The 72,089-nt window shown below is 39.3% G+C and overlaps 2 protein-coding genes across 6 annotated transcripts; both read left to right on the top strand.

Moving 5' to 3' along the window:
- The first annotated feature begins 22,863 nt into the window (after nucleotides 1-22,863).
- On the top strand, nucleotides 22,864-43,120 carry RIPK2 (receptor interacting serine/threonine kinase 2). 3 transcript variants are annotated; one of them, XM_074846994.1, is made up of 11 exons: nucleotides 22,864-23,051; nucleotides 26,029-26,182; nucleotides 27,343-27,498; nucleotides 29,779-29,936; nucleotides 33,079-33,128; nucleotides 33,481-33,642; nucleotides 36,751-36,836; nucleotides 37,019-37,108; nucleotides 37,574-37,679; nucleotides 41,150-41,329; nucleotides 42,518-43,120. In XM_074846994.1, exons 1-11 carry the CDS (start codon nucleotides 22,864-22,866, stop codon nucleotides 42,841-42,843), a joined length of 1,656 nt encoding a protein of 551 aa, XP_074703095.1. In that variant the 3' UTR covers nucleotides 42,844-43,120. The 3 variants fall into 3 exon arrangements, with proteins under 3 accessions (XP_074703095.1, XP_074703115.1, XP_074703105.1); XM_074847014.1 differs by lacking the exon at nucleotides 22,864-23,051 and adding an exon at nucleotides 23,286-23,345; XM_074847004.1 differs by lacking the exon at nucleotides 22,864-23,051 and adding an exon at nucleotides 23,751-23,848.
- Nucleotides 43,121-48,246: 5,126 nt separating this feature from the next.
- Nucleotides 48,247-71,075, top strand: LOC141919867 (Y+L amino acid transporter 2-like). 3 transcript variants are annotated; one of them, XM_074816307.1, is made up of 10 exons: nucleotides 48,247-48,467; nucleotides 55,041-55,558; nucleotides 57,785-57,910; nucleotides 62,445-62,589; nucleotides 63,567-63,690; nucleotides 64,453-64,556; nucleotides 64,866-64,962; nucleotides 66,392-66,541; nucleotides 68,388-68,571; nucleotides 69,307-71,075. In XM_074816307.1, exons 2-10 carry the CDS (start codon nucleotides 55,057-55,059, stop codon nucleotides 69,396-69,398), a joined length of 1,524 nt encoding a protein of 507 aa, XP_074672408.1. In that variant the 5' UTR covers nucleotides 48,247-48,467; nucleotides 55,041-55,056; the 3' UTR covers nucleotides 69,399-71,075. The 3 variants fall into 3 exon arrangements, with proteins under 3 accessions (XP_074672408.1, XP_074672417.1, XP_074672422.1); XM_074816316.1 differs by lacking the exon at nucleotides 48,247-48,467 and adding an exon at nucleotides 48,655-48,693; XM_074816321.1 differs by lacking the exon at nucleotides 48,247-48,467 and adding an exon at nucleotides 49,399-49,437.
- Nucleotides 71,076-72,089: the final 1,014 nt, after the last annotated feature.

Here is a 72,089-nt window from a genome sequence, read left to right as displayed (position 1 = left end):
AAATATATAATAGCAAAGCAAAAGGCCCTATTGTGCCCAACCTCTATTAGTTTAACTTTCTTTGCTTTTATTTCTTACTTTTTTTATAATACTTTACATTAGCTGTTCCATTTTTTAGCTTTACCACTGAATTGATATATGTATACCTAAACTAGGGTTATGACTAAGACACATTTCTTTTTTTCTTTTTTTTCTAATTGGAAAGAGTTATAGATTAGGTTACATTTTCCCCTAGAATCAGCTATGGAAAATACACATGAGAAAAGTGCACAGAGACTATATAGATTTGTAAATGAACTGCTACAGGAGTTGGACTTTTCAGAGCACAAATCCTCTTTTCCTACACTTGCATGCATGTAGAACAATATGACCACATTTTCTTTTGGGACATCTGAACACCTTGCTAAAAAAAAAAAAAAAAAAAAAAAAAAATAGTATTAGTGATCCTTTCCCTCCTTCAGAGTGTGCCTTAGGGTTTATGCTTCATTTAAATACAGTGCTATAAAGAAAGCCACCGTTTCTCCAGGACAGACTGAGGAAGTGAGAGGGGTATATTCATTAGCTTTTTGTTAATTGCAATTGCAATTTTAGTGATCCTGTGATACATCTGACCAAAAAACACCTCCAGCTGGAAAAAGGGGTTTGGATACAAGCCATCTGAACTGGAGTTTGATACTATATCTATAAATAAGAAAAGCACATTTACAAAATGATTAAGAACAAAGTGCTGCATTTAAACCAAGGTACAAATACTTTGAAAGGGACACTAAATAATGAATGCGTGTGTGATCAACTCTCCTAGGTATCTATGGTTCAGAGCACAATTTTAAAAAGTGGCTGAAATGTAACATATGCAGCTCAGTCAATCAAACATAAATCAGATTTTACTGTGCAGTACTAAAACTTTGTAATAAATTCTAATACTTGAAAAGTTAAGAAGATCCACAGGACTGTTATTAAAACATAGAGATGGGAGTTATTGTGCAAAACTTAAACAATAAAGCCCAAGGAAAAGACATTTGTGATAAAGAGGTCAAAGTATTTCACAAAAAGATTGAGAGAGTGTATATTGTCCCAACTTATTTTAGGTACAGATGATGTTAGTATGTGGAAGGCAGTGTTTTCTGAGAACCAGCAAAAGCCAAAATAAAATCAGACTGGTAGTATGAAGTAGTTTCTGTTTTAATAGATCAGGTTTTCTCAACAGGATAGTACAAATAGTACTATAATCCCATTTAGCACAGGATCCCACCATGGGCCCTCCTGGTGGGGCATGTTCAGTACTATCAGGTTCACCTGTAGGCCAGGAGATGCTTGTATCTGTGGCCCTCCTTGGTGTCATTCAGTGACAAGGGGAACGCAGAAAATGCTCTCTTTCTAATCTTTCTATGGAAGTATATAAATTGAAAGTTATCCTTAAGAATTTTTAGCTTACATGTAGTTATTGTGGCCTCTTCTGAGAAAGCATATGAATGCAGGTCTGTGTCTGTATGTTTGTCTGCTTGCATTATTTTTTCCTTTATGAAAACTTTATGACTAATAACTTCAAGCTATGATTACTAAGTTTTATTTTAATAAAAGAAGTTGTCTATAAAGCTAGATATACCTATCAATCACACATAAGTTTTTCTAGCAGGATATATTTAACCTCAGTGTTGTTAAAATGTAGCAATATCTGAAGTATAAATTGCTAGCAAACCAGTGAAACTATCTATGAATCTGTATTTATAAATCCCATTACCTACAAAGTTTACTTTATAATGGAGCTCATGGCTGTCATAAAAACTCCTTACCGTCCTTCTCCCTTCTGGGTGTACCTGCACTCCGATTCTGGATGGCGCACCGTCAAAAGTGTCACTTTGGGTTATGCAGCTTTGCTGACTGGCAGGAATATTTCAGCGTGAGACAGCCACAATGAAATCCCACCTAACTGGGAGCGTTGCTGTGGCAGGGACAGCTGACGGGCTGAGTCTTGCCCAGTGCAAGGTAAGCAGCTCCCAGCCCTGCCACTTGACACAGCACCCAAATCCTGTCAGGCTAGAAACGTGCCCTGTTCTTCCTCTTTCAACAGGTTTATCACAGGGATATTGACTGCTTGCTCAGCTGCTTTGCTCAGGCATATGCATGAGTTTGCAGGCTGGCAGTGTGGCTGTGCCACAAAGGGGAGCATGGTGCACTGGCCTCCCAGCTGCACTTACATGGGTCCCATCATGTAACCGCATCAGCACAGGGCTGTGCCCCAACAGGTCAGCCTTTTCCTCCACTGCTGCAGGTAGCAGCGAGACTGAAACTTGAAATAAGAGAAGTTCCATTACCTCCCTTTCAGTAATACCTTCCTTCATATTACTGCAAAAAAGGAAAGTCTTTCCCAGTCTTTCAGTTCTTTAATTTTATGACATGAATGTTTTCTGCCTACATGTATTTTTTGTTACACGATATGTAAAATTTCCAAAATATTACTTTCTATATGTATACCCATCTTATTTTAAAATTCTTTTGCATGCAAAAAAAAAAATTAAGCTGATTGCTTGCAGGCCACAGAGTCCAAACAGAAAATTCTATGTCTCCGGATTGTAGGTATATGCTATTTACCAGCTTAGCCTCTGTACAAATTTGATTGATCCTCCTGAGACAGTTTGGCTGCTGAAGAGATAATAAGAAATCATTAATACTTTTATAATCTGTAAAATTTTAAAATATTTAAGAACATGCTGTCATGGCAATAACTGCTCACATGATAGCAGCTCCTATAAATACTCCTGAATTCATTATATGATTAGCATATATGTGATTACCAAAAGAACCATTTCATAGAGTTGCACTTTTGAGGGCCTACTGCCAGTGCGTTAAAGTCTTTGATGCTATAAAATCACTGGAAGAAAGTCTTTGCTATGAATTGTGGCAGGTGCACCCACCCTGATGGAAAGACCATTGAGCCACAATATTTGCTAACTCTGGTGAAATATAAAAAACATCTGCTGACTTTGGTCTCCAGTGAAACATAAAAATATCTACTAGTTCTGGCAAATATCTGCTGACTTTGGTCTGACTCAGGTAACCACAACATCTGCTGATTTCGGTCACAATAGGGTTGCACACCTGGCTATTGTTAGACCCACACTTCGGTCAAAGGATAAGACCCTCAGCCAATGAAGACAAACATGACCATATGTTGACCACAGATCAGATTCGACTAGGATATAAATGGGGTCCCACCAGAAGTCAAATGGAGTCAGTCCTCCTTGAAGCAGCGAGTCTGCAGCTGGGGACTCTCCCCTCGAGTCGGGACACCGCCCAAGGTAACTCCTCCAGGTTGAGAGCCCTCATCTTTTACATGATTTGTGCATTTTGGGTCATCATGTCTAAAGCTTAAGAATTCTTAAGCTGGTTGTGCATCCTGAACCTGTGGTTTACTAATGTTATCAGAGTATTAAACGACTTTTTATTAGAAAAAAATTTTCTTTGTGCTTATAACCTACCTAAGTTGAATTTTGTGAGCCTCCACAACATAAATTGGTGTAGTGACTCAATGGAAGGTTTTCCTTACCCTTGGTGTAGTGACTCAATGGAAGGTTTTCCTTACCCTTTGTACCTTTCCATTAGACAAAAAACATTCACCAAGTCTGGGACTAGGAGTCTAGGAGCCACACCTACAGTCCTCTCTGAGAAGGAGTTTAGAAAGCAAGGGAGTGCATTCTGAACCTCATGACTCAACAGGAGAGTCTCCGAGACAATTTTGTCTCACCCTGTCCTCTACACGCTAAGTATCAAGTGAACCTTGTCATTGAATCTTGTTAAACCACTGTTACATTTACTATCAAACTTTGTTAAGTTGCACTTTTACAAATTCATATTAAAATCACTTTTGCTAATAGCTTTGACAGTGATTCTTTAAGTAATCTAAATCATTATCTAATGATATGAATAAAGACATTTCCTTTGCAGTGAAGGAGAATCTAACTGATTTACATAATCACACTGGTTTTAGCTCCCTGGAAAATCTGGTAACTCATAAAATGATGTAGTATGGGCAGTGCCCCCACATTGTAGTTTTTTATCAGCAACAGTAAACTTTCATCTATTTCTATCAACAATGTCTTTAAAATCAGGTCAGACTTATGGTTTCCAGAATGGTAGATTCAGGATTTAACTCACAGTAGCACTTACTTGTAATATTCAGGGAATTCTGTTGCTTTATTAACATGAAGGATAAAGAAAAAATTTGAGATATCATTTAAAAATTGGCCTCCAAAGGGGTATTCTGATGTTCACCTGGAGCAGCATGACATAATTTCAGTGTGGTTTTTATACACAAAGAGTTTCAAAGCAAGGAATGTAATTCCATATAAAATTATCACGAGTGTTTCACTTGTAAAAAGTTGCTTGCCTGTGCATTGTGTCAGTAGCTTAGGTATGTTCTGCCTGACAGATGTGGAATGGTGTGTAACACTAAGACACTGTTGCAGCATAAGCTTACTCAGCACTTTTCTGGTGGGGAAGTGCATTAACGGTAAAGTTGTCGCAAAGTAATGTGAGACATACATATTAATAAGAATTACTAGGTCTTGCTGGTTCATGGTGACTTTTGTTTTCACTTCACAGAAGGGCAGTGATTAATGAAACCTCTGCATGTGGAATATGACTAGGGAAGAGAAATCCAGCTTTCCAAATAGAAGCAAGATCTGTCCGTATGAGACATCAGGGCTGAGCTGTGACTCACCAGCCAGAGCACAAGGAGTGAGAGATGAAAAAGGAGTGGTTCATCTGTTGGAAACAAATTGCAGGAAATCACTGCTCCAGGACTGGATCTGTCACCTACATGATGTATGAGCCTTCAGAGGCAGAGCCAGATGTCTCCTGAAGATATCTACAAACCCTATTTTAAATTAGTTTTATAATAGAAAAGCCACAATAATTCAGCTTTTCAGGACTGACTAATCACAGTCCACCCATATGATATCACTTGGATCCACAGCCTGTTTTGTTCATCCTGGGTAGATGGGTTGTAGCAGAAAAGATCATACCAGCTGCATACCTGCTTATGTGAAGACTGCTGTAAGACAACTCCAGTGGCTACTCAAGGTCTATAGGAGGAGGTAGTACAAGAACAATAGAGGCAGAGCTGCAGAACACAGCCACTAACACACCTACTCTGCTGTAAGACTCAGCTCTGCCTGAATTTCAAAGGGTCCTCATTTGACTTCTGAACTTAAAGCATTCATCTTCTCCAGGCATCTGGAGAGGCAGAGCACAGATTTTTACCATGTGCCTCATCAGGAAGACTTGTCCTTCAAGAGATGTGTTTCATCAAACCACCACAGTACTTAGCACCTTTCCCTCAGTGCCTGTTCTTGTTTTGCAAGCCTCTGTGGTTTCCAAGCTGTTCTGCCAGTGATCAAGTAAGATGGAAAATGCAGAAAAAAAAAAAAAATCCCACTCTTCAGGATATGTCTTCTTTGGCAAAGGCAGCATAAGCTTTCACATACAAGTTTTGGCACTAAGGGGAAGAGAAAGACAGAGCCATTTTTTCCACAGCTAAATAAGGTTCCCAGGAGCTTAAGCTATGCTGAGAGAGAACAAACTGTGCTGACAAGCAACTAGTCTTCAAGATTTCACGCATTTTCTGAAGAGACCATAAAAGAAATACCTGGCTCAGAGAAATATATATATGTCTGAAATTTCTTCACCCTTTGTAGCCCCTGCTTCTTCAGGGCTTTAGACAATCACACCTAAAAGGCTCTGTCTTTCAGGCACTTGTTCCCCAGGTTTGCAGGGTTTCACCTGCATGAGTACACTGAAGGAGATTTCTCTTAATCTCTTTCTTGTACCCTTAAGCCCTCTGTGCTGGCCTGAAGTTAAGAAATATAGAATATGACCCAAGTAATGCAAAAGCTGCATCCCTCAGCATTTACTTTGATTTTCCTTTCATAAACAAATGCAAACCAGATAATACACCAGAAAAGAAATAACATCTGAGTAATTATTTTAAAATACCTTTCACATCTTCTAAGAACAAATACAATTATTAATAGCAATTTTTGGCAAATAATTTCCAAAACTAATAATAACTTTATCCAGCTGCTCTACCAAAACGTCACATCCTCTATCATTGTAAGATGTACATGAAAACTTAAAACTGCATCAAATAAACATCTGTATGAAAAGTAAAATACTGAAAAATGTCTTTAAATGTGCTTGTGTATGAGGGATAATCACTAAAAATATACTGATATGTAAAAACATCTACCCATACATTTGTAATACAGATGGCACCTTAAATTAGCTAGTCTATATTTTAAAGGGATTCTATGAAAAATAAGAAATACAGATCACATTTTATTATATTCTGCAAGTACTTGAGGAACATGCAAAAGAAAAATTTACCCCTGAGTATTTTAATAAAGCTGATTATTTATACAGCTGTTTGAAAAGATGTGTCATGCTGCTCATCTGAAATGTCAGAGTCACATTCTCACTAATATCAAACACAGCTAACAAGGCTTTTTCAAGTATGAATTTGAATGACAATAGTGACATCAAGCGGTCATCGTTAGTTGCCGCTGTGTATTGTCATGAAACCCCTGATATAATAGTAATGCCAATGTGTAGACTTCAAAGAGTATACAGTGCTAAATCAGCTCGCACTGCTTGTACAGAAACTACAAAGGTGAATTCTTTGCAAATTGTCAATGTGCAGTCAAGCATTTTAAACATAACCCTGTGTACAATGTAGCAGAGCCCATAATGTACTGACAAAAGCACAAGCAGAGTATGAGGGCAGAGCATGCTACAGGATGGGCTGCACCCTTAAAAGTTTGGCATCAAAGGCCAGAAGAACATGGCCTGAACCATACAAGCATTCACGCATGTGCATAATGCCAGGCATGTGACCAGCACCAAATTCTGTGGCTAATTTCTGTCTCCAGAAGTGCTTCCCCACCACTCAGTCCTGGTGCTTGCTCTGGTCCTACTCAGCCTCTACACTGAAGGGAGACCCACTCATGCCCACATGCCCTTGCTCTTTGAACACTTTACCTGTGCAAAACAGTATGTGTGTGCAGGCTGAATGGGTGCCAGAGCACAACCTCCAAATGGTCCCTTTGCTTGGATAATCAGAGAACCAGCACACCACTGAGTTCTCTCATGCCTCAGAAGCCAACCTCGGTGCAGCAGATTAAGTCACTAAGACTAGCTGCATAATTAAAGTTAATCATGTACCTAAGCGCTCAGCTGGCTGGAGCCATACCCTTGGCTTTTTGTGTGGCTGAGAGGGCTTCACTGGACAGCAGGAGGGCAAAGATCACTCAGTAGTCAGGGATACAGTGAATGCTCATGTGGTTATTTCTGGTGCCTATTGAATCCACATTATGTTCCTAATCAGTGTTTCTTTCTTCACCCCTCCCCAGTGCCCACAGCCACAGTGTGACAGAACTTCTACTAAAATTCCCCATCTTTTTCAGTTCTCTATTACTTTTTTTTAATAGTTTGTTTCATTTCCACATTTAAAACCACTGTTTCTTCCTTATTGCCCTCGTTGATTACATGTTAAAGCTGTAGCCTTAGCTGTGAGGGCAGACACCTTCTGGCAGCGACAACCTGTCAAATCACAGAACCTTTCCACAGGTGTGGGTGAACACGTGTAGCTCTCATCCAGAGCACTCTCAGGTAATAATACACTCTCTGCTCAAACATACTTCCATATCATGCCCTGCATCTGCAGGCCATGCCTTTGACAGAATGATCTCCTCAGTATCTAGAGGCATGTTGAGGGAACATGTTAAGAGTTCAATGCAAAGACTTTGATCTTCAGATTTCAAGAAGGGAGTGGTATTTTGTCTGTAAGATGTGCAAGAGCTTCTGCACATGGTATGAGACTTTAGAGGAATTTGAAGAACAATGCAGAAAAGGAATTTGGTTTTATACAGTTGTAATAACAGCCCATATGGATAAGCAACTCCTTTCTCAAAGACAAGGTGTGCACAAAATGTCCAGTTTTAATTTGTTTGCTGTTTTCTTGTTCTGATGTCCCCAAGTCATTATTCATTGATGTGCTACACAGGAAAGAATTTCCATAGCATTTCTGTAAGAACACTAATCGAGAGCACTACACTAATGGATATTTACAATGGGGCTTAAGCAGACCAAAAACACTGACGGGCTTCGGTATATACACAGAAGGCCGAGGTATCTGATGTTCTGCAACTGAGATGATTCTTGCATGGACCTGCAGCAGTGCCCTCCCTGTAGCACCCCAGGGGACTGACAGAGATAGCCATCTCAGGAGAGAAGCAAAATGGCTCTCAAGCTCCCGAAGAATGTACAAGCTTGCTTTTTGTGGTGGGATGCCAGGTGCCCATCAAGCCACTCCATCACTCCCCCTCCTCAGCTGGACAGGGGGAGAGAAAACATGACAAAAGGCTTGTGGGTCAAGATAAGGACAAGAAAGATCACTTAGCAATTATGGGGAAACACATATTCAACTTGGGGAAATTAATTCAATTTATTACCACTCAAATCAGAGTAGGTTAATGAGAAATAAAAACAAATCTTAAAAAACCTTCTCTGCACTTCTCCCTTCTTCCCAGGCTCAACTTCACTCCCAGTTTCTCTATCTCTTCCCATTGAGCAGTGCAGGGAGACAGGAAATGAGAGTTGTGGTCAGTTCATCACATATTGTCTCTGCCATTCCTTTCACCTCACACTCTTCCCCTGCTCCAGTGTGGCGTCCCTCCCACAGACGTCAGTCCTCCACAAACTTCTCCAACATGGGTCCTTCCCACAGGCTGCAGTTCTTCACAAACTGCTCTAGCGTGGTCCCTTCCACCGGGTGCAGTCCTTTAGGAACAGACTGCTCCAGTGTGGGTCATCCACGGGGTCACAAGTCCTGCCAGGAAACGTGTTCCAGCATGGGCTCCTCTCTCTCCATGGGTTCACAGGTCCTGCCAGGAGCCTGCTCCAGCACAGGCTCTCCACAGGGTCACGGCCTCCCTCAGACACATCCACCTGCTTCACCATGGGGTCCTCCACGGGCTGCAGGTGGAGATCTCCTCCACCGTTAACCTCCATGGGCTGCAGGGCACAGCCTGCCTCACCATGGTCTGCACCACAGGCTGCAGAGGAACCTCTGCTCCAGCACCTGGAGCACCTCCTCCCCCTCCTTCTTCACTGAACTTAGTGTCTGCAGAGTTGTTTCTCTCACATATTCTCACTCCTCTCTACCAGCTGTAATTGCGCAGGTTTTTTTTCCCCCTTCTTAAACATGTTATCATGGAGGCACTACCACCATCAATGACTGGCTCGGCCTTGGCCAGTGGCAGGTCAGTCTTGGAGCCAGCTGACACTGACTCTATTGAACACAGGGAAAGCTTCTGACATTTTCTCACAGAAGCCACCACTGCAGCCCCCCTGCTACCAAAACATTCCCACACAAACCCAACCCAAGACAACAGCAGTTTTGCATTGTGTGCTATAGTTATAACAGTTATTAAGTGGCAAGCTTCTGTGCGGGTCACAGAGTTTTGCTGCCTTCACTGCTTATCTCTTGATGCACACCATGTAGATGCTCACATGCCCAAAAGCAGTGCCACTGAAGAACACTGAAACAATAAACAGGCAAGCAAGGCCACCAAAATTGAAGTAGCTCACGTGGACCTGGACTGGCAGTATAAGGGTGAGCTGTTTGCAGCTCAGTGGGCCCACAAAACATCAGGACATCTAGGTAGAGATGCAACATGCAGATGGGCTCATGATCAAGGGGTGAACCTGACCATGGAGGCCATCACACAGGTCCCTAATGAATGTGAAACATGTGCTGCAATCAAGCGAGCCACACGAATCTCCTTGGAATAGAGGGAGGTGGCTAGGTTTTCAATATGGTGAGGCCTGGCAAATTGACTATATTGGACCACCGCCTCTAACACACCAAGACAAATGCTACATACTCACCATGGTGGAAGGAACTACTGGTTGGCTAGAAACATACCCTGCCTAAACCATGCCACTGCCTGAAACACCATCTTAAGTGTTGTTTTGAAAGGTAAATTTTGTGGTGACATGGTACACCAGAAAGAATTGAATCAGACAATGGGACTCATTTCTGAAATAACTTCATAAACTCTTGTGCCAAGAAACATAGCATTGAGTGGGTGTATCACATCCCTATCACCCCCAACCCTCTGGATAGACTGTGAGATATAATGGACTGCTAAAGACTATGTTGAGAGCATTGGGCAATGGGGCATGGAAGTGCTGAGTTACAAATTTAACAGAAACTACTTGGCTGGTTAACACCAGAGGATCTGCTAACTGTCCTCGTCCTGCCCAAGAGAACCCCTACATACTGTGGGAGGAGATAAGGTCCCCATATTGCACACAGGGAAGTGGCTGGGGAAGGCAGTGTGGATTGTTCCACCCTTGTGAAAAGGCAAACCCATTCATGGGATTGTCTTTCCTCAAGGACCTGGGTGTACTTGGTGGGTAATGTGGAAAAATGGGGAGACCCTCATCCTTGTACCTCACTGGGGGAAAAATAATCTGTGTATGTTGCAGGAAGTAACGTAACAGGAATGACCTGAACTGATGAAGAGTGAGCTTTGCAAGGAACCGGGCAAGTGCAACAATGATCCAAACCAAGCTTGTGTTGGTGCCCAACACCCAAACATCATGCTTCTCCTGTCCTGAGCACCCATCTTGACAGATGGGGCCCAAGTCATAGCCTGCTCTTATAAACATTTGGAGGTGTGGAGAAAGCCCATGGAATGGGAGAATAATATCTATCTGTTAAGGGACAGGGGACAGTAGTTAAAGAGAATGTATAAATCTGTATGTTGGGTATAAATATGGTTAAATATGTAGTATAAGCTGTGTTGCTAAGAAGGAATTTCAGTAATGAGAATTGGATACAAAAGGATGGTTAGAAGATGTATAAATGTATTAAATTACATGGGACCTGAGCATGACGCAAATAGTATGGAATAAGGTATAAAGACTGTATTGGGTCTGGCTGGGTTGGAGTTATCTTTCCCCATAGCAGCCCTCATAGTGCTGTGCTTTGTAATTGTAGCTAGAAAGGTGTTAATAACACACCAGTGCTTTGGCTACTACAGTGCTCCCACAGCATCAAGGCTGTCTCCCCAGCATCCCCCTCACCCCAAAGGCCAGTAGGCTGGGGGTGGGCAAGAGCCTGGGAAGGGACATAGCCAGAACAGCTGTCTCAAGCTGACCAAAGGGATATTCCATAGCAAATTATGTCATGCTCAGCAATAAAAGCTAAGAGAAAGAGGAGGGGAGGGGGGACTCATCATTAAGGCCTTTGTCTTCTGGAGCATCTGCTACACGTACTGAGGCCCTACTTCCCAGGCAGTGGCTGGACATTGCCTGCTGATGGGAAGCAGAGAATACATCTTTTTGTTTTCCTTTGCTTCCATGTGTGGCCTTTGCTTTTTCTTCATTAAACTGCCTTTATCTTGACCCATGAGTTCTTTTTCATCTTATTTTCTTCCCCCTTGTCCTGCTGAGGAGAGGAGGGATAGAGCAGCTACATGGGCACCTGCTGTCCAGCCAAGGTCAATCCACCACACCTTTTCTCAGAGGAAGACCACAAAATTTGTTCTTGCCTGTAAGAACATTACTCCAAGGTACTTCTGAAAGGACCCAGCCCAAGTACAGCCCAATTTATTTATTTTTCTCTAAGTACCTCTCTAGGTGCCCTGGCCATTTCCATCAATAAATCAGTAAATCATCTGGATATTCATGTTTTACGTGACACCAAAATGAAGCTGCTGCAAAAGTATCCAAAAGCTTAGAAGCAAGCATACACTCAATAACAGAATAAAAATAAAATCTCAACTAAGGCTCCAAAAATGCAGAATGACCACATTTTTCAAAGAAGTATGGGACACTTGGACAACTGAAGAGGCTGATAATTCTTTTTTTAATGGTCAAGCAGACACAGCACATAAAAACTGGCAACTTACTGAAGAGCAATGTATGATGACATTCATAAGCACAGAAGCCTTCAGTGAGTTTAACACTTTTCATAAGCCAACCTATAGGAGGCTACTGTCTTCTTCCTGCAAGTCTGTTTGAGTCAATGGTCTTATTAAAAAAAATTAGCTAGTTAACAATTGCATAATAAATTAATAATCAGAACTCTGAAAGAATTTTTAACTATCATATATATAAAGCACATGTAATCTTACCTGTCCTTCTCATTGTTGTTTTCTCCCTCTTTCCCACCTATTCCTTGTACTCTTTAATTATCTTTGACCAGTTTTGACACTATTTAAGAAAATGGAATCCATCTTTTATTTTTGTATTGCTTTAAATACAAATATTTCTAACCCAAGTTTAAACCTCTGAGTCATAAAGAAATAATAAATAATACAATTTAATGAGTATTTTCCTACAAGAACTTTGAATCCTTCCAGACTCAAAGGTTAGACTCAAATTTCCAATCTCAACTTACATCAGAAATTCTCACTGAAGGAAAACTTAAACAGGATTAACTTCCTGTTTTGTCACTCTCAAAAGGCGCAATAGCAAAACAAACTTCTTAATTGTTTTAAAACCACAGTATTTTCTGATTTGAAAAGATAACTATTTTTCATGTAGTGAAAATCTTCTAAAATCACACCATCTTGATAGCTTTGTCAGAACCAACTTCTTACAGTTCCTAGAATGTCAGTAGCAGTGACTAAATTGCAGTTGTTTTCTTGGCCAGCATCTACATTATTTTTATTGATGCTTCTATGCTGGAGATGAAAAGGATTCGCATCCTGCATATTTCCCCTGGTATTTCACTTTTATTTTGACTATATGTACAGCACAATTACTATAACATACTGTCAGTTTGAAGGCCATGTTCTAAACTAATTTGTATTTGATGCTCTTGAAACTTATCCTTTATAAAACTTTTGAAAACGTGGTTTTGACAAATCTGCTGAGGTATGGATCTATACTAGAGATTTTCATTTATTTGAAATATTTACACAGAAACATATTTCCAGTTTACCAAATCAGACAAAATTTCTCTTTTTCATTGAAGACCACAAGGTGGCATGTGAAACATACAATAAATATACTTAAAAGCATATAGTAGAAAACTAGTAAGTACCAGATCACCATTACCTGAAAATTCAAGCAGTTTAAGACACAGTCTAAATTTTTTGTGGGTTTTTGTCTTTTTCAGTCCAAGCTCTTTACATTGGAAAGGGAATAAGGTGCACAAACCTTTTATTAACAAGAAGGGACTACTCTTTCTAATATAAAAGTATATTAGGGCATTCTAACACAGACATTGGGTCTTGTTACCCACAGAGGTAAAATACAGAACAATCAGCATAAACTTCAGTAAATTTCTTCCATGATTTCCATTCAACAGCCATAAGAACCAGACAGACCATCGTGTATGCAGCTGTGGTATGTTAAATCTTCCTTTTAACAAAAAAATCATTAAGAGTTTTTGCTAAACATTAGACTATATTTTAAAACACAGAAATATGGCATCTGGTTGTGTTGTGCTACACCATGGGAGGTCTGAACCTGTTTACACTGATGTCTGTTTGAGTACAATGAAACATTTTTCACTTACTTCACACACTTCTGAATTCAGCAAATTCAGCAGATGTCTTTGGGATGCCTAAAGGACACTAAAGCTGTGAGGAGCTAGTTGTTGGGATGTCTTCTTTTCATACTCTTTATCCAAGATGATAACATCACATTTTTGCCATTGCCAGTAAAGAGCTTATTAGGTTGATGTGTCTAGTTTTCTGAATTGCACTCCAGGGAAACATCTTCACCCTGCAGATCACTTCAAATGCATTCACAAAAAATGTCTTTCTGTCCTATCCCAACTGCAATCTCAGCCTGTCTGTGCTATTTTCCCCTGTATGATGGTAAGCTGTGGGAACTCCAGACCTGTTAAATCTTTACAAGCATTTCATATATTGGACAAGTGTCAATGAGCTGATGGCTGACCCCCACAGAAGTGGTCCATGTGCTCCAGCCTAGAGACTTGGGAAAGGGTCATGCTAATGCCTATAGGCATTCAGACAATTTGAATCTGTAGGAGCAGTGTTTGGTACCCTGTACATGTGGGCTGGTAAATGGGGTTCTCATTTAATATCTGTTTTACATATATATTGTTCATTAAAATATTCCACCTTTTTTGTTTTTGGTTTTTTTTTTTTAAGATCTTTTTCTGGAATTTACCCTCCTCAAGCTGTTACATTTGTGCTGAAAATATGCCTTATGTTATTGCTAGATGATGCATGTTAATTACGTATACAAACAGGAAGAGAGGGCCATGTGTTTATGCCTGAAACCCGAGGAAATGATTAACAGGGTTGATTCATTTTGGCTTACTATAAATTCCTCAAGACATAAGTACTGTTGCTAAAAGCCATAGACTTTCAGCAGAATACTCATCAGGAATTACCTGCTCCTAAATGAAGAAGAATTAATTGCACTTACTAAGAAAATGACTAAGGCTTGGATTATCAGTGAATGGGGTTGAATGTTGTAGTCAACAAACACCAGGAAGACTTTATTATTCTCTTTAAAGAAAAAAAAAAATGTTGCCATAACCATTAGTTTTATACAAGAAAATGACATTTCATTAAACAAAAGAGTATCTATTGAAGATGGTTCAGAATGACAGAATTTGGGCAGGACTTGACCTTGCTCAAGCCTGAAGGGTTTCAAACGGGGAGCTGGAAACTGGGTTTGTTGTTTCTATTGAGAATTCAGTTTTGTTCTGTACTAAGTCTGCTCAGTTCCTACAAGTCTTAGTTCCTCATTTCACTTACAGATAGGCTGCATCTTAATTTGATTTCAAGGCACATAGGTGTTGTCAAATAAACACGTTGATTTTTTACCCTTATTGAAGTGCCAACACAAAACACAAAAAAACCAAACGCAAATGTTTAACATTTCCAGCCCCCACTTGACCACCTATTTCAATGCATCCATTTAATTATGTAGACCTCTCCTTGCAGTCATGTAGTAAAGTAACAAATGTCATCCTTTACGACTCCATCATGACTGACAGCTTGACAGCTATTTGGAGAGAATTGTAGCTATTCAACCTACAGGACAGAGCTGGAACAGATTATGTACTTCTGGGAACTTTAATTACAGACCTGGGAGATTTTTGACACTCTAGGCGTGCTTTGCATCAAATCTGCCACACTTGTATAACAGTTTAAATTTAAAAAGAGAAAAAAAGGGGAGAAAAATAAATTTTGTTCTGATGCACTGTTGAAAGTAAATTTTTCAGCTTGCTCTCAGATGAAATAATTTTGTGGAAAACACCAAGAACATCAGCATTTTAGACTGAAAATCAAAATTAAGGTTAAAACCTGGAAGCGGGAGGAAGGGTGAAGCTGAAGCATTTGAGAAACTACCCCAGCACAAGAAAAGAACATAGCTTGATCCTGAACATAGCAGACCACTGCACACCTTTATACTACCTGTGCTAATAAATTCAGAGGTGTCAGAAAATGCTCCCAGGTCCTGGCACTGGGAAGATTGTTCTGTTAGAAGACTATTGAAATAATCCCTTCTGGCTCATGAGAAATACCACTCTCCTAAACCTGCTTCAGGAGTTAGAGCCAGGAACTATTCTTAACAGGAATTTCTGATGCAGATTCTCTGTTTTGGATGGATGGCAGTCATCCTACGCTAGCTGGCTTCGTTGCTAAGAAATGGCCCAGTGCATGTCTAATTTATTAGCATGGATTCAACACTGAGAGACCTGAGCTCCATGTGGCCCCAGAGAATCCAAGACAGCACATGTTGAGAAAGCTACAGAAAAGTACCACGGTGTTACTGTGTCCAAGCAGAATCCATCAAAATCTCCCCCTCTTTCCCTTCCTCCTCCTCCACCAAGCTTTTGCCTCTGCATTACTTCCACACAGAAAGCTTCACTGGGTTCATGCAAAGAAAGTGGCTAGGAAGGGGACTGGCATCATAAAATTGCCCATGTCCCACAAGCAAGAGGAGAAAAGAGCAAACTCGGTGAAAAGAGCAAGTAAACATCAAAACAATTCAAGCATGAGGTGGCTTTGTTAAACTGCTAGTGCTGAAAGGAAATATCATTTATCTTCAAGAGAGCACCAGAGTTTATCCTAACATTATACTTTTTAACATGTCATCACCACATGGGCACTACCACAGCTGTAGCACAAGATGGAAATAAAATCCCAGGTGACTCAGAAGTATTGTACTCCCAAGCGCTCCCTCCCTCCCTCCAAACTGCTAGAGAAGCTCCTAGCAGCTCTGCCCCTTGATTCAGTCAGCTGGGTAGTGTCAACATGTTGCAATAGCTGGATGCAAGTATTTTCATGCAGATCTCTTAATGCAAAATTGTGTAAACAGTCATCTAAAACAATAGGTAATAATTTCCAAAAGAATTCAGATGTTCAGGAACAACCCAGCTAGTGTGTGGCACACGCTAACAAGGAGGGGTTAATTAAGGCTTGTAGGAGACTACACAGGTGATTGCAAAGGGTGTTGGTTTCCACCCTGCTCCTGGGTTGTAGCCCTCAATATCAATAGATCTGAGCAAGTGTATCATTATGTTGCCAGGGTGGCAGCAATCAAAACAGGATCTCAGCCAGAATCTAAACACCTGACATTTTGTTTCAGAAAGTGTTAGGACTGGGAACAATCTCTCACTGTTAAGAACAAGCACAATTGAAGAGGTTACTACCAAACTCCTTCATTCCTGCTATGCAGAAAGTACAAAATATTCAGACAAAATATTCCTTTTAAAAAAGCTATTCTAAAACAAATCTCCATTATCTTTTCATTTAAAAGCTTGGAAAAATCCACAAAAAAGCAAGGACAAAAGCATTGGGATTACTGAATGAAAACTTATTTTCTGAAACAGGATCCTTTATACAACTCTAAATATACAAATAAAATTCAGTGACTATCAAGAGTTAGGAGAAAAATACTATCTTTACCCAAAATGTTTCAAACTATTTAGTAGGTAACAGGGTCTGTCATGTTTAAGTCCAACAGTAAAAATATAGTGAAGTTGTATGAGAGATATAATGGCTAAATATGTAAGCCCATGTTCTGACTATTGTCATGCTTTTATATTACTTCATATGATTATGTAAATAGTTTTATCTAAGTGATACAGATTAGTGTATTTAAGATTAGTATTTTCCTGTCCTCAGGTTAATCATATCCAGTAAACCTTGAAAATGGATATTAAATGTTATATGTCCATAGGAAATTATATTAGTGACCTGAACAAATGTTCAACTATCTTTACAAGATATAACCACTTTCAGTATTTGATTTTAATCACTTACCATTTGCTTTTTTACTATGTTGCTAAAAATATGGCAGATTGCTATACAATCCTCCCCAGATTTTGTGGGCAAGGTAATAATTCTATTTTGCTGGGCCTGTCATTTAAAATCCTGCCACAAAAACAATCCTACTTGCAAAATACCATAAATATCACCAAAAATAACAGCAACAACAAAAAAGTAGTCTAAAAAAATGAGGAAGGGCCCTGGTAGAGCCAAAGTAAGGCTGTATTTCTGAGGCAGGACAGACGGTGACCATCACAGTCCTGGTGCCACTGTTCGGTGGGAGCTGTTGGTAGCTGTCGTCTTTGAATATTGCATCACTTTGTATGGGAACCACAGCACAAGATGAGGCAACTGAGGTGGGAAAATATGATGTACAGGTAGACCTCTTCCTAGATCTTTTCCAGATAGGTCACAACTAGGTGACACATCCAGACTGAGATCTATCCTTGATCTCAACACACAGTCATAGTCTAAGTGTTTGATATAGTCCACTGAGTTTGATAGTCTTCCAGCTATTGAAGTCAAAGAGGATCACTCGATTGTCATCTCTGATCTTCAGTGTAATTCCAGCTGTTCCACTAAACCTGGATATATTTATAAAACAAATGACCAAACAGGCCAGACCTAAGGCATATAGACTGTATAGTTTACATTTCCACAACTGGGAACAAACCAGAATGTTATTCTTTCTAAAAACTGGCATACAAAGAGAAACTGCACTGAAAGGAAAGTATTTGAAATTGAACCTGACTTATTCAGGGATAAAATTACCTCTCTTTGGCTGAGATTAAATCAGTTTTTAAAATTGCATCATGAAACCATAGCTTCCTTAAATCTGAATATCTTGTCTTGACAACAAAGAGATCAGTACAACCTTCTGTACTGTTTTGGAAACACAGTCAATCTGGTGAACTGTAGAAACAACATAATTGGATTTGGTGTTTAATGTCCACAAAAATGAAGGCATTAAAATTCTTCTGGATGGAGGGACAAGACTGAAAAAAAGCACTTCAGAAAACAAGTCTATCAGTAAAGACATGCACATGGTGTGCCTTTTTTTATATATATATGAATATAAAGGGGTGCATGCACATCTCTGCATTGGAGGCCTGTCTTTCAGAGGGAAACAACGTGTATGAGTTCCATAGGTGCACAGAAAAAAAAAAAGATCGTTCTGTATTTTGTACCCACTTCTCAACACCTCTGTGAATACCTGTTTGCAGCAGAATTCTAAAAGCTCTTTCCACCCTATGCTGCCCATAGGGAAGAATGTCAGAAAGCAAAGGCCATCTCAGTCTGGAAAATGTGTTTAATTTTAGTTGACATTTTATACAGAGATACAAGTAATGAAAAACATTTTCCAAGTCCTTACCATCATGTACTGAACACACAGCAGCTGCTTTCCTGGATTTCACAAGCTGAAGACTAAACTCATCAACATAGCTGTCACACTTTCAAAACCAGTTTCGCCAAATACTTCTTAAATTCAAGAAACAGAATTACATTCATTACAACACTCATCAAACCATGAGGAATATTACACACAAAAAAAAATATCCTCTTTGCTGTGGACCTTTGCTTATCTCATTATCAATGTGGACCTTCAGAAAATTCCCATGTGAAGGGAAGAGTCAGACTAAAGACTTCTTAACAAGAATGAAAAGGAGAATATAGGAATTCTCACAAGTTAAAAATTCAAAGAAGAAACGAAGAGGCAGCTGTTATCTGCTACATGGTCTAAATACTGTTTCCATCATTTCGAAACAGTATTTAACAACATCTTTTGTTTTATCATAGGAAGCCCACATGAATAGGGATCCTGTCTACAGTCATAGTGATGGACTTTGAACCTTCTCTTTGAGTATAAAGAGTACATTTTTATTCTTATGCCCCATAGGTAACAATGTGAAAGGCACAGCTCGCCATACCAGGTCATATATGACCTGACACAGTGAGACAGATGGCAAATTACAGATTACATCACCTGCTCCTTCAGATGTAGCAACAGCACTGTCAGAAACAGTATGGACTTAACTAGGCCCCCAAAATGTTTATTGCATAAATAACACATTAAAGGTGATTATCAGATATTCTACCAGTTGTTTTTATTAGTATACTTATGCATCTTCTCTCTTGTCAACTGCACATTTTCAAATTGCAGATTAACAGGTCTGCACCTTGCTAAAGGCCTCTGCAATAATAAGCAAAGCTGTTCTGACATGGTCTGACATCCAGCCCCAAGAAAAGGAAGAAAACACAAACCTACTTTTCCTCCCCCGTCCTGTGCTCAGCCTCTGGGACGTAGATTCTGATTTTCAGGTCCATATTCTTTCTTTATCCCAGGATTATACAGATAGAAATAATCAAGTTAATTTATCCAGAAAGTCTATTTGCTCGCTGCTTTAGAACTTCCTACAAATTTAACTCTTCAACGTGATTCCAGAAAACTGGGGTGGAAAATGCCAGTGCTTTGAGATACAGATAAGCTCAGGTTTCTTCTAGGGGAGCATCGTATCCCACTAACACCACCAGAAAGGAACATACAAGTTAACACTGTCACAAGCAGCCTCACTACACATTGTCTCCATCACCCTTCTCTTCTCATAATGACCACACCTTTGGGAAGCCTGTCACATACTCTTTACTCATGAGGGAGCTGCATGTCCTCTGTGAAGTTTGAGGTGTCACTATGGTTGCACAGACAGATAGATGGAGTTTTACAAGAAAATGCTTATTTTCTCAATCTTCAGCACACTGAAAGCATAAAAACTAATCAGAGTTCACCATTTAATCACTGATTATCCTTAAATCTGTCATTGATTTTTCCTGCAGGTCACTTTGCACTTATTGTGAGAAGGGATTCTGCTTATATTTAAAAATACCAAAGGCATCCTGCTTACATTTAGGGATACCAAAGTAAAAATCAGTAACACTGGGAACAATAAAGTTTAGATTTTTTTACATGTGATGAACTGCTGAAAGAAGTTAGGTCTTACACTGATTGAGAAATACACTTATGAAGGTATTTCTCAAAAGTTGTAAAGAAAGATTAAAATCAACTGCAGGTACTATGAGTGAGTGTAATATAAGTCTCTCACATATGAAGCTGTGACTTAGTTTACAGCTGGAAACAGAAAGTCAACAGGTATTGTTACATGGCTTTCCTGAACACCATTATAGCATTGATTTAAAGCTAATAATACAGTTAATCTAAAATTCAGAACACCACATATATAATACTTCAACTGACATCACATCATATTTAGGTTTTACAACAGTTAACAAGGAAATGAAGGAATATTTTAAACTTTAATTTGTGCTCCAATTACTTTATATTTTAGCTGCAGTTTATGCCACATAACTTTAACAATGAAACCTTAAGCCAACTGTGATGTAACTTATGTCATTAGAGAGAATGCCTTTTAATATATTAATGACAAAAAAGGGGGTTTCCAGAAGCAGTAATGATTTACTCTAATTTTTCCTCAGAAGCCCCTCATTGTCTTGGGAACTCTAACTCACCAATTTATCTTTTTGGAACTTCTGTTTTGGTGTGCCAACAAAACACGCCACTCACCACAGCGCTACAGCCACAGAACTCAGATCAAATGGAGCATTCTTCTTCCCTTTCCACCTTCCTTCCAACAAACTTGCCTTCAAACTCTGACAAAATTCCTCAAGATCTGCAGAAAGCAGCAACTGACTACTTAGTCCTGCTGCTCAACCTGTATTCCTTTACTGTGATGAAAATGTCAATATTGCTTCCACTCGGCTGGCAGAAACTGGCTCAGCACTGTTTTAGCATGGTCCAAAACCCACTGATGTCAGCAGAAATGGACAGGCTCTTTAGACAATATGTAAGGATCTAAGCCACAAAACCTCTCTACGTTTTATAACAAAACAATTAGTTAAATAAAAGACTATCATAATACTCTTGGCACTGTTACAAATCTATCACTTCCTGTAATCGCAATCATTTTCTTGTTTTTTGTTAGTATACTTAAATTTATAAATATACATTAAATCAACACAACACACAGTAACAAGATGCGCAAATAACTTTTTGTACAGTATCTTAAACTTTTTAGTATAGCGGCATTCATAATCTCTTAACGGGAAATACTATAAGCACGTACTTACACAGTGGTTTTGGAGTACACCCTTGCTGTGTGTGTCCATTACATGTTATTTTCTTTAGGAAACAAAAACTTTCTTATATATCAAAGTTGAAATAGTATGACAAATAGTACTACCAACATGGTAAATACAGAAAGGGATATGCATAAACAGATACCCAAAACCTGCATATTGCAAAAACTGCATCAAAATTACACTTCTGGGAAACCAGCTAGGGTGTCTGAGGGACACAGGCTAAATAAAAACTGAAAACAGAGTAAGCCAGCACTTGCTTTATATGGCTGCTCAGTATGCTAGTAATGCTGCAGCATTTGGAGCATATAAATTGTCCAAGATAAAATTGGAAAAACATAGCAAAGATATCTAAAGTACCAGGACCTAGACAGACATGAAAACTAATTGCCATGCTTTAAAATGCGTGCTGTGAAATACTGCACAATACCATAGTCTGAACACTTAGCTCCTTTCCCTCATTCTCTGGTCCCTAGCCATTACTGGGAGAAAAGAGGAGAGGTGAAAAGCCACAGACGTTTCACCCAAGATCCATACACAGGGAAAGGCGAGGGATTTGCTGTATGTGCCTCCATTTCATCCCGCTGAACTGTCACTCCTTGTGGAAAGCAACAGACTTCTAACTTTAATTTAAAGCATTTTGTTAGTCTGTGAGAACCTGACTTGGTGAACAGGCCTTGCAAAACCTTCCTGCGTAACTCGCAGGTGAAGCTATCCCAAACACACCCGCCGATCCGGCGGCTCGCGGAGCGGGGCAAGGCTCAACTTGCACTTTCTGGAAATTTCAAAAATACTTTGAAACACCGCTATCCTGAAAAACCTTCCTGGGACAGACACGGAGAGGACAAGTGAGTGCTTGCCGTCAGGGGGAAGAGCTAACTCTCCTCTCACTTCACCTGAGCAAGTAACACACACCCGGGAACGCCGAAATGGCAGCTGCGGAGGGCGGCGCTCCGGGCCCGGCTCGGCTCGGCCCGGCCCTGGCATCCCGCATCGCCTCTCGGGAACACAAACAACACATCCCCGTCCCACCTCCGGACGGAGAGGGATGCTTCCCCCCTGTCTCCCATCCACAACTCGGGGGATGCCTCCCGGCTCCCCCCAAAGGAGGAGGGTGCTGCCCCGGGGGACCACCGGGACCGGCCTCCACCGGCTTCCTCCTCCCGCCAGACTCCTCGCGGCGGCTTCGCCTTCCCTGACCCGGGCGGCCGCTTTCCACGGGGAAGGGAAGTCGCTCCCCCGCGGGGTCGAAGGAGGAGCGGGCTGCCGCGGAGGCGGGCCCGGGAGGTGTGGGGAGAGGCGGGGAAGGAGGGCGGGAGGAGCAGCGCTCTGCACTCCGCCGCACCCGGCGGAGAGACGGCGCGGCCGCCCCCGGAGTGCGAGGATGAGCGGCGGGAATGATGGAGACCGGGCGGACGCCATCAGCTACGCCCTGCCCTCCATCCCTTCCAACAAACTCCCGGATTTGCGTTTTATCAGCCGTGGCGCTTACGGTACCGTGTCTGCCGCCCGCCACGCCGACTGGAGGGTCCCGGTGGCTCTCAAATGCCTGCAGGGACCGCTGCTAGACAGGTAATGGGGGCGGGAGGGGGACCGCCGGGAGGAGACAAGGGGGGGGCGGCGCGGCTCACCTGGCGGCCGCGCCGCCCCCATCATTTCCCCCCCTCGGGCCGCCCCCCGTGGGGAAGGAGCGAGCTGGACCCGCCTTTCCCCTAAACCCTGAAGGGGGTCCCACGCTCCGGCATCGCCTGGGACACTCCGTGAGTGCGTCCCGGCGGTGGGTAAAGCGGCCACGGGTAGCGGAGCCCGGGCTCTGCCGGCGTGGGTCCATCTGCCGCGGCGAAGATGCCGGCGTGCGTTTCTCAGGTTGGTGGATCAGAAACCGGGTGTCTTGGTAGGCAGAGCTGTTAAATCCAAGGGAAAGGAAATCCCACGAAGAATGATTCAGCCTGAGCCATAAGAAAGCACGTACCAGGCCCGGAGCTTCCTCTCTTTCGGTTATTGAAAATGGGTGGTTTCAGTCTCGACGTGTGAGACACTAAGCATATTGCCTCTTTTGAAGGTTTTTTCTTCTGCAGCGTGCACCTTAGCTCCTCCTCAAGGTGGGATTTGCACAGCTCAGCTTCTGTCTGGGTCTGTTGGTTGCTAACCGTTTTGCTGAAGTATCAGCAGGATATTAAAATACAGTGATTACTATAGATGTGTTGTTTACAGAGAGACAGAATATAAGGAATATATTACTGTATTCACTAGAGATTGCTTTGAGCTCCTGGAAGAACCTTCTCCAAGACAAGGCTTGTAGTCTTGTGACTTAATATGCCAGAGTATAAGAGAAGTTGTTTTAAGCTATCTCACCTCTTATTCCCCAGGTGTGTATACACAGGCTTTATCTCTGAAATCTTGCCAGAATGAAATGGAATCTCAGTTATGTTTTTAAGCAGGAATATCGTGTTCTCTGATAAGTTTATTATTGTATTTTTTTTCCTTTAATTTAAATGTCTGCTTAAATCCCTGTTAATCAGAAATACAATGTTTATCCTCTAATCTCATTTGGGAGAAAACAGCAAATTCTATTTTTAAAATTTAGATTAGTGTGACATCTAACCCATGAAATAATGATGAAAAGGGCAACTGAGGTAATCAAAATAATTCAGCCACCTACCATATAGCATGTAAAGCTTGGAAATGCTATCAGAACACTGAAAGCTGTAAGAAATCTGTTATACCTGAGTCTCTACAGGAAGTGATTTGTTGGTTGTATAGTAGGCAACATAAAATGCCATCCTGTAAATGCTGTCAAGAAAAGGTTCACAGTGCAGTTAATTCCCCAGATAGGAATTTGTGTTTGTTGAGCTGTGTATCCCAGAACTTGGTGTGTGACCAGCCAAAGAGCAAAGCCTGTTGGGAAGCTGTTGTGGGGCTTGTACTAATTTTAGCATTACTCAATGCCCTTCTGGTATGGAGCAGACAAAGGTGAAGTGACTTACAGGCACAGGAATAGACCTCGATATGCTGCAACTCGTTTCCCAGCTACGGCTGAATCCCATGCAGATGTGCCTCACAGTCTGGGAAAACCCCTAGCTTTCTCAAACCTAATCCTTTCTGGAGAGAGGGAGGAAGGGAGGGAGTTGTGTCATTCATCCCATGCTTTTTTTGAAGGCTGCCTTTTTACTTTCGTTTCCTATAATAGAAGCCTTTTTCCATCACATACATAAGGACCAACAATTGCCCTTAATTTCACATCCATCTAAATTTGAAGTTTTCCTGTCCTAAAAGCAGCAGGCTTTAGTTCTCCAGGCTTCCTCTTTTCCTCATATACTCTGACAGCCTTTTCTTTGTGAGGGCTAGATCTACATCTATGGTTCCAGACTGATGTGAACTCTTCAGTGTGTGCCCTGAACTTGATGGACGCAAGCCAGCTCTCACCCAGGAGCTGTATAGCCACATTAACACGGCGCTGTGCTGAGCAGATTGTGGAGGGCATAGCCCTGGCTTGTACGCAACCGTGCCCCAGCACAGCTGTATTGCTTCTGAATCAGACCGGCTCACGTCCAAAGGATGTCTTAGATGTGCTGTAGAAGTCCTGTAGTTGGATATCCAAGTCACGTCCTTCTATCTGCGCCATTCCCCACTGGTATAAAATCTAAATCTTTTTTCATGGTCCAAATATCCTCACTGTCAACAAACGCATGGTTTTTGTTTTGTTTTGTTTTTTTTCAAGAGCATTTGAGATATAAGGCATACCAAATAGTTTATCATTTTTAGGGTTAGAAGCCTACTCAATCTTAACTCAAACTTGAGCTTCTCGAAACCACATGCTGCAAGGTCTGAATTTGTAAAGATGCATCGAATTCACATTTACGAGGAGGTTTGACATAACAGACAGTATTCACACAGCCTAATTCAGGCATCCAAACATCATGAGGCTGGTCCCTTCCTGCTTCCTGTGCAAACAGGGAATGTTTTTTCCAGTGGGTGATTCAAAGCAGTGGCCCAATTTGAAGGAACAATTTATGTGGAAACAAAATACAGTTGATTGTTTCTTTTCCTTCAGAAACTGAAGGTGCATTCCTTTAAACCATAATATTTTAGTGCACGTCAGTGTCCACTAAGTTTAAATGGTTGGAGAGTTGTGACTATTAAAGTCTCCATTCTGTAGGAGATTAATACTGGGCATCAGTGAAAAACTCAATGTTCAAAGATGGGCAGTAGAATAGGACAAATGTAGCTGGTTATTACTATTATGGTTACACAGCATGGTGAAAGTTGGAGTTCTGACTGTATCCTTATTTACTGGAAACATGGATGAAAAGTGTGATGGAAATAGATTTGTGTGGTACAACAAAACTGGGGAAGCTATCTTGTATTTGAATTTGCAGATTCTAATTTGTCTTACAGCGGCTTGTTATCAAAACCGTGTAGTTGGAAACAAATAGTGAAAGGTGGTGGTACTGCATGTAGGTACATAATATTTTTAAAGAGAATATATTTGCTTTGAGTTTCCCAGTATTGGTATGGTAATGGTTTTTGTTTGTTTGTTTTCTTTAAGTGATAGAAACCACCTTCTAAAAGAAGCAGAGATATTACACAAAGCCAGGTTTAGTTACATTCTTCCAATTTTGGGAATTTGCAACGAGCCTGAATTTCTGGGGATAGTAACAGAATACATGACAAATGGGTCATTAAACCAGCTTTTACATGGGGTAAGTGTACTTACAGTCTTTGAATAAAATCACTGGTTGTTTCAAATAGATGGTGATTTCCATACTTAAGAGAAGTAGTATAGTAAAGTGTATTACTAATAATATTTCAAATTAAAGGACAGTCATTATCACTAGTAGTTTTTGGTGCTCAGACAGATTTTCCATATCCCAAAAAGACAACCAAATTCAGCAGACTTTAGTTTTATTACACTTTTCCATTTAATGTTGTGACCTATTACTGGCTTCATGTTGAATTATTATATACAATTGCTTTGAAAATCTCTGTTGTTCTCTAATTAGAAGACAAAATACTTATGCTTACTTCAGTCTGTGTTTCAGAATTATTGCCAATGTAAATATCACATGAAGATGAAGTTTTTTTCCTAAATTTGAATCCTTATTTTTAAAAAATGAAGATTTTTACTTTAGTTTATAGAAGTCAAATATTGCTAATCTAAATAGATATGGATATTTCTACCAGATCTTACTCCCAGGAGTAAGTCCTGCTGTGCTGAACTCTCAGCTGCTCCCATTAGCTTGGTCTGAGCATCCAGTGAAGGTGCTGTAAAGCTACTGCAGTTTGTCTCAACAGCACTGCAGGCTCTTGCATACCTGTCATCAGTACTTATCTCATGCCTTAGAAAGCTCAGCTCTGTGTTCTTCATAAAGGCATTAGTGTTAATGTAACTTTTAACATTTCAGTTGAGTTTTACTGCCTTTTTCTGGGTGTATTAATATTTGTAAATGTAGTATTTTGTGCTTAGTTTCACCACAGCTTTTTTTTCCCAATGTCAGTTGAAGATACAATTCTTGCTTCCTTTGTGTAGTACTCATAATCTGCGTGTTGCAAGTTTCGTACAGGAGAATCATATTTCCACATGAATGAGTAATGTAGTAAATGTCCTACATCATGTATGGCAGTCATGAACTGTTACATAAATGCTAGGGAACGGAAGCTTAGCACTGCATGATTAACATTTATATATTTGTTTTAGGCGCTAACCAGTCAATGCTCGTATTTTTAAAGAATTCATGTAATGTATGTTTTAAATGAGTACCGCTTGTCCAAATTGCTTTCTTCTTATTATAAAAGTCTTTGTGTTATGCTGTTAGATCAGAACAGACGATTATATTCTGGTTTTGTGGTTTTATCTTGGCAGAAAGATGTATACCCTGACATTCCCTGGTGCCTGAGATTCCGCATTCTTTATGAAATTGCTTTGGGAGTAAACTATTTGCACAACATGAATCCTCCATTGCTGCACCATGACTTGAAAACACAGAATATATTACTTGATGATGAGTTTCATGTCAAGGTACACTTACTCAATTCTTATGTTCTTCAGCATTCAGAACAAGCGATCAAAGTGTTTTAATTATTGTAGAGGAGGAAGAGTGAGGATGTGATCATACAGAGGGGAGATGTAATTGTATGCCAGACGTTTTCTTCTATCCTTGCAGACAGAACTTTTGAGTTTTTCTTTCGAAAACTCTGCTTTGCTCAAGTGTGGATTTGATCCATCTGAAAAGACCAGAAAGCCAGACTTCGGACTGGTTTTGCCATAGCAGTAGCTGATAATAGCAGTGACACTCTCATATGGCAACCCTCCTCCAAGGGTAGCTACGTCTGGCCCTTTCTGAGAAGAAAATAGGAAGTGCTCCTGTCCAAGATGCTCAGACAAGTTAGTTCTGGAGGACGGTAGGTCAAATTCAAATGTTAATACCCCACTTGATATTTATCATGCAATATGCACATACATGTTCTGTTAGTGTAGAATACGAACATGTAAAACGTAACTGCAAAATCTGAACATGTTGGAAGATGGATTTTGCGAAGCTCCTTCAAGCAAGCAAACATACATAGAGAAGTAACATTAGTTTAAAACTTTAATTCTGCCTTATAAAATATCAGTGCCATGATGTGAAAAAGAGACTAAAAGTACTTCTGACAAAATGGTTAGGTGCTTCCGTAAGTGCAAGAGTTGGGGTTTTTTTTGTAAAAGATCATCTATTTTTAAAATTGATAGACTATGCTATTCAAGTAAATGAGAAATAAGAGGTATTTTGCACTTAAGCATTCACCATTCAGGTATAAATTCAGCTTTTACCATGAGATGAATCTTTCTGTGGGTCCTTTGCGCAAAGATCAAAGATCCTGTGCTGATTTCTTCTTTCTCCATTGCAAAGATGTCTTTCTTGGCAGCAAGGTGCTTTACAGAGCTCTGTCTCCACTCACACCCTCAACAGGTCATACCTCCTCCCACTCAGTTCTGCTGGTATGGCCTTCTCTCGAGCTTCCTGATAAACCTGATTGGGGAACTGGTCCAAGTAATTATTTTATCCACTGGTTTTTTAATCTCTGACAGCATTGGTGTGGTCTGGTGCTCTGCCTGACCACATCTAAACAGATGCTCTGCTGGAGTAATTGAAAGAAAAAGGTTAACTCTTGCATACCTGCCCTGCCTCCTGTAAGAAGTCTCTGTAAAATTGCCCTTAAGTGTTTTTTGGGAGTGGAAAAAGATTCTCTAAATTAGGAGAGCTGGCAGGAAATGCAAGGAAGTATTGCATATGTATAAAAGTAACACCATTCATAGAGTGCTTCTGACTGTCCCAGATTTACTGAATGAGCAAGATAATGTGACCAGTTACAGTGAGGAAGCCTTGCTGAGAGTAAGTTGTAGAGGAAAAAAAAGGTTATTTTTCACTGTGGATTTTGACTGTACACTCTCCAGAAAGCTTATTTCTGTTACCTGAATTGCCACAGTGGTCTCACAGGCATCTTTGTTGAAAACGTTTTTGCTCTTATGCAAATGCTGGACAAGTGGACAAGTGGAGAGCTTGTAGCTGGCTGCTTATCTCTCTCCCTGTATGCCAGACACTCTGCAGCTCAGCCAGCAACCTTATTCTGCTGGCTGTTTGTCTCCCTACCTGTAACCTAGTCTGACATCTTGCTCCCTGGCTCATGGATGGCTGAGAATGTAAACTGAAGTCAATTTTTTATGCAGATGTACTGTAAACTCTGTAGGAAGGGTCAAGGCCTCAGAGTGCACAGTAAAGAAAATATTCAGCAACTTTTTGCAGCACAGAATTTCAGAATATCAAATTTGTTAATTCAAGATTAACGTTTCACAGTTTTGGGGGTGGAATGCCCTAAAATTTTTCTGTGAGAGAAACTGTCTTGGGATATCTGCAAGTTATATAGCGCTATTATGATTTATACTAAATTTGTGCTTTCTTCACAACCAAGAAGCTAGATTTTTTTTTTGTTTGCTTTTTTAACCAAAGAAAGTGGTTTTCTTCATACAGGACAGACTCCCATAGCAGAATCTCCAGCTGTACATTATATGAGTCCTTCCTTAAAAGAACAACAGGATAGGGCAGTGCTATAGGGATAGCATGAGTCATGACCTGGGAATGCTTTCTGAACTGGAGCTGGTGTTACCTGTTGCTAGGACAACCATATACTTTTTGTGTGTTAGGTTAAGGACTTGCCAGGTTACTGATCCCTTCTTTCAGACATATTTCAGGAGTTTCTAACAATGGTCAACAGATAAATTCAGTTTTATTTCTCAGAACAACTGATTTGTCCTTTCCAGATCGCAGATTTTGGCATGTCAAAGTGGCGTGTCATATCTATGTCGCAGTCACGAAGTGAAACCTCTTTGCCAGAAGGAGGGACGATTGTCTACATGCCACCTGAAGATTACAATCCCAGTCAGAAAACCCGTGCAAGTGTAAAACATGATATTTACAGGTAACTGAGGTTGTTCTCAAGTGAACTTTGCAATCTAAATTCAAATTTGATTTACTGAACTTGAACATATTTTCTGCAATTTTATTATTTTCAGAGATGTCATAAGTGTATAAGCAAAGTAAGTTGGGGAAAAGAGAATTGAGTGGTAGCTGGGTTTGATCACCTGTTTCTTTAGGAAACACTGTCACAAGTGTAATGCTCCAGAAATTAAGCTAGAAGTACAGAAGCAGACAGAGGAGACTGGTTTCTATAAAACAGTGTACACATAGAGACAATGTAGGGAGGGGAAAAACTGTTCACACCATTTTCTCAATGCACATACCCTTGTAATTTGTGCACATCAATTAACATAATTTGCAGAATGCACTCGGGGGTGGGGGGGGGGGGGGTGGAAAGGAGAAGACATTTTTGGAAAGGGGTTAGGAAAAAACAGGATAATGGGATGGGAGGAAGCATTTAGAGAGACTTCTTAAGGAATAGTTTACCGTATGAAAGTTTAGGTACATTTGTGTCAGTTCTGAGCAGTAGAAGTAATAGAATAAGAAGTAGTAGAGTTGTGGTGACCTATATAACAAAATGACAATTGCTCTTAGGGCATTAGAGTTAGTTACAATTAGCTAATCTGAAAAGGCTTGGAGTTTAAAGATTAATTGAACGACTGTGGAGGGAATTGTCCTGTGTAAATGGGGATTGAGGAGGCATGAAGAGGCCTATCACTGTGACAAAGTCCATCTTGCTCTTACACTCTACCACTTTACCTTCAGCTATCTTTGACAGGGTCGTATTTTGTTGAGAGATTAATTAGTCTCAGAGGGTTTTACTGACTTCCAGGGAGACCAGTATTTCTCTTAATTATCCCTTATCCTTAAGGGGTACACGAAGTTGACATTCCTGTCCTGTCCAAAGAGTAGAGATGGTAACATACTTGCTTTCCTCACCCTTTGATGAGAAAATCTGGACTAGGAAAACATTGAAAAGGAATAATGATATATTATGGGGAAAGAAGTAGCAGTGTGACATTATCTCCTCTAGCTTCTGATTTTAGAGAATTTGCAAGTGTGGCTAGTGACTTAAGGAGTGGATGTTAATGAGTGGATTTAATGAGGAAGACAAATGTTACAAAGAAAAAAAAAATGCGTGCAGAGGAGTAACAACCAAATGGAAGAAAATAAGAGAGAAGAGATCAGAAGAACTTAGAATACTTATAAATTAGGAAGGAAAGAGATTATTTGAGAAGAGAGAAAAGAAACTGAGGCAGCATCATAAAGAGGGATGGCAGTGGAGGAAATGAGAACCAGAAAGGTCACACAGGAAGATCTGTGCTCAGGACCAGAAGGAAATTTTATGAAGCAGAAATAAGAAAGGAAAACATGTGTAAAGGGGAATCAGCAGGAACTGGTATGTTGCAGTGTTGTAGAACTGAGAAAATAATTGTAGAGCAATTCTAAACTGAATGAAAGGCTGATTAACTGACCACAGCAGATACAGCTGAATGTTGTTGGGATATTGCAGATAATTTATGAGGAAGGATCTCTCTTAAAGAAGCAAATCATTTAAACAACAGTCAAGCAGCATTAACCTTTACAAAAGGAACGATTTGCCATGCCAAAAAAAAAAAATCAGCCTGCATGAATTTCTCAGGAATGCATCAAAAGGAGGCTTTCTAACAGAGATGACTGCTTTTATTAAAAGTTACTTGAATAATTTTTAACATTGATTAATGTTAAAATGTGAATGGAATAAATAGTTAGGAAAGCTCATTTTAAATGATTGATTTTAAGTGTCAATTAATTTTTTTGATTCTTCCTAATTGGTAGTTGTTAGATGATATAATGCTTAGAGGCGGTTATATGTAACCTGTATGCAAAATTTGGTATTTCTTAGTGATGTAGGAAAATACTGTCTTTGTGTACAGTTATTTGAGTAGTTGAGCAAACATTTATTCTGGTAAGTGTCATCCTTGTTTAGCAAAATTCTTTGCATTGTTTCATTTTTTTTGCTTCAGTGGAAATTGGATTTCAGTTCTTTTGAAGTAACATCTTAAAAACTTTTCAATCTATTTTTAAATTAATTTACTGAAAAAATAAGGGAGTAGAGGTAAATTTACAAGGATATGTTTGACATTGGAAATTAGGTTCTTAAGCAGTGAAATATTTTTGCTCTCTCATTTTAGCTTTATTCCTCACACCAAATTCCTATTTTTAAACAGGAAAGCTAGATTTGAGGTTTTTACATTATTTTATTTTATTTGCTTTAACTGCATTGATTTTTTTATAAATTAATTCAATGCTTCATATAAATGAAATCTAATCTTATTTAAATTACAAAGTTGTTTAAAGTTACCTTTTTTTAATATGTCCTGATGACTGAAGAGATTGACGAGTCTACTAAAGGTGGAGCAGGTTTGTATTCACTGAACCGCTTTCCATTCATGTTGATGTGTGGAAAAAATGTCACCAGTTTGAGTAAGCAGATGTGTGTTCGGTCTCCTAGCTATAGCTCAGGGTGGTCTTCCTGAGGGTCTCTTTTGTAAAGTAAATGCTGTATGTAAGCGAGATCTCTCCCTGAGAGAAGTTTGCATGTGTAGAAAGTATGTATGTCTGTGGGGGAAGCTGGAGTGTGCTTCCTGGGTGCTAGTCTGTATCTTACCTGACTCTTCAGCTTTGTGTTGGGATAGAAGCGCAGGTGAAAGCCATCCTCCCTGCTAGTACCCTGCTTCCCACGGGAACCTCAGAGAGTGTCGATCCAGATTGGGGAGATTCCACAGTATTGCCGTTAGGACAGAGCAGTTGGGACTCTGGGGCTTAGTTTAATTTGTGTGTTGAGATTTAAATTGCATGTACATAATTCACAACGTATTAGTAGAGCAGAGCTAATACAGATTTGGAATAGGAGTTTATACGCCATGTACCTTTTATGTACTTAATATTATGAAGTAGTTCTAGTTGAAGTCACTGGTTAAAATTCCTGATAGTTTTTGTATATGCAGGTCATTACTGTAGTTAGCTATAGTCAGTCCCATGTCTGCATGTGGGATCATCTTAGCTAAATGTTTTTAATAAAACATAAAGCTGGGCACATTGTGTTATTAAGTGTTGGTAATCTAAAATAAAGTCTTCTATACTTTTTATACTTTAAACAGTTATGCAATTATTATGTGGGAAGTGATGTCAAGGAAACAGCCATTTGAAGGTAAGGCCATGTCTTCCTTAAATTTATTTTTCCAGCCCGCAAAGGCTAAACCTACGACCTGGGTGTCTGGGGACTGCATTTCAGGGGTTACTTTTTAATGATTCAATTTGTAAGCTTGTTAAAGAACACTTTGAGTTACTTTTCAGATTGGACTCTTTTTTTCTGTACTTTTTTTTTTAAATTACAGTGTTGTTTGATAAATTAAAAATACATTTTTTTGGGAAAAAAAAACAAACCATAACCTTATTTTGGTGAATTAATATACTATGTCTGCAAACTAATTTATTCCTCCTAAAGTAAGCTATTTATATTGCATATATTGCTAATGACTGCACGATGTCTATTTTGACAGAAGTTATAAACCCCTTGCAGATAATGTATAGTGTGTCACAAGGACAGCGACTAGACTTAAGTGAAGAAAGTTTATCAATGGACATTCCTCATCGAATGCTCATCATAAGATTGATAGGAAGTGGATGGGCACAAAACCCAGATGAAAGACCATCATTCTTAAGTAAGTTTACCTTGCATAATGAGAAAAGATTCTTAAATTGCCAGATTTCAGTTGAACGTGGTACTTACAGAGCAAGGTTATAGTCGCAAAAGGGAAGTGGTAAAAATGTTAAGAGATATCTGTGCTCAGTCTTGTTGCATATGATAAGGTGGTTGTCTGTTTCCACCATGTCTGTAAACAAACTTTATGAATGGAACTACATGTGTGCCATAAAACAAAGTTGTTGTTAGTTGGAGTCTTTTGCATTTGCCATCTCTAATTTACCTGCAAAAAAGTAGCATGTTTTGTTTAACTACTTGCACTTGGAGTTTTTTGTTTATTGTTGAAGGGAACTTTTTTTTATTTAGAAGGGGGGAAGTGAAGTATAGAATGAATACTGTGGGATTTATGAGCAAGCTGGCAAACACACAAACAAACCATTGCACAGTTTGTATCTCACCATAAATCTTTTTCACTGAGACTTTATCTTTGACTGTTCCGCCTCCCAGATCAAACAGGAACTGGTTGAACCCATGCACTTAATTTTCTCTTTCCATCCTTCCTTTGTGCAGCTTCTTGTCCAGGAGACCAAATATAGATACTTTCAGCGTTTTTTACAGTGGATTGCAGAATTCAGAGAATAAGACTGAAGTGCAAGCTTGTAGAGATTAGAGTGGCATAGCGTGAACTGGAAAAGTTTTGTTTTGGTTTTTGCAGACCTGTGTTTGTTGCATTTCACTGACATACTTGGTGTATGTTGAGTCCAAACTTATCCCCCATAACAATTTCTCCTTAGCATGTTTAATTTTATAGTGACTTTTGGTTCTTGTTTGGCCATTGCGTAAAGGTAATTCTATCAAAATTGGCAGAAAGTGATTACCTGTTTTCGACTGTGAAATTTGCTCTTGCACGTGTTGCTGCAGTCACATATGTCAGTGTGGTGAAGCTAACAGTGGTTCCTGCAGCTGCCTTGCTGTGCTTGTTTAATTTACGTGTGCTTTAAAATCTTCCTCCCTACACCTTTAGAAAACGCGATTCTAATTCTGTAGGAAAAGCTGAATTACCTTGGAGAGGCAAAAATGTGGTCTAAGATAGTTACCGAAGGTATTCAAATGTAAAACAGTACAAAGACCCCTGGCTTAAACAATCCTATATTTTTAGTTTCTTACTGGTTGAGGATGCAATGCCTCAAACCTGAAAGGCTAGGGTTTTTTAGTTGGTTCTGGTGGGTTTTGGTTTTAGGGTTTGTTTTGGTTTGGTTTTAATGTTAACAGTAGAGAGGTTTGCAATCTTAATGTTTCATTTGTAGCTTTGCTGAACAGAAGATTGTTTATTATTTTGAAAACCTTTATAGGCATACTTCCTTTGAGCTGGAAAGTGTTAGAAAGCTTAGAGTGTTCAGATAGCTTGGAATGAAATGTTCATTTATTTGCATGAGTTTGTCAGAGGACAAAATGGGGACACATCCAAACAGATACAGCATCTTCATGTTCAGTTTACAGTCCAAAATTAATTACATGAACTTTTTTTAGGCATTCTTATGTTTGGATTAAGAACATTTTTAAATGTCAGGTTATTTTGGCATGAGTCTGGTTTGTATGATTGTAAATTGTGATTTTTTTTTTTTTTTTTTTCCCAAGCAAGGAAATGTATCTATTTATAATATTTTTTTAAATCAAAAAGAATAGATACATCATTATATTTCCTTATGTATTCTTGTTTTCCTATGTCAGTTAACCAAAATAGCTATCAAACTCTATGGTCACACTGAAGGAATAATTACCTGCGATATGTACTAAACTGTAAGCTAACTTGGGTTCTGTTAATAGTGCTGTGTCTATAGTAAGATGGTCTTTGAAGAAAACATGCATTGCTTTTTCCCCTACTTTACTATCATGAAAAGAAAGAGGAAGTTGCAAAACTGTTGCAAAATTAAGGGAAGTAAAGCTCACTGATTGGGAAATTTTGCAATTACCATACCACGGGGGAGAAAAACTGAAAAAACACCCAAACTTTTTTGTTAAATGAACTTTAAACAGAAAAGCTTATAAAGAAGGGATAAAGACTACTTATCATCGTGTTTCTGCATGTACTTGGAATGTGTACCTACATTTTAATTATAATCAGCAAAAATTAACAGTGCTAGTATTTCTGTGTGGAAAATGGAGCTGTAAAATTCTGTTTGAGCTGATGCAAGAAAATAAGAATCCCAGTATTGAATGTATGTCTTTGAAGATGCTAGTGGAAGAAAGTTAATATGGGATAACTGTGGTAAAATTACAGTAAAAAAAAAAAAAAATTTAGTAAGGATGCAGTGTGACGGATTGCTAGTATGGTAAATGGGTTTTCCTGAATGGGTTGAGTCCATAGAAATGCAGTAGAATTGTGATATGCCATAATCCTTTCCTGAGCTTTTGTTGAACTTGAGCACAAAGAGACATTTTTATGATACGGTTCTCTCAAAATTTGAAATAATTTTGTAAAACTTTCAGCACTGGAAAGCAGGTTGTCACTTGCTTATTGGGTTGTCATGTGTCTCCCTATGCGAGCAGATGATTTTAGCTTCTCTGACTTGCTGCCTTTGGTGAGCACGAGGACACTATCATTTGGATTCATTGGGTTTGATAGGTCAGTGCTTTCATTATCACCATCTCCTCTGGCCCTGCCGCACAGCATCTGTTCTGGATTTCGCTGTGGTGGGGAGTTGTTTATTTGTTTTTCTTGTATAAATCTTTAACACCTCTGCTGGAGTGGGAAGACAGCAACCCACTCTGAGGTCTTGTTCTATTTGGCCCCATTTAGCAAACCAGGCTTGTTGGGTCTATCTTGAAATATAGCAAACCCACCAATATATCCGTTCCAGGAATGCAAGACTTGTGGTCAGGCACAGTCATGGATCTCTTTAGATACAGAATGCTGAGGTGGCCAGATCATGACTGGGTTTGTTTTGGTGATGTGAAACTTGCATTTGTAACAGGTGAAAACAAGAAACTTCTGTTTAGCAGCGTAAGTAGTTTGATATGTATCAGTAGACAAATTACTTTTGGAAATGTAAGAAAGTAGCTTTAGCAAAATTAAAAATTAATTTCCACCTTAAATTCTTCAGCAAAGTGCTCTCTCTTTGTTTAGAATGCTTAATAGACCTTGAGCCAGTCCTGCGATCATTTGATGAAATAGCTACACTGGAAGCAGTAATTCTGTTAAAGAGATCAAAGGTAAGTGGCTTTTGTTACAGTCATGAATTGGTCAAATAAATTGGTAGCTTTTGCTTGCTAAAAGAAATGTAATCTCCTTTGTCGTTTATCTAATCTTGTATATGGCTGAAGCATGTGTTTGTATAGAGCTGTCATCTTGTCTTATAGCAGAAATTTAATACAGGTAAATACATCTCTTCCAGTCACTATATGAATCACGATGTATTTACAAGAGTGGAAAGAAATCAGATGTGGAGCAGATATCTCTAAATATACCTCTGAATCCCCAAGAGGTAAATATTTTACATACTGCATTTGGTATGTCGGCATCATTAAAGATCCTAAGAGCTCTAAAGGGGGGTTGACTTAGTAAGGGGCATTGTTCTGCAGTTTACTTTCCTATGCAGTCAGGAAAGACATAAAATGTGTTACTTGAGCCAGGGTGGAACAAATGCATAGCCATATAGGTGAAGATATTAAAGGGTGGGTAAGTAGAAATAAGAAGGGCATGTTTGGTATATCCTGATTATTTTGATTATTACTAATAATTAAACTTTTATACAAAATTGCTGTCAGCTTTGGAAAAAACAAATCTTAGGATTACAGAGATTTCTTCTGTTTTACTGTATTTTAATTATGCTGTCTATTGAGCATTTAGATAGTAGGGAAAACACAGTGATGGGAAAGTACTCTGTAAGTCATTGCAACTTTGTATTTATTTAATGTGCATTTTCATTATACAACTGGAATCATTTCAGGAAACATACTCTGGCTCCATACAATGTGATGCACTTCCCCTTCGGAGCATCTCTCCAGATATATCAAGACTCAAGTCTGTTCCCAAGTATAATATCCTCTCATCAGGTAGAGATACTAATGACTTCATACAAATTTAAGTTGTCATCACAGCTTTACACTCCCATACACTCCTGTAACATTGTATTTGCATAGTAGATAGATGGATCTCTGTTTATGTCAGAAAACAGATGTGTTTTGTAAACTTAGTGCTCTGGGTGAAATAATAGTGTATTTCAGCTCTGATTTTCTGTTCCTGTCACTTGAGAAATGCCCACAGCTCACAGCTTCAGTTTTCCTATTCAGGGTCATGAGTGCAGAGATAGCATTTACTTGTCCCTTCAGACCCTTGGTAGTTTAGTTAATCATTTGTGAACTACTCCTAAAGATAAAAAGACATTTTGAGGCACTCCTAAAGCTGAGTAAACTGAAAGTTTCTAATGCAGCCCAACCTCTCTATGATTTTTGATTCAATAAATAAAATGGCTTTAATAAGTAGATGGCCTTGCAAAAGTATCTGCACAGACCTTTTGTTGCTGTCACTTTTTCTGAATAAAAGTTGGCAAAATTCCCAGACAAAACTCAATTTTGAGGTTTTGTTGACTTGAGAAGCCAGAAAAATGCAATGGGACCCAGGTGAAATAGCAATACATTATGAAACTAAAATCACTTGAGTTTCTTCTCTTGAAAGAATGCAAACATCTATTTCAAAAGAATGGAGCATCCTTTGGCTTTGCAGGGACCAGTGGTGTGAAAGCAGAAACGATGACTGACTTCACTGCTATAAAGTAGGGCATCAAAAAGTATGCTGAGGTGCTGCAAAACTGGAGATACCTTGGTAGAGGTAGGAAGGCACAGGCAGTTTCTTTTCCAGCTCATTTCAACACATTCACAATGCTGAGCTTGTACTCAATGTACTAGAAAGATATAAATACAGCAGGAATTCCAGGGAAAACAAATTATGGGAAGCTTAAGGAATTTGAGTTACAGGGGGAAATAGCAGAAAGCAAACGTAGTGTAGCTTGGCTGTACCTCTACCCAGACATATATCTATACACATACCATAAGAATCTTAAAGATGAAGAATAACTTGTGGTTACCAAGCTTGATAGGAATGTTGTGATGAATTTTAGAAAATGGAATATTAGATTGAATATGAGTATGGACTATAAGTGTAATCAGATAACAAAATGATCAATGTCAGCCCTTCTTGGTGCTGGTTCCTGTTAAAAATTTTCATATCTGCCTGTGGAGGCCATTGATGAGATTGCGGTGGTACTATTAAGCTGATTGATCAGTTGATGGTCCTTTACAGAGTCACTGCTTAGACTTTGTTGCATGTACGTATGGATACTGTAAAGCCTGTGAAAATAGTGTCTACAAAACTGTATTACAGCAGAAGTGTTTGTTGTTACCTTGTCAATATCTATATCAGGTAGTTTTATAATGGAAAGCAAGACTGGGATTCTTCTTACTTTGCCTAAATTAGATGCAGTTGTTTCAGGTGAAAATCTGTTCCCACATAGCTGTTGGCAAGAGATGAGTTTAGCATGACACCAAGGCAGAAGTTAATGACTATAGATTTTAGTCGAGTTGTTTTTTCCCTCCAATACAAGTAGAAAACATTTTCAGAAACTTGCTCCTTCAGAGTTAAGAATGGTCTTCTAACTTTTAGTCTCTAATTTTTCTTCCCTAGCCAGCTTATACACACACTTGTTCATGGGCATTGCTTTAAGCTTAAATAGCTCTTTTCCCTCTTTTCTCATTTTATTTCTGATATAAAGTAATATTTTATATTCTGATATAGAGAATAATCTTTTAATACACCTTGTTTTGAAGTCCATTTGTAAAATAAGCTTCTTCATTCTCCTGGTATCCTACTAGTCCTCCCTGTGCATGTTCTAAATTAAGTCATGAATTAAGGCTAACAGACATCTGTACTTAGTATTTAAAAAGAAGTGTGACAGGTGTTTTCTTCCTGAAATAAGAACTTTATTTAATATACCTTAGAATTTTATTTTTCCTTTCTCACAAGATTCTTCATTATAGAATAATCTACCTAGGTGTCTTTTTTTTTTTTTTTTCCTCATCTCAATTCCAAATCATCATCCGCAGCTTGAAGCAGAAAGTCTAGGTCTCATGTTTTGTGCTACTGAATTTCCACTTCTGTTATGCCAGTCTTCTAGGTCAACTAGGTTATTTCTGAGTAATGTGAGTCAACCTGTTCTTTCTGAATAACACCTGAAAATCTCATCAGCGTGTTTCTAATTTTAATGCTATGGTCCCTGGTGAAGCTTATTCTCCCATACCAGTACAATCCCAGTAGTTTTGTCTCTAATGCTATTAAAGACCTGTGTATGCCTAGAGATCTATAACAATCTATCCCAGCAGAGCTGTTCAAAATCCTTTTCTGAAATGATCTTTCACTCACACCAGTTGTCTCCTAATCCTTTCTCATTCATACAGTAGATAACATCTGCTGCTTCACACTATATAGCTCTGCCCAGCTTACTTTGTCTGTAATGAAATGAAATGCTAGTTACTATGAGTTCTAGTCCACCATTTTTTAAATAATGAGTGCCACTTCTTTCACAGTTTCCTATTTCTGCTCCATGTGCTTACAGCCATATTCTTTAACAGGTCAGCACTCTGATCTAGGAATCCACCTTCAAATACGCCTATAAATCCTGAACTGTGTCGGGGACTACCTGTTCTTAGTGTGTCTTTAGATGTTCATCTGAATTCTTACATCTGCATCTCCAGTTCTTCATTAACATCTCTGAATCTCTTTATCAAGTGACACTCTGGAAGTCTGTAATGGAAACTGTACACAGAATTAGGCATATGGCCCATAACTTCTTTCTCATTAGATATTTGTCATCTCTTCTTTGAGTCATACCTACTTCTGCTTTCATATCCATCATCTTTTTCTGCCATAAAAAATCCTAAAAATAGAAACTATTAAGCTTTCCACCTGATAAAAACCCTTTTCTTCATTTCTTTGCAAACATTTACATGAAGCTTTCTTGAAGTTATATGCTATTTTGATGGACTACCCAAAACTTCCATTGGCTTCCCACCAAATACCACCATTGGTCTTCATGTTCTTTACCTCCACCTGAATCTTTCTTTCAATCTTTCCACCTTTGTTATGCTGCCGAACTTCATCAAAATAAATTAGTCATCTTTTATGCTGACTCCTAGCTACCTCTTCAAATACTTGAAGGAGTTATTTTGTTCTTCCAGTCCCTACAAATATTTTCTGTTGAAAAGAGCATTTTTTAAAGTTCACATCTACTGGATTTATTCTCTCAATGTTCTTTTAAAACAAAACAAGACCCCCAAACCCATGGTCAAGCCCTGGTAGAAGATAAGGGACATAAAGGTACTCAGAAACTGAGTATAAGGAATAATGTATTTGAGGTGAATTTAGGTTGTTTATGATTGTTTTATGGAATTACTCTAAATAGTCTGTGATGGCTGTGTATTATTTGAACATAGAACTAATACAGCTTGTTTTTTGTTTTTTTTTTTTTAAGATGGAAATTCTGGGGGTCTACACACTCTCAGCAGTCAGAGCACAGATGAAAATCTCTCTGTACCTCAGAGTGCCAAACTTCTTGTGCATCCATACAGTTACTTTCCCTCATCAGACAAGAGTATTTCAGATGCCTCAAATTCTGCATCATGTATGCTGCGGTCATCCCCAATTTCTTCAGGTACAGCAAACACTGATTTAATTCCAAGACCCACAATAAGTGTCCTAATATCAAATATGTGTGTGTATGAAATGGAAACTGGAACTGTTGTTCATCTGTAAGATCAAAAGCATTCTACAAATTAAGAATTCAAGTAATTTTGACCTTGTAGCCTTATATTGCAAAGTAAAACCAATGTAAAATCTGACCTAGTGCATGTACATGTAGCTCCTAGCTTTTTTTTTTTGTCTTGGGTCTTCTTTATCCCATTCCCTTTGCTGATATTTCTCCTTCTACTTCTGTAGCAGTGTTTCAGTCCAGCAGAACAGGAATAAAAGTTACCTTGAGCTTAACTCATCTTGTTGTCTGTCACTTCTCCCCACTTCTTAGGCTTGTCAATCTTCCTCTTAGTAATGGTGGGGCAAAGAGAGGCAGCAGCTGTGTCAGCATCTCATCTTTAATGAACTTCTGTGTTAGCTGAGAACCCACTGCATGATATTACTATGCACCAAATAACTGTTAAAATTGTACTTCCAAAAAAAATAACAAAAGGTAACTTTAATGCATGATGAATTATTCAGAGACATTTTTTTGTAGGCCACACAATAGCGTGCAACTTTATAAAGATCTGCCGCATCATCCCGCTTCTGGAAATATGATAATCTGCACCTTTTCACTGTGTGAATCCTCAGTTTGGGGAAAATATGCAGGAAACTATAGGAATGTTTTAAGTAAACTTCAATAAAAATCCCACTGCAAAGTGAAGTTACCACCTCTCTCTTTTTAGTACCAGGATGGGTTGAACACTGAAACAGGTTGTTCACAGAGTCTGTAGAAGTCCCATCACTTGGAGATGCTCAAAATTCATCTGGACAAGGCCCTGAACAACCTGAGTGATCCTCAAATTTGGCCCAGCTTTGAGCAGTCCATTAGACCAGATGTGACCTCCTTGAGGGTTCCTTTCAACCTAAATTATTCTGTGATTCAAATAAAATAAATACTCTAACCACCAAATTTGACAAATTGGAACATTTTAAATGGGGAATACATTAGTGAAATGTTAAAGGCATATTTAGTACTCTAGTCTCTAGTGTATTTCTGACCAAAACCAAGTTTTAAACAGCCCTTTCTGAGTTTGTTCTTTGTTCTATGGCACTATTTATTGACGGATAGTTACAATACTTTTTTTTTAATCCTCTCCAATCTCAGATTTGGTTTTGGAAACCATGCAACAGAATGTAGCTCATCAATGGATCCAAAGTAAAAGAGAAGAAATTATTGATCAGATGACTGAAGCATGTTTGAATCAGTCACTGGATGCTCTTCTATCAAGATTTTTACTCATGAAAGAAGACTATGAACTTATAAGCACCAAACCTACAAGGACATCAAAAGTCCGACAACTTCTTGATACCTCAGATAGCCAAGGAGAGGAATTTGCCAGAATTATAATACAAAAGTTGAAAGATAACAAACAGCTAGGACTTCAACCTTATCCAGACATTGTATCTAATTCTCCAAGACTGCATCTTTAAATTTATTCTTTCTATATGAAATCATGTGAATATTTCTTACAACACGATTCTTGTTTTTATATACTAGTTTTATATATGTACTGCTTGTCTTTATTATGCCATTGTAGTGTCTCAGAAATGACACTGACTTCATCTAGACTGCATTTGGTGAGTTACCAATTAATCAGTTGGAGTGCAGTCATAAATCCAAACACTCGACACTTGTTGACTCAATTCATAGAAGTATATTGTTTATAAATGACAAAGAAAAAACATTAAATGTTCCCTGCTTTACATATTTTCTGTTTATACATATCCTTTCCCTTCACCTCACAGGATTGAGACAACCCATCTCAACTTGGAGTATTGGTTTTTCTCCCTCCATCTGGTCTTTCTCATAGAGGACGAAAAAAAATCTAGATGCTCTATTTCAGGGCATGTATGCTGTGTGTTTAATAAATTTTCTTCTTTCAGTCATACTGGCTACTCCCCCAAGATACCAAGAAGAGTGATAGGTGAGAGGAAGTTTACGTTGCATTTTTACAGGATTTTTTATTATGTTTTGTTTTGGTTTTCCCTTTGTTGCCAGGGAAAGCACTTCTGACCACTGCATAAGAAGAATGTTAGTCCAAAGAGGAGCCCAAGGGCAAGGAGGACATAGTGCTGATCATCTTTTTTCTGTTAAGAACTGATACATTAGAAAAGGTGCAACTATAGCCTTTTATATGATTTGGTTACACTCGCTTAAACTCCTCTTGAAATCATAGTATGACGAGATCCACATATAGTTTATACAAGGGAACTCTCAGTTAATATCTCCTTTATATTTCCTCAGTTAATGCCTCCCTTACCTTTGCTATCTGCCATAAATACTTCTCATCTCATGTTGTTGGATCAAACTTTTAATTCAATTTTATTTTTAGTATTTACATGATGAGCAGTAGTTTAGATCTGTACAAAGATCAAGCATGCACTGCTGTGTCAGGCTGGAAGTGATGTGCATGGGTCTCTCCTGCCATGACCTGCCTTAACCTTCACTGGACAACATCTCTGCTGCCCTTTTTTGTCTGAAGGATGGTGCTAACACATTGAGGTACAAATGGGGCCACCTGAGAGGAAAAGGTATGTGGTACTTTTTTCAGCTCATTTCAGAAAACTTTAGTGATTTTACCTATGTGGCTTCAAAACTAGTAAAAAAAAAACATGCTGGTTTTAATTTGTCAGAAGACAGCACAGGCAAACTATTTTTACAAGCACTAATAGTTACAAATGCTGCTAACACTACCTAAAATTTGTGAAAATCTGAACTTCACGTACAAGAAATTTGAAATCTACCTAAACTACCATATTAAAAAGCAGCAGATAAATAAGAAATCCTAAGTGATGGCTGTTTGGAAACCTATGGAGCTGTGAGATCTGCCCCATTTCAATGACTCAAGAGTCATTGTGGGCATTGTTAGTTGCCAACAGCTTATTTTTTTCAATATCTGTCTTATTTTGTGAACTGAATCACAGAATGCAAAGTATAATTTATTGGATAGAAAAGGAGTTTTTTAAATATTTTTGAAGTAAGTTTTCAGCATAAACTGGGAATTTGGATTTTTATCCTGCTTCTCTCTGAAGGCTGTAAAATTCAAACTAGACAGCCGAAACCAGGACAATGGTGCTTTCTGCAGAGCAGACCTGAAGATGCATGGCAGGGACAGGCTCTGAGGAAAGCTGCCAGCCTTGCTGGTGGAAGTTTGGTACCAGAACTGTGTGTTTCACTGCATGTCACATTTTAAGCCACATTTGTAAATTATTAGTATTACCGAAAGAAATATCTATGTCATGCAAGGTAGCAAAATAGCACTTTTAGTTGTGTCTCCAAAATTCATCATGTATTAAGAGCTTTCCTAAATTGGGGTTTTAGTAACTAGAAGAACAGAGGCTTCTTTAGGGGTATTTTTTTACAAGTTGATATGTTGTTCTTTATAGTAGGGTCTGCATGAGCTCCAGACTTTTTAATTTATTATTTTAAATTATGCGTAAGAAGGTAAAAGCAGTCCTGCTATGTGTAAAGCCTTGGCCTGCCAGGTGATATCTGATGCCTCATGTCTGAGGGTCTGCACTTTCTTCCTATTCCCATCTCATTGAAAGCAACTTCTGCCTTAGAGCAAACCGAACTTAACCACAGCACAGATGCCATGCTTCCCAGTCCTGCGTGCTGCGCACAGTACCTGATGATACTTGTACAGGCTGGTAGACTAATGTGAATTTGTGATTTGTGCTGTTGATCCTTCTTGGTGCTGCTGCTGCACCTTTGCACTCACTTGCCTCTGACGTGTTCTGCAGCCTGCCAGGGTGCCTGCTGCAGCTTTTCTGCCAGCACCTCGTTAGCTGCTGTTCTGCACAGAAGCCATGTGGATGGGTGGAAGCGCCCTGGGGAATGAACGGGACAGATCCCAAAGCCATTCCAGCTGCTGCCAAGGCAACTGAGATAGTTGCCCATCATCCAGCCTCTTCATAGTGGAGAGGAAATGCTGGACATAAAAGATGAGGACCCACGGATAGAACAGTGGCTGAGGGAAAAGGGCATCCTGCTGCTTTCTGAAGTCTCCCTGCTGGCTCTTTCCTGTCAGTAGGGAACTAGCTTGGGGTCAGTTGATACTAATGATAATGATAAAGCTGGCCTACAGAGTCACGTTCAGGAGTGGTGCTGTCCTGCTGCTGCAATCACCATGGGCTACCCCTCTTCCTGTGTCATCATCCAGAGGTGACGCAGCTGCATGAAAAGTAATTTTCTAACTTCTGTCCTGAATACACATGCATCTGTAAGGCTATGAGTGTTGTTCTAGCCAAAGCCCAGCCCTTAAAGGAAAACCTGAGGCTACTCAATAGAACTTAGTCTTATCTTCCTCTTCGTTCCTTAGATCCTGAGCCTCTCTCCATGAGGGAGTAGAATCCATAAACCTGCCCTCTCTAACTTGTTAGGCATGCACAGATTTCCTCAAGAATGAAATGGAGGAGGGGACAGTCACACTCGGGACTTGAGAGATACAGAAGAAGGGGTAAGGAGAAAGCTTTGGGGTGGGCATGGGGAAAGGGAGGTGGAGGCTGTGTGCCTGATCCACATAGGGTGTGTAGGGTTTGTGGTGGTGACAGACATATGAACTAGTATGTCAAAGTTTGCTGCTTCTTCTGTTGTTTAACTCCAGTACTATGAAAGAGGAAGAGAGTTTCTGTGCAGCTGGAACACTCAGCACTGATTTTGACTGTGGCAGCAAGTCCGGAGTCGGCAAGGCACAGTCATGCCGTTCATGCACAACTTCTCTGTCAGGAAGCCCAAGTCTGGGGTGTCTGCTAAAGTCGTGCCAGATGTGTGGATGTGGCAGGTGCGACCCTGCTCTGCGAGAGAAAGGGTTGCAAGCTGTCAGGAAGACTGAAAAGCTGGTTGGTTTCCCCCCACACACCTTCCAATACACAACAGTATTTTGTGCATTCCTTACTTCTTCACAGCAATTCCTAATAGATTCTTCAGCTTTTTTACTCCAGGGAGGAATGTCACTGATATTTCTGAGCACTGACACTAAAAACGTTTCTCTGAGTTGTGACAGCTCACTGAGAACTTTTTAAAATGTATACATAAAAACATCTTTTTACATGTATATGGGGAAAAATAGGAACATAGTACTATATATATTATTTTGCACTTGTTACCATTAGATTTCATATGCCATTTGAGCACCTAGTCAGTAGTGACTGATCCTCAGTGACTTAGCAGTGGCTGATCCTCATGTTCTGGTCCCATACCTCGAGTTAACATGGTTGGTAGAGTTCCTTGACGTGGTATGTGCGCTATGCTCTGTCCTGCATCAACTTCATGGGAAAGTATGTAAAGATCTGATTTTACCAAGATGACACAAACGGTGGCCTTTGTGTGTCATTCAGACTCTTGCATCTAATGGCAGAGGGTGTTTGGCAGTGTGTTTTTCAATCACGGCTAGTTGTAAGTGCATCTGTTGTAGATGAGGGTTGTAGGAGCCTGTGCTGGCTGAGCACTGAAGCAGGGGGCAGAGGTAAGGAATGGGAGGAAGCAGAGGACTTGGCAGAGGTGCAGCTGAACTGATTGCTGCATCTGGGCAATGGTAGAGGGCTCTGGAAATAATTGAAGTACTTTTGTTTCCAGTGCAGAGTATGAAAAGCCTTCCTGACCAGTAATGGAAGTGTAGGTAAGAAACAAGCAAATATCACAGGATTATTCAGGCAAATGTATGTCACTTAGCTGTTCCATGTGCAAATGTGTGTATGTGTAGCTATAACACACAGAAGAATTGCTATGAGCAGTAAGTTGTCACAGGAGAATCCTCACTGCACAAGTGCTGGTCAAATTCTGCAAGACTGTAAAAATGAATGAGAAAAACATGTTATAAGGAAAGTCATATTCACTTCTTCACATTATCAATCCCACTTACTTAAAATGCAAATAAGTGTGATCTTCCTTTGCAAAGGAACTAGATTTTGTGTTCACAGAAGAAATGTTCAAGAATTAAATGTTTTTCATCACACTGCATACTTTATGATTGCTCAATGCTGATTTATGTGCTGATACTGTAAATTTGTGGGAAATGTCAAGTAGGACATAGCCATCAGGGTCAGACCAATAGTAATACAGGAAGCATTAATGAAGAAAACATTTTGTTTCATGTTCCAACATGCAGCCTCTACACAATTAAAACAAAGGGCTGAAGCTGGCTCATAAGGGGGATATATGAAGAATATAAAAGCGCTCTCCAGCTCTAAGAAGGGGCAAATGTCTGATGACAGAATCCCTCAACATAACACACAATCAGAAAAACAGTTTGGTGCCCCAAACCAGAAACAGGACAAATTCAAGGTCAAATTTCAGAGTGAAAGTGATTATGCATTCTTGAAAATATGCATTCTGGTTTTTAGGCTATAGTTTGTTAACACTGCCGTGACAGAAGAAAAAGATTTTAAGATGACAGAGGCCTTGATTAAGGAATGTGGCACTCAGCCTCTCTATTTTTCCAGCAGAGAGCAATATCCCTGCAAAACAATTCTGTTGCCAAAATGTTTCTTGATATATTATAATGTACGTAATCACAGACTTGCAGGCAGCTGGAATTGTGCAATCTTTTCAGGCAGACTTCGAGAGCTCTCAGGGATAAATAATATCTTCACAGATAAAAATAAGGGAACTTTGCGCTGTTTATTCAAAATACTTGTCATACCTGCTTTGAATAGTGTTTTAAAAAAGCACAGATATTTCTGTGTAAACATTAACTGTAGACCTGTATCAATCTATCACAGAAAGCATGTTTTTACAAGATGTTACTTTAAAAGGAAGAAAAAGGAGGAGCACCGACTTAGGATAGAAAGTTTTGTGTTGTTTTTATTATTCCTTTTGGTCACTGTGGGTTACAATATGGAAAGTGCGACATGATGCAACTCTCCTTCTTGTTTTCCAGTTGGATTACTGAGGCTGCTTGGAGGGATATCTGTGTTTGAATTCAATTATTTCACTTCCCTGTGTGGATTAGGAGCCCATTCTGATGAAGTCTTGTATGTGGTGCCTCAACTCAGTCCAGTGACTTAAGACTCTTGACCTGCTGGATCAGCTCCTTCCAGATGCCCTTTGACATGTGAGTACAAATTTTTGCCTTACAATTGGCCTTGTCATTCACGGAAAACAAAAATTCCAGGTTAGTACTCTTGCATTCATTAACTTTTTGCTCTGGCCAGAAGACTTTGTTTTCTGGGTATTTCCTTGTTTCAGTAGATATTGTGCTGTATATCATACTGGCTTTCCAAAAGTACTTTGTAGGCAGGGCAACATATTGTTTCAGAAGACAAAGCTGAATACATCGGGTAAGTAATTTCTTTCTTCTCTTATTTTTTATCTTTTTCTTAAAAAAAGCTTAATTAAATAAAAGATCATCAGCCTGCTTTTTGTATCATGCATCATATCGTAAATTATTAGAAAAGCCACAGATATATAATTCTCTGGTTAAGAAAAATTAACTGAGTTGATAAATATTTAACAATGAATAGATTAAATTTAAAAGTAAATATATTTTTAAAAGTTAACAGAAGAACATTAAGTTGTTTGAAATGAAATAACACCTATGATTTTCAGTTTCTAAATTAACAAGAAGGCATTAGACTGCATTTGTTTTGCATAAACATCTGGGAAAGTTTTGTTCTTAATTTCAGTGACACATGGATGAAGGATTTTTTTTTTTCTCCAATCTTCCTTTTGTCTTATTTCTATCACAACTTTCTAAGGAATAGAGAGCAGCTGATATTTAAGCTGCCTGCTTCTGCCTGCAAATGACCTCAGTTGAGATTGTTTGGAGAAACCACATTCCAGGAGATTCTGGGATCTTCTTTCTTGAAAGCTCTCATTGATTTTAGTATTCATGCTACCGTAATAAAAATAGCAGCTAAAGGCAAGGCTAAACTGAGAGTGAGAAAAGAGGATATTCATATTACTGTTAACTCACCCATCCTGGTGAAACAGATGTGTTCTTATTTGTTGTAGCAGCTAGAGAGTCACTGTTCAATTACAGTAGCCCTTCTGCTAAAGGAAGCAAGCATATCACCTACCCCCTGGTAAGCTGCTACCTTCTCTTTTTAATACCTTTCTTAAATTTTGACTACAGTAGCTTCTTTCTCAGATACCCTCTGTGATTTGCTTTGGGGTTGGAATGGAGTGCTGGGGGTGGAGCAAGTCTCTCCTATGAGAAAACCATCCTCTGATCACAGTAATGCAATTGGAGCATATGAAGCATTAATTCATTGAATATTTTTATAAACTTAAAATTTAAAAAACAAAAGGAAATATGCTCATTTCCTACTGAGTGGGATATGTTTTCTTCAGAGGAGATCAAAGTGGATTTGTTGTTGTTGTTGTTTGGGGTTTTTATTATTATTGCTAGGAGTGTTTTTATTTTGTGATCTTCCTTCATAATGCATAATCTTGTTTTCTTTGCTTGATCTCCTCTCTCACTGGAAAATGTTCAACAATATAATCTGCCATGAATACTCTCTTCAGGACCTATTGATGCTCATGCTCAGCTACAGTGTTTTGAAGTTTGATCTACACATTTTTGGTCATGTTGAAAACTGCTAGCTCATCTGATTTCATGTTCCAATAGCTATTAATATAAAAGTGTATGGTTGTGGGTTGTTTTTATTTTTGGTCAGTCTGCTACAGGCAGGAGAAAATTACCCAGAGTGTCCCTGGAGAAAATAAGAGACTGCTCATGACTTTTAAATTGGCTTTCTACACATATATTGATTTCTAATACAAACACAATTAAAATACACTAGATTTTGGTTTAAAATGTCATCCTTAATGTCATTACTTTTCTAACTGAAACTAGAAAATATTGGGGTTTTATCAGTTTTATTACCTGGTTTGACTTTGCTATGTTCATTGATGGCATAGCAGACTTTCATTATTAAGAAATTATGTGGCAGTAGACAGCATTCACCAAAAGAAAAGGCCATGAAATTATCTGAAATAATAGTAAGGAGTAAATGTGATGTCCAGCACATTCCATGATCTTTGATAGGAGATGACTTTCTAAATGCCCTCAGTTTCCAAGGGAATCTGCTGAAACAAACAATATTTGGTCTCTGAGAGAGATGCTCTGATTTATTTACTAGTATTTCTTGAATTAAAAGCTGAGAATTTCAAAATGTCCTAACAAACAGAGGAAGCTCAGTCACTCTGGAAGTCTATGGAGCTGTTCATACAATGTCACACTTTGAGAACCCCTGACCAAGCCTTGCGTAATCATTTGGCAAAGGTTAATTACCTCCTCAAGGAGGCAATCACTCATGAGGCGGTAGATCCCTGGAGGATGGGAAGTGTCTGAGAAAATCCTGCCCTGTCAAACCAGTCCTGCACTAATTTATGGAAGAACTGTCTTTGGTTTCAACTCTGGTTTTCAACTACTGTCAAGCTGTCTCTCTTTCCCTCATTTTTCTGTATGACTTCTGGCAGTGGCTTGACTAAAAAAATGAGCTAGTAAGAATTACCTGTATATGGTGCTATTATTTGCTTTAACTTCTCAGGTATCGGTCTACTGGTTCCTTTTTGGTGCTTCTTGTGCATACAGCTGGGAGGTAAACATAAGATTTCAAAGGATTTAGGACCATTATGCCTGTCTGTGCTTGGAAGGCATTCTGCTTTTTCTCTGAGAGGAAAATTTTCCTCCATTTTTTGAGGGAGCCCCTAAGGAAGAGCAGGACCAGCACGAAAACAGGATTCTGAAGTTCTGAAGTAGAGATCACTTGCTGACACAAGGTACAGGCAAGTGTTTGCAGCTGTTTCATTTAGCCTGCTGCAGCCTCTGAGGCACATCGGCATGTTGATGCCTGTCTGAATCTCTGATTTCCAGAGAGCCATAGTTCTTTCTGTTTGTCACAGTCTATGGGGACCAAGATAGCATGGACCTTCCTTCATCTCAGGAATATTTTATGTCTTGCTCTTCAGACTTCATACACAAGAGCTACTAAAATACCTGCACTTATATATCTTTGATACCATAAAGTAGTATTATTGCAGTAGGGTTACCCTTAAATACTCAACCATGCTAAAGCAGAATGCCAGAATGCAAAGAACCTCCTTTTTTTAATTACTGCATAAATTAAATCTTTCCATTCTCAGGAAGCCACTCTGATTTCCTCTCTGCTAGAGGATTCACCATAAGGATTTGTTACCTTTTATAATACAGGATTTTCCAACTGAAAATGGCCACTCCCCTGTGAGAAGTCAACTTGTTACAGCTCTGATAGTTGTCCCCAGCACGTCAGCCCTCCCAGATCTTAGCTCGTACTGGCTCTCACTTGGATTATGTGCACCCTCAAAAAGTGATCTACAGAGATGCCCAGACAGAAAACAGAGTCACGCTTGAACAACTAGGCTTCTTAGCTTAAACTTTTTGGCCCACCAGTTCGAGGCAGAAACAGCAGTGATGGTCCCAGAAAGGGAAGATGGTATCATGAGGGTGAAGTGACAGTGATGACAGTAGGGCAGGACTATGGGTCAGGTTCAGTAGGAACAAAATAGCAAAAGTTATAAATGAGGGAAAGGGTTAGACCATGGCAGTAGACCTTGGGCATATCCTCAAATTGTTTTCATCACTGCCTGTATTCTAACAGCAGTAAATTATTTACACATTTGACAAAAAATTATTCTCCTTTTGCTATTACACAGGAAGATTTGTACAGGAGACTATTTCCTATATTCCGCTGACTTTCTTAATAGCATGAAGACTTTGCTGAGAACTAGCTTGAGTCGTGCCTCAGTCAAACCTTGTTTATTTAAGGAAGACATAACCCTGAATAAAGAAATCAATAACAGCTTCAACATTGCAACCCCACTGAATGAAATCAGTGCACTGTCAAAGCTAGTGGGAATATTGCTATTGGTTTGGGGGAGTGGGGGAGGGACAGGCAGAAGCTATTTAAAAATTTTTGTTCTCAAATTGTTACTTTCTTGCAGATGTCTAGCTGATATAAAATGGGGTAACTTAACTACAGTGAAGTTACACATCTTGGTTATGGAAACTGAATCTCTTATCCTTTGATTTTCAGGCTTTACCTATTCGTGGACTTAATTCAGGGTCTGGTTAAAAGTTTTGCTAATGTGACATCTCTCAAAGTACAGAAGCTTGAACTGTTTCTTCTACTTGTTTTTCTTTCAAAATGGTTTCATCTACAGTCACTTATTTATGAAAGAAATATTTCCCTACACAGCTCTCGTTACACATTTTTAGAGATCTAAAACAATCTTTTGTTAGCACAAGAGAGAAGAAAAAAATATGCAAAACACTGTGTTACTTGAGAAAATTATTTAATCTTTACCTTTGTGCTCTCATGAAAGCTACAGATTGTAAAAGTTCTACTAGACTCAAGTGGCATTGCCAGTTTAAATGCTCAAATTTGCTTTAGCTACCAGGTCATCCATACGAGACATCAAAGTTCAGGTTTGATATCATTTACGCAAGTTACCCATACTATTGGTAACCTAGCAATTGCTTTTTGTATCCTACTTTACAGGAAAATAACTTTATCTCATTTATGAGTGAGACTTCATTTCAGAAAAACTAATAGCCGTTGTGTTTGATCACTACTTGCATAGCTCCACATTCACATCACCTCAGGAACAGCTGCATTTTAAATTCTCACTCCCTTTGGGCTGTACCCACTTAAACATTTGTGCCTTTTGGCTCAGAGCCAGAGTTCTGAATGACCCACCTTTAAAAAAAAAAAAAAAAAAAGTAATTCCCAGATCAGGCACAAAAAGCACAAGGTGATTTTAAACTGGCTCTGCTGCCAAAGTAATATTAATACAGAGTTCTGCTCAAATTTCTAGCATGTTGCTGACCTGATGGGCTCTCCAGACAGCTGCTATCATGGGAGGGTGTTTCTGCCAACATTTCACATAGCCATGGAAAGCAGAAACAGAGCCAGGAGGTTCTGGAAGTATTAGCTTGTATTTTGGGGTGAGGGGGGGGAGGGTGTGACTTCTTTTCCCTCCTTTCTTTCACACAAGCAGAAAAATTGTGCTAATAGTAGGAAACTGGAAATGTGTATTGGGAATTTTAAAGAAGATATATGACTGACGTATTGGATGCCTGAAATTCCTCCCCCCAGACCACAGTGAGGTTTTTTATTTTTAGGGGGAAAAAGGAAGAAGTAAGAGGAGTCACCTGTGTGTGAAGAGGTCAGAAAAAGATAGGAGACTCAGCAGTCACTCTTGAACACCTATGCAAGAATTAATATTTAACTTCACTCCAGTGTTTCCACAGTGTTCCTGTAGTTAGAGAAAGTGCCATTGAGATGAGAAAAGCTTTTAATCTTTAAAGAGAGTTTGACATCTTTTAATCTTTAATACTTACCAGGTCTCATTAGTTATTTGATCAACTAGGAAACTGAGTTGCACCAAAAAAAGCTGGAAAACACATAGAATTATAAATTATTTAGGGCTGCTAAAACAGACATACCTTAAAAAAGAAAGCAAATCTTTCAGGAAGTTTGGGGAGGGCAGGTTGTTTGTTTTAAACTGGCCATTGACCCACATTTTAGCAACATAAATTTGTGATCAATGTTTTTGGCCAGTGTCATGAGGAGAAGCTTTGTTCTACTCAAAGAAGTTGGCTTTAGCTCATAGATTTTGAGAAAGTTTTCTTTGGAAGTGTTTTAGAGTGTGTGTGGAGGGGGAAAGGGAAGGAAAAATAAATTTCTTTTGAGACAGTCACCAAAAAATATCCATTGTTCTAAGTAAGCATTGTTATGAGTCAGCAGGACCAAAGAATTGGAACAGTTGCTGCAGTCCCAACTGTTACATTTTCCCATCCCCAAGGACCTCAGCCCCAGAGGAGTGTGATGTGTGCACAAGGCTGATTTATCGATGCAGCTACGCAGTTATGTCGTTTTTCCCAGCTCGCAGCGTTACTGGGATCCTGCCCTGCGAGTACCGGAGTAGGAAGCTTTTACAGTCATGTTTTGTTAAACTCCCTTATACAAAAGTGTTCCAGGAACAGGGTGTTCAAAACTTGATTCCAATGCATACCAGTGGCTTCTACCCAGAAGTCAAGTGAGGTTAATAACTAAACAAGCTGCATTATTCACTGCAGCAGCAATCTCATCTCTAGGAATAGCTAAAGCTCTTTTTGTTTATCCTCATATTAACATTAACCTCCTGAGGCTGGAGTTCTTGAGTATCTTTTTCTCTTGTGTTCCTCAGCAGGTAATTTTCAGATAGATGTGATTTGATGAAACAAATAATAATGAAGTAAAGTTCTTCCTGGGATAAGAGCAAAATTTAGGGAGAGGTATACCTGTGTGTGACATTCCAGCTGTATTGAAACATGTTTCCATGGGTACAGTGTCTCTTTCTTTCCTAAGATATCTTCAATAACTGAACATAGACTTACAATTCAAGATAAATAATAAAAGTACTCAGAGATCATGAAAGATTCAGAATCTATAGCCAAAGACAGTGGCCTCACATTTATCCACTGAAAAGATACAGAACAGTGACAGTTAAGAAAATCCACTAGTATGTGATTCCTGGACTGCAAGATAAAAACAGGCAAAATAATTGCTCTTTGTACCATTTATGCCTTGTATGCTAATTATCTTATCTGTGTCTCTGATGTTCTGGTGTTACAAAAGATGTTCTCTCCTCTTGTTTTCAGGTAATGATAGTAGAGGATGCCAGCCCCCTGGCGAATATGCTGTAATAAAAAATCCAAAACTAAGAGTGGAAAAGCTGAAATGGACAATATGGCAGACACGAGTGAAAAAATGCAGATGAAAAAAGAAATCACGTTACTAAATGGAGTTTCTTTAATTGTAGGGAACATGATTGGCTCTGGGATATTTGTATCACCCAGAGGTGTTTTAATGTACAGTGCTTCCTACGGACTCTCTCTAGTCATCTGGGCACTTGGTGGAATGTTTTCGCTGTTTGGAGCCTTGTGTTACGCTGAATTGGGAACATCCATTGTTAAATCTGGAGGCAGCTATGCCTATATCCTGGAAGCATTTGGTGCCTTTATGGCCTTCATCAGACTGTGGTCTTCCTTGCTCATTATCGAACCAACAACCCAGGCAGTAATAGCAATCACGTTTGCTAACTACATTGTTCAACCAATTTTTCCTCATTGTGAGCCGCCGTATGATGCAGTCAGGTTGATTGCAGCTGCTTGTATTTGTAAGTAAAGGTGGATTCCTGGAAGTTAAGAACTATAATTGTAGGTGCCCAGAGGATTTTTTTGAATTTCTATTCCTTCACCTTTATGAAAATAATTACTGCCTCTCTAAAACATGTTCTTAGGAACTAATAATCTTGTATTCAGATGAATTTTATTTATGGCTAGGATTATTAGAGGGGAGAGAAGAATTACAGCAGTTTGGCTGGGGGAAACTATGACTGCTGATTAAAGATACATATATCTCTATGGATCATCGACCTAATTTGCAGCCCACATTTGGTCCATGTCCTCTCTTCCCTATTTCTTGCAAATGACAAAAAATTAACAAAAATCTTAAAATTCATATGGAATTAAAAATACTCTGCCTAATACAAATTTTGTCTCTAGAAAAATGGTGTAGTGTAATCAGACGCTCCACAGAGTTGACTTTGTCATGACTGTATGTCTTAGGTGACCACAGGAATAAGTGTTACCAATCTATCCTCCGGTAGATGAACTGCACTCAGATTCTTTTCCTTACAAATGTGGATTTGCCAAGATGGAGTATGTGTTCCTTTTAGGCTGTGCTATAGCATGATCTTTTAAAAATGGCTTAAATTGTACAAAGCTTCCAAAAGGATAAGTAATTTTAACTTTAGATGAACTGACAATTTTGAGAAGGTGTTTTCTCTGTCACCCTGATTCTTGGCACTATGGTGCAGGGGAAGTTCACTTCTGAAAAAGACTCCATGGTAGAACTTGAGACCATCACGACCACTTAGCAGTCTAAAAGGCAACTAACCCTATTTCAAAAGACTTTGTCAGCTGAAATTCTCCACTCACACAGGAAAGCAGTTATTTATTTGATCAAAGTTTCTTTTCCTGGTGTTCTAGGTGTACAACATGAAATCCTAACACTTAAGAGGAGTCTTCAAGTGCTGATGTTTCTTTAAGCCTTAGTTCTCTTAGTTATTCTTGCTGTAGTCTTCATGTGAATCAGCTGTGTGCTCTAGCAGCTCTGATTTCTGAGCTGATGCCCAAGATGTGGCTGGCAGCTGCTGCTTTCTCATACAGCTTTCTCATACCCCTTCTGGGGTTTTTTTTTTAATGCCAGAATAAAACCAAAATTCTGTCCCCTTTGCACAGCATTGGTATATTAATAAGAAATAGTGGGAGCAAATCCGGTCCCATTTCTGTAAGGTCTGTTATTACCCTGACAGCTGACAGGACACTCTGTCAAATATGCAGAGTTGCTCATGATCATGAAGGCAAGAACTTCTGTGAGCATCTGCAGCTGAATGCTAATTTCCCTACTACATAGAAAGGCTTCTAAATGGTTCATTTTAAGCATTACAAACCCCCTTTTCTTCCTTTCAAAATGGAAGTGTAGATTGTAGGCAGGTCAAAGTAACAGAAGGAAAGACCAGCGAGACTGCTAGAGAAGAAATAGCCCATTCTGATCCATGCTTGAGAGTGCTCTGGACAGCCCATGCTGCATATGGCCTGCTGTCTTCTCCAGCAACTGGGTTTCATACCTGGTATTTATGCATGCCCTTTCCTTGTCTACCTCTGTTCTGGAGTTGCAAGAGAGAAGTTGCCCATGATGCCGTGTGTGTGTGCTAGAGCAAGAGGAGGTGAGTACGCGGCTTAGCCCCTGGCCGGACCTGCCGTCAGCTGAGCAGCAGTGCTCATCACAGCACTTTATCCACTCATCGGGGTTTAACTTCTGCAGCAAAACTGAATGCAAAGAAGGAAGTACTTCTGTAATCTTCAGCCTCAGGGTCAAAGTGTGAATAGCACAGCTCCTAAGCTATGGACACAGGGTAACAGCATGCTGGTCTGGCTCAACTCAATATCTTGTCAACCACATCCAAACTTTTTGGTGCAGAAGCTGTACTTACTCTGTATGTAGACTAGAGCTCAAATCAGCAGGGAGAACTTCAGGAAAAACTTTACCCCAAGTAAAAGATTTAGAGAAATCTCACCTTCTGCCTGTGAACAAGTCTGCTGACTTTAATAAAATTTAAAGATTATTTAAAAGGAGCAGGAGTTAGTCTTAAAATTCAAAATCTGATGTGTTTTGTCTTACCTACTGTCATGAAAACAGTATCCTCCAGAAAACTATTGTGTAACTTTTAAATCGGGTATTTCATTCTTCAAATACATCATTCAGAATGTATTTGAAATGTGCTTTATGTGATGTAAAATATCATTGCTCCTCTCATGCATATTCTTTTTCTCTGTAGGTTCCTTAACATTTATTAATTGTGTTAATGTGAAGTGGGGAACCCGTGTACAAGATGTTTTCACGTATGCGAAAGTTATGGCTCTTATCTTGGTGATATCTGTTGGCCTTTACAAAATTGGTAAAGGTAAGAATATTTTTCATTTACTTAAATTCTTATGAATTAACTGTTTATAAGTTTCAAAATCTGTGCAGGAAGATCAGACACATTAAGACTTACATAGGAAGTGTTATTTATTCTGAAAAAAACTGTCTGACATAGGTAGATTAGAGGGATTTTATGGCTTGTTAAGCAATGGGGGTTTAATTATTCTTCTGCTCTTAGCATGGCAAACCAACACTCACAAAGTTCTGCATTGCTCAGGCTGAATAGGAAATAGCAGCTGAATTAACATCACAGAATCACAGAATCATCTAGGTTGGAAAAGACCTTGAAGATCACCTAGTCCAATCATTAACCTAACACTGACAGTTCCCAACTACACCATATCCCTCAGCGCTATGTCAACCCAACTCTTAACCACCTCCAGGGATGGGGACTCCACCACCTCCCTGGGCAGCCTATTCCAATGCCTAACAACCTGTTCTGTAAAGAAATGCTTCCTAATATCCAGTCTAAACCTTCCCTGGTGCAACTTGAGGCCATTACCTCTTGTCCTATCGCTTGTTACTTGGTTAAAGAGGCTCATCCCCAGCTCTCTGCAACCTCCTTTCAGGTAGTTGTAGAGGGTGATGAGGTGTCCCCTCAGCCTTCTCTTCTCCAGACTAAACAACCTCAGTTCCCTCAGCCGCTCCTCGTACGACATGTGCTCCAGACCCTTCACCAGCTTCGTTGCCCTTCTCTGGACACGCTCGAGTAATTCAATGTCCTTTTTGTAGTGAGGGGCCCAAAACTGAACACAGTAATTGAGGTGCGGCCTCACCAGTGCCGAGTACAGGGGTAAGATCACTTCCCTGTCCCTGCTGGCCATGCTATTTCTGATACAAGCCAGGATGCCATTGGCCTTCTTGGCCACCTGGGCACACTGCTGGCTCATGTTCAGCCGGCTGTCAATCAACACTCCCAGGTCCCTCTCTGACTGGCAGCTCTCCAGCCACTCCTCCCCAAGCCTGTAGCGCTGCTGGGGGTTGTTGTGGCCGAAGTGCAGCACCTGGCCTTTGGCCTTATTGAAACTCCTACAGTTGGCCTTAGCCCATCACTCCAGCCTGTCCAGATCTCTCTGCAGAGCCTCCCTACCCTCGAGCAGATCAACACTCCCACCCAACTTGGTGTCATCTGCAAACTTACTGAGGGTGCACTCGATCCCCTCATCTAGATCATCAATAAAGATGTTAAACAGGAGTGGTCCCAAAACCGAGCCCTGGGGGACACCACTCGTGACCAGCCACCAACCAGATTTAACTCCGTTCACCACAACTCTTTGGGCCCGGCCATCCAGCCAGTTTTTTACCCAGGAAAGCATGTGCCCATCCAAGCCTCGAGCAGCCAATTTCACCAGGAGAATGCTGTGGGAAATGGTGTCAAAGACCTTACTAAAGTCAAGGTAGACAACATCCACAGCCTTTCCCTCATCCAATAAGCAGGTCGCCCTGTTGTAGAAGGAGATCAGGTTTGTCAAGCAGGACCTGCCTTTCATAAACCCATGCTGACTGGGCCTGATCATCTGGTTGTCCCGCATGTATTGTGTGATGGTACTCTGGATGAGCTACTCCATCAGCTTCCTGGGCACCGACGTCAAGCTGACAGGCCTGTAATTTCCCCAGATCATCCTTCCGACCCTTCTTATATATGGGCGTCACATTGGCCAATTTCCAATCTGTCGGGATCTCCCCGGTCAGCCAGGACTGCTGGTAAATGATGGAAAGCGGCTTGGCGAGCACCCCAGCCAGCTCCCTCAGCACCCTCGGGTGTATCCCATCTGATCCCAAAGACTTGTGTATGTCTATGTGATGCAGTAGGTCACTGACTATCTTCTTCTGGATTGCAGGGGGGTCATTCTCCCAGTCTCTGTCCTCTGGCTGAGGAGGCTGGATTCCTTCAGTACAACTAGTCTTGTTATTATAGACTGAGGCAAAGAAGGCATTAAGCACTTCAGCCTTTTCCTCATCACTCGTTACCATGTTTCCTCCTGCGTCTAGCAGGGGATGGATGCTCTCCCTGTTCTTTCTTTTGCTGTTGACAACATCAGTTTAGTGCTAACTAGTTTAAAAGCCAGCATCAGTGTTTCTGACTTACGCTTGTTAAAGACTTGCATCGTAACTTGTCCTATGACAGGACAGCACAGCAGAAATTGCCAGACATATCCTTCACGTTGCTCCTCACCCCCCCGCTCTCCCTACCCTGCTTGGGGCAGAGAGCCACCACAGCACACTGCGAGGGTAGAGAATCCGGGAGAGAGGAACTTGTCCTTTTCTTCATCGGTGAGAGGGCATCTTTGATTCTGGAAACGAGGGAAAAGACTGTAATATTGTAAAATTGCCTCCTATGAATCACTGTAGTACCGTAAGACATCACAGGACAGATGAGCGACCGTGTACCAGCAGTAACTGGACTGAACTGAATATACTGAAACACAGGAGACTAGTTTTCTGGTGCTACCTCTAATCTTTGCATATGACAATAGATTTTATTTTATTAATTTGGGTCTCTGGTACAGTGAAGACTCTTCCAACTCTAGCTCTGTTGCTTAGTTACTAAGGATTTCTTCATTTTCCTTTCCCATGAAATTCCTAAACAGTCATTGTATCTTTATTCAGCTAAAAGAAAGGTGATTTTTCCTCTTCGGTTTAGGAATTGTCTTTTTCTCATGCTGAAACTAGCTTATAAAACCTAATGAGCATGCTTGCTTTTCTGTGTTTGCTGGCCTTCCTTCCTTGGCTGCAGTTCTAATACATCAGCTGTTAGCTACACCAGACTTTAAGAGAGCTTTTTTGTTTACCCATTATCTGTGCACGTCAGTTGTCACTGGTTTTGTTCGAGTGTAAAGAAACCTGAACAAATGAACCCAGTTCTAAGGGCAGGAATGTGAAGATGCAGAGGAAAAGCATTGCTTAAAGGCCACAGTTACATGAAGGAGTAGTTACCCTCATAAAGCTGCAGATTTTATGAGTTGCCCTCATAAAGTTGCAGTTTTACAAAGGTGTGAGTCCATGATGTCACCCCTCTAATAGTTTTGCCCTGTCCTCACAGTCATAAATTTAGTCATGCTTTCAAACACTCTCCTTCAAAATTCCCGGCCTGCTCACTGGCGTATGGCTGTCACAATGTGGTTTGGCCCAGGGACCATTCCCTCTGCTCATGCATCCACATAGCCCATGACAGGTCCTTTGCATTGCTCCATGGGGTCATGGAGGATAAAGGCAGAGAGAAAACATTATTACAAGGAATGAAAATTGCTAAGGCCTTTCAGTGGTAGTAAAGGTCTCATCTCTGCTTTGTTTAAACAGAACTGAGCACTTAAATACAGAAAGGACTGCGAGGAGGAATGATGTAGACTTCTAGAGGAAGTTGTGATTGGGTCAGTGCATTCTTTTAAACTCAGCAACTGTTTTAATGAAAAGAACAGTTATGACGTTTTAGCCCTGTTGTATTCCTTCTGATGTGCTCAGATACGCTTTTTGTTTTAAAACACTGTGAATGTATCTGATTTTGAGTATGAGCTGTCTTTAGCAAAAAAAAGCTTTTCTCGGTCCTTTTGGATTTTTTTTTTTTCCTTCCAACCATTTTCTTCCCCAAAGTGTGTGTACATCTCATAGCTTCACCTTCCTTGGTTCAGTCTCCCAGTAGTTACTGCTTTTTAAAGACTGAATTGCTTTTGTGGTATCTGTAAACTCCTTAGTTTAACCACAGAGTGAAGTTGTTTCATTTTACAACAAAGACCTTACTTTCTTCCCTAATAGAGGTTTCAGCATGTTTCTGTCTTCCTTAATACTTAACCCACTTCCATTTATATTAGACAGTTAACTTTCCTTCTGCAAACTCAGTAAGGCAGAGTTTCCAGAATTGCATTGAAGGCTCACACAGTTTCATTAACATTTCATCTGTTTTGCAGCATTCTGCAGGTTGTTGTCTCAACCTGTTGAGCTAAACTAGAGGAGAATTTTGAAAGGAAAGATTTTTTCAAGTCAACTCTCTTAATTTTGGGGAACATCTTTGTGGGGCAGAGTATCCCACTGAGAACTATGCGTCCAGAAGTTCCCCTCCAGTGGCCACTAATTCATCTGGTAAAAACAAAAGCACAGATATGAGGAAGAAATATGAGACAGATTCAGGAACTGAAATTGGGTTTCCCAAGTGACTCTGCCTAGCTGACAGGGTATAGCATGACCTCAGTATGGCTCCCTCCTTCGGTAGGCTAGACAGCAGTGACAGGATACGAGGACACCATGAATTCTGTTAGAATTACACAATTCATATCTAAATAACAAACATGGGAAAATATCTTCTGCTGTCTCCCTGTACAAGTGTACCTGTCTGAACATCTGACTGAAACTTTCCTGTTTGGCACGTAAAAATATAAGCTGTGCACTTTTAGAAATAGTAATGAATCCTGGATGCCATGGGGTTTTATTTCCTTTTGGTTAGCTGAGACTTCTAGTGTAGTGTCCTACATCATAGTCCTTGAAACATAACAGGCAATTGGTACCTGCCATTTGTACAGGAGAAACGGAAAACCTGAGAGCTCCGTTTGAGGGCTCAGCAACAGACCCAGGGATGATCGCACTGGCTCTCTACTCTGCCCTCTTCTCCTACTCAGGATGGGACACGCTCAACTACGTCACTGAGGAAATGCAGAATCCTGAGAGGTAAATGTGTGTTTTTCCTTTGAATGACTGAAGTGTCCTGGTAAGAAAGGTGATGGCAGGACAAGCCGCTCTGTATTTGTTTATAATTGGAAATTAGTCAAACTATTTTCTCTGTAAAAAACCTTCTTCTTTTCATAAGAAGAAGTAAGTATGAGAATTCTTCCTGGTTATTGTCCTCACTCACCAATTTGTCACACTAATAAATCATTTGTCTGCGTATATGTATTTTACACCTTACACTTCAGACCGGAATTTTTAAAGGAGGAGAACAAATCCCTGCTGAAAGCAGGGAAAAGTGTGGGTCCATCTAGCCCTCTAAAACTCCCTACCTCTTTTCAGTCAGACAGAACAATTATTTTATTTTTCCAGGACTGGTTTTGCCACCAGTGGAGTAAGACTGTGTCAGGTTATGAAGATCATGTGATCTTCAACATTACTGTTTATGGACAAAATATTTAATTTTGCCAAAGATGAAAAGTTAAGTAAAAAATAAAAATTCCACAGTAGAACTGGAAATATCATCTCCTCCCCTCTGTAGGGATGTCAACCCTGTGGGAATTGTGTGCCTCACCTACTCAGACTGATATAGTCCACCTTGTCTTGGGACACGCATAGATTATGAATCAGGAAAAGAATTCTACAATCAAGAAAACACCTAAGTGTGCATTTAAATCTCTTTGCTTAAGTGCTCTCTTAAATTGCATCATATAAAAGACAGTATATAAAATTTACAGGTATAAATGTACATTTTTTTTCTCTAAAACTTATGACAGACCTACAAGCAGCCAACTAAGCTGCTTATGGAATTGTTCCACACATGGCTGCACATTATTTTGTAAATCCACGATTACAAAATGATGGATCACAAAAAGTGATGGAGGTATCCATTCACAAATGTTTGAATTTGGGAACAATCTTCTATTTAAATATTCCTTATTTAAAGAACATGAAATAATTTTGACATTTTCCTTTTTCAGGAATCTGCCACTTTCCATTGCAATTTCAATGCCTATTGTGGCTATTATTTACTTGTTGACTAATATAGCATACTACGTAGTGTTGGACATGTCAGCTCTCCTCACAAGTGATGCAGTGGCTGTGGTAAGTTGTGTAAAATAATTAAAACAAATGTTACTGTATGGATGACACTGCAGAAAAATCTCAGGTAGCATACTTCTTGGCAAAACAATTGAAATATTTCCATGCTGAAGGTTGTTGCTTTGTTTTAAACTTTGTTTTCATGTAAGAGTATCAGTATGTTAGAAGGTGTGTACAAAGAATATATCCAATAAATCTGCTCTTGTAAAATCCTCTTATATACTCTGTAAATCGTTCTCCTAACAGTACTTCGTTGTAGAAGATGCTTTTGCCAGGGCCAGACAGAGAAAGAGCTATGGAAAGTCTGGGTAGTTTAAGAACCAGGGGGTTTTGCTATCATTCTGATGTACAGTGTGTGATGTTTAATGCTGCAGGATCACAGAATATTTTCAACACAAATATGTGCAGTGAAATACTTTTTAAAACCTTATCAATATTTTATACATATGAACAATTATAACTCATGGATTACTACAGTCAGGATTTGTCAGAATACATTAAAGTAAATACATCTTCAGTTATCTCATTGACTTGATTTAGGCTTAGAAAATTATTTTTTAAATATTTTTTTAATGTATCTGCTGTTTTTACTTTGATACTGATCAGTTTTACCAAATTCTAATTTTCCAAGTCAATATCAGGTGTCATAAGAAAACATGGGCTATGACACTGTATTTGGGCTGGTGTGTTTTCACGAGAGTTTCTCAGGATTTTCCATATGCTTAATGTAATGGGTCTCGCTATTATTTTCTTTTTCTGTTACAGACATTTGGCGGTGAAACCCTTAGTTATGCTAAGTGGATAATTCCTATAGCAGTGGCCATGTCTTGCTATAGTGGCCTAAACTCATCAATAATTGCGGCATCTAGGTATGAAGTATAAGATTTATTTTAAATGATTGAAAAGGAATAATTTATTATTAATCTGCATTCTTATTACAGCATTGTAAAAGTGACACAGTTAATTTTTGCCCTGTCAAGTTGTTAATTTGTGATGGAAGGATTGTTACGATCTGACATGTCTTTCTTATGATCATCATCAACTGATAAACTAAAGCCACGTGACAAGAGAGCAGCATTTACAACAGAGTAATAAAAGAATTAATGCTGCTTTTGTCAGAAAGCAACAAGCTATTCCTTGGCTACTGTCTGGCTGAGTTTTCTTATTCTTTTTTTTAGGCTTTTCTATGTTGGAGCCAGGGAAGGACACCTCCCTGACAGTCTGAGCTTGATTCATATAAAATGTTTCACACCAGTCCCTGCTCTCCTCTTCAATGTAAGTGACAGCCCAGCCCTGTGCCTGGCCAGGGCAGCCAGGGGCTCGGATCCAGGGAGTATCACTCCTCACCTCCGTCCAGTGCTGCTTCCAGGCTTCTCCTGCGCTGAAGACATCTTCCTCAAATGCACAAAGTTTCTAAAACTCATTGAGGGGGGTGGGGGTGGGAGTGTTATTTTGCCTGGTGGTGTTTTATACAGTAGAAAGAGAATGGCTCAATTCACATTCATATGCTCTCTGAAGAAGATTAGTGAGGAGTAAGTACAATAGTATTACTTAGAAAACAGAGAATGGCTAAATATGTAATAGTATAGACCAGAGTTGTTTAAGTCTTTGTGTGAGTTTTTCAGAGTGTCACTGGAGAAGAACATGGCAGGAACATCTCTCAGACTCAGCTATAGGCTGATTTTCTAGGACTCTAGTTATCAGGAGTGACAAAGCACTTTAAATTCCTACTGTTGGATGCCTGTAGCAATACTGACTTTTTCCTGCTGTCACTATACAAATGAATCTTGTGACAAAAAAATGAGGAATCATAAGGTATAGAATTAGTGCAAATGATTTTAATAAATAATCCATAAATCTAACAGATTAAATTAAGAGGGAGGATATGCACAAACAGAGAAGGTAGAATCATTCAAAAGGATTTCACTGCTGTTCATTTGAACATATATTTCATTTGGTGTCTTCCATTGCCCTGTGTTACATATGGTTTATGAATAGCTTATCATACCCATTCTGTTTGACATCAAATACTTTACTAAATAATCCCGTTATGAATACTCTTCTCAGAGGGATTTTGTTTGCACCAGTAAGATGAGCTATACTCCCTTAATACACCACCATTCTCCTTTTTCTCAGTGGACTTGTTTTCTGCTCATCTATTAAAACAGACATTAAATTCCTGGTGGTTTAGGTCTTTCCATGCAGGCAGTATAGCATACCTGCATACTGCAAAATTTACTCTAACAGTCTCAAAGTGTGAGTGGACTGTGAGAGCCTCCAACAGTGAAACTAGATTAAAAGTTTGCTTTCAACCTGAAGCCAACCAGAACAGCAGAGTAAGCTGGTGCCTACAGAAAGCTTCTTAGCAGCCTTCTCCATAGCGCAGCAGAGTCTGGGGCTCCTCATCTGGCCTTCCGAGGAGGGTTTCTTGCTGGTGCTGAAACAGAACTTCACAAACCCAACACCTCTTCAGCCAAATGCGGTGGTCTCACTGTTATGTTTAAGGAAGAGATACCAGCATGTTTCACATAGCATATTTGCAGATTTCTCGGAGTTTTAAGTACACCCTTCTTGCAAGAATCTGATGTACTAAGTCGAGACAAATATGTTGGAAACAGGCTGTTTTATAACTTTACTACCTCTTTATTTTATAAGACATGTCTTTATTTTCACATTAAATAGTCTTTGACTTTATTATCTCTAGGGCTTAATGACTTTGCTTTATCTCCTTGTGGAAGATGTTTTCCTCCTCATTAATTACTACTGCTTCAACTACTGGCTCTTCGTGGGTCTGTCTATTGCAGGACTAATCTATTTGAGATATACTCAGCCCCATAGACCACGGCCTATTAAAGTAAGTAAAGAAGAGAGGAAACAAGCCCTAAAAGCCAGCTAATGCATATGTTTATGTGATCCTTAATACCACAACCATAACATTACCTGTTATGTTATAGACTATTTATCAGCCATAGAAATCCTTGCAACATCCAAGATAAGAAATGAAGGAGCAAATCCCATTTGAGTTTCCACAAGAACATCAGTTCTGGTACTTTTGCTGTGAGGTTGAAACAATATTTTCCATTTCTTTTTCCTTTCATTCAACCTTATAACTATCTTTATTTCAAAATAAATAAGGAATAAATAAATGCCTGAGATTCTCAGCCCATCCTGGAACAACCCCCTGTTGTATTGTTCACAACGGACCTCAGTAGAGCTGGTAATGGGGGCTCCCAAGAGGTTAACACTCTGGTCAAACTTACATGACCTAATAAATTTATCAAAACCCCTCCAAAGCCCATAAATGCCCCAAAGTCTGCTCATGCAAAAGCTTGATTAATCAAATACATTTTGATAGTTCCCTCACACTGCATAGTGGTCATAGACAGTACAATGCAAGTTTAATGACTGACTGTAGAAGAGTGTCTGCTATCAGTTGGGAGAGGGAGACTGCACAGAAACAAAGCACACCTAAAACTTGTTTCTAGTTTTAATCCAGTGATTGTCCAGGAAACAGGGATGGAAGTTCCCCAGGCACACAAAGCCATGCACTGGCTCCCGTTTCACTGTGCTCTGTTGACTCCATGACCTGCGTTTCGACTCTGCAGTGATGCAGTAAAAATTATGAGAAATCCAAATTAACACCCAATCTAATTTCTTCCTTGTCACTCTCTTCCTAATCTAGTGCACCATTTTTACCAACACATTTTTTCCATTTAAGTGTAACATCCATGAACACATGGTTCAAACAAAGGCATAAAATATCCTAAGCACCTACTGCTAGAAAACTTTTCAGTCTTCCAGAGCAGACCAAATTTTCCTGAAGCATGTTCACACTTCATTTTCAAGCTCTCCCACAAAATATGTGGAAGATAAAGATTAAATCTTGCCTTACTGGCAGTTTTGCTACTGACTCTACTAAAGCAAGGATTACAGTCAGATTATAGATAATGGCTGTTTAATTCCTATCAGCATTTGCCAGTTTAGTTAATGTCACAACTCCGCATACACTTTTTCCTTTCCTGTAATGTAGCAGCTGGTTTTCATCAACTTACATTTTTAACCTTTATAAGGAAAAAGAAGTATTTATACCAGTAAACTCTCAGGAGTTTCAGCTAGTATTCAAATGCCAACTCCTGGATTCTTGAGAAGGCTCATTACTACAGGCAGGGAAAGATATATTAGTGAAAAATAAAACCAAAAAGAGGTTATTGAAACTTTCCTTACTTGTGGTATGATATTTCTAAGAGCCCAGGCAAAATGGCTGTAAATCAGTCCATTAGTTCTGTACCATCAACATGGTAATTGAAAGTCTAGTTGAGTTAGTTCCCAATCAATAGTACAATTAAGTATCTGCAATTGAAGTTAGGGAAAATTACCCATTACTGCTTAGTTTTAAAGTACTTATTTCAAAGATTGATCTCTTACTAATTGGAAACGAATTGAGTTTGTGCAGGCCTGAAAACAACAAAATGGTCAGATCCTCAGGTGTGTATCAAATAAGAGGCTCTCAGCAGCATACACAGAAGGTAGCAAATTGTACTGACTGTAGGCAGTCAAAAGAATCAGTACATAGTAGTCATATAGTCAATAGCTATATTTTTATTATTGACACGTCTAATCTGCAAAGCCTGACATCTTTACAATAGAGTATTTACTGCGTCTTTTAATAAATGTTGGATTTTTTTTTTTTGTCTCCACAGCTTAACCTTTTCTTTCCTATAGTATATTGTTTATGTTCCCTTTTCCTGGTCATAGTTCCTCTCTACAGTGACACAATCAATTCCCTTATTGGCATTGGTATTGCCCTCTCAGGCATTCCTGCATATTATTTGGGAGTCTATCTGCCAATTGAAAAACGACCTAGATGTCTACAGCGGCTCTCTGGTAAGCAACATCATCTTGTCCTAGTCAGTGTGGCAAAATCCTGAATGCTTTGTCAGAAGAAAGAAAGAATCATTTTTCCTAGAATCTTTTTTATTTATGAAGTTTTGTTATGCTTTTCTATACAGCATGTCTGAGATCATTTGCTTCATCACATAGTCCTGAAAACAAAACCATGCATACCTGCACAAAACAGTCCAGTATGTGGATATAATATGGTCATCTAATATTTGTGGTGTTGAGCCATTTCAGTATGTTGACTCAATAAAAGCCATGTAGGATTGTGAAGACAAATGCATGCAGTTTGATACCCCAGCAGGCAGAAATACCAGGACACCATTGCTTCGCATTCTGTCAAAGGAATGGAATATCTGAGTTGGAGAAGTCCGTGCATTTTCATAAATTATGAAATAATGAATTATTGGGCTGAAGGGTAGTTTCTACTCCTCAAATTCAGGCAGTCTTGAAAAGCAAAACTTTAATGATTTTATTCAGTTTGAACTCAGCTATCAAGCTGACGATTCAATGAAAATGTTGATGAAAGTCTGATTATACAAGACTTTACGTTTAATTATTGAGCTCCTTTTGCCTTTAGCTACTTATAACATGTGCTTAATCCAATTGATTAAGGTGTTTTAAGATTTTCCTAGTATCTTTCCTAGTGCTTTCAAATCCTCAAAATCCATATATTTGTCTAACACATAACTTTGTCTCATACATTTTTGCTATGTATTACAGCTACAACAACAAAATATGTTCAGATGATCTTCTACTGTGCTCTGTCAGACCTGGACATAGACATGGAACCTACAGCAGCTAAGAGTAAATAGAGTTGCTTTGACATTGAGTTGTGCCTTGACATTTCCTATCTGGAGCAACTTTTATCATCTGAAGTTCTCCCCATGTGTTCAGTTACACTAAAGCACTGACCATTGTACTATGCATCAGTTTGATGTCTGTTAATTTGTGCTTGTTTTATAAACCACTCGTGTTTTACAGGATTTTTTAAAAAAAGTTTGTTAATAGTGAGTTATCATGTAACAATTTCAAACTATAAAGCACTGTATGAACAAACATTTATTAGTAGATAAGTGCTAAATATTAGATTAATTGGAAAATCATAATAAAAAGTGTTAGGTCTAGTCACAATTCTAAAAAATAAATTCATAAATATAACAAAAGACAGACCAGGTATTTGCAAGATTCAAAACCTGAACTGGGAACTAGAAGCCACAGTGTACTTATAAAAATATAACTAAATTCTTAGCCAAAGTAAAATATATATGATTCAAACGGGTAGACATGCTTTGCGTCCGTGTAGTATTAGTGTTAAACTACTCTAATGCATAATTCCTGGCAAACATAGTTTACCAAAAGGAGAAAACCAAACAATATCCCACATTCATTACTCTTTTGCAGAAGAGGTGTTTTCAACAAATAAATTATACCATTGTAACTGAAGTACTTTTGCTTTCCGGCAGAACAACCTGCTGTGGAGCACTGTAAGGGACTGATTCATCTTCTAGGTAGTGTATATTCAGGGAAAACACGTTTTCATAGTGTCCATTGCTTGCCTAGAAACAGCAAAGATATGACCTCATGAATCATATTAATTTTTTCCATGATGGAACTTATTTAAGGTATTCCCAAGTAGAAATTAAAATCTATTGATGTTTACAAAACCCCTTGAGCCCCTACCCCGTGCATCAGGCCTCAACAGTTCCGGCTGTCAAGGTAACCTGCAGGTCTCCTGCTGAGCATGCAGAGAGCCTCCAGCACCAGCTGCCAGGTCTTCACCTCATGTAGGTGCCTGTTGCACAATACCCAGCACAGGCACGTGCACTGTACAAGCACACCCACCATTAGGTGCCATGAAAGAAAAGGGCAGTTAAGAACTAGGACCGTTCTCTTGAACATTATTTTTTTCAGTGTGACACACAGGAATGTGCAGCTAGTCCTAATTCTTAGTCTTCTGAAATGGAAGAGACAATAACTGTCATTAGAAAAAAAGTCATCAGCCTTGCAACCTAGACCATAAAAACAGCTGCTCCAGCTCTAATATGGTTTGTTGATATGTAGTACTGTTTGTTATCCTTGTTGGCAAGTCGTACTTCCTTTCTGTAATTGTATTTGAATATAACATCATTGTTTCTAATTTGAGTTTCAGCATTCCTATTTAATTAACCCCAATTAAGGTAATTTAATATTTTACAAGTCCCTGTAGCTTCTAGCATTATTGTCTTTTATTGATGTCTGCCCAGAGAAAGAGCAATGGAATAGGCAATTATTGCTACTTACACTCTTCATTCCCTACCCATGTTGTAAAGTCATTTGCAGGATTATGATTTCGTGCATCTCCAACACAGTGTTTGCTGTCAGGGCCCTTGTGAAACCTTCTATTTGCATTTCAATGCCATCTGCTGTTGCAGTTTCCTTTCAGCAGGGTTTTCTTTTGATACAAAGTACGAATAATAAAAATGCACTAAATTAAGGAAGACATTAAGCTATTAGAGATGCATATTTTGCTTTTTGGAAGCCACAACTTTCGAGCACTAAAATCACAAGTATCACAATCACAAAACGAAGAGGAAAGATGACCTGAGGTGTAGTTTAGTTTACCCAGCTCAGAACATCCCCATGTACTCTTCACACACACAACACATGCCCCTGTTACACTATAGCACCATTTTGATCCTGCTCTATGATTGTATGGAAATACTGTGTTTTCACCCCACCTCTTACAGATGTTGTTAACAACAGAGCCATGGTCCCAGACTGCATCAGGGCACAAAGAGAGGACAAACTGTATGAGTAGGTACCAAATTAAACATGACAGTCTTTGCCCCCACAGAGTTCAATGCTTGACGTTGAGCTGTGTGTCACACCAAGACAGCACTGCACCATCCTCTGAAGTTTTTCCTTGCAGGACCAAAGTTCCTAAGAGATTTAAGACACCTGAGGTGATAGGTGGTAACTGACAGCAGGCACTACAGGTAGTGTAATAAGGGCTATGGACTAAGACCCTTTCCATAGAGAATTCTGAGCTGAGAAACTTCTTTCTTTGTCTATTTTTTGCCAAAATCTGGCTTTGAATGAATCTGTTAACTTTTGCAGCATGACACACAAGCCTTTGTTTTCCTTCTTTCTGGACAGAAGGAAAGTAGTAGTCAGATGCAAGGTTATAAATGTGAATAATGTTATTGAAATTCTCTGTGGACATCAGAATCTCAGAAATATTAATGTGTTGTTTTTTCTCTCCTTACAAATAATACATGTAAGTTATTGTCAAATACCTAAAGCAAGTCATAGATGCTGAAGTGTTTAAATACATAAACCTTTGACCTTGGAAAATGCTGTAGTTTTGTGGTTTTAAAGCATAAAAATAGTACTGTGAACGAAATTTGCCCTGCCTTAGATCTCACAAGTTGGTTTGCCAGGAGAGCAATGAGACTCTAACACTTATTTGTGTTCTCTATAGCACAACAAAATAAGCATTTATGGAAGCAAAAATTTCTAGTTAC

Source organism: Strix aluco, chromosome 1, assembly GCF_031877795.1.
Source record: "Strix aluco isolate bStrAlu1 chromosome 1, bStrAlu1.hap1, whole genome shotgun sequence".
Taxonomy (NCBI): domain Eukaryota; kingdom Metazoa; phylum Chordata; class Aves; order Strigiformes; family Strigidae; genus Strix; species Strix aluco.
The sequence above is the reverse complement of the archived record's forward strand: the minus strand, read 5'-3'. Positions and strand labels throughout refer to the sequence as shown.

Bases quoted from the DNA above. Each gene is read 5' to 3' on its own strand.
- RIPK2 (XM_074846994.1), top strand. From the start codon at position 22,864: ATGAGCGGCGGGAATGATGGAGACCGGGCGGACGCCATCAGCTACGCC. The intron at 27,499-29,778 runs GTACACTTACTC...TGTCCTTTCCAG, and splicing joins ATGATGAGTTTCATGTCAAG to ATCGCAGATTTTGGCATGTC. The intron at 33,129-33,480 runs GTAAGGCCATGT...CTATTTTGACAG, and splicing joins AAGGAAACAGCCATTTGAAG to AAGTTATAAACCCCTTGCAG.
- LOC141919867 (XM_074816307.1), top strand. From the start codon at position 55,057: ATGCCAGCCCCCTGGCGAATATGCTGTAATAAAAAATCCAAAACTAAG. The intron at 63,691-64,452 runs GTAAGTTGTGTA...TTTCTGTTACAG, and splicing joins CAAGTGATGCAGTGGCTGTG to ACATTTGGCGGTGAAACCCT. The intron at 64,557-64,865 runs GTATGAAGTATA...TCTTTTTTTTAG, and splicing joins TCAATAATTGCGGCATCTAG to GCTTTTCTATGTTGGAGCCA.